General features: G+C 45.2%; 2 protein-coding genes, 1 long non-coding RNA gene and 1 pseudogene across 4 annotated transcripts; all 4 read right to left on the bottom strand.

The window, feature by feature from the left end:
• Nucleotides 1-15,466: 15,466 nt before the first annotated feature.
• Nucleotides 15,467-22,308, bottom strand: LOC144372670 (olfactory receptor 2T11-like). 2 transcript variants are annotated; one of them, XM_078035971.1, is made up of 4 exons: nucleotides 22,169-22,308; nucleotides 18,827-18,975; nucleotides 18,371-18,532; nucleotides 15,467-17,629 (listed from the first exon to the last, which is right to left on the bottom strand). In XM_078035971.1, exon 4 carries the CDS (start codon nucleotides 17,502-17,504, stop codon nucleotides 16,545-16,547), a length of 960 nt encoding a protein of 319 aa, XP_077892097.1. In that variant the 5' UTR covers nucleotides 17,505-17,629; nucleotides 18,371-18,532; nucleotides 18,827-18,975; nucleotides 22,169-22,308; the 3' UTR covers nucleotides 15,467-16,544. The 2 variants fall into 2 exon arrangements, with proteins under 2 accessions (XP_077892097.1, XP_077892098.1); XM_078035972.1 differs by lacking the exon at nucleotides 18,371-18,532.
• Nucleotides 22,309-29,109: 6,801 nt separating this feature from the next.
• LOC144372669 (olfactory receptor 2T1-like) lies at nucleotides 29,110-30,329 on the bottom strand. Its single transcript, XM_078035970.1, has one exon. The coding sequence runs from the start codon at nucleotides 30,298-30,300 to the stop codon at nucleotides 29,344-29,346; it is 957 nt and encodes a 318-aa protein (XP_077892096.1). The 5' UTR covers nucleotides 30,301-30,329; the 3' UTR covers nucleotides 29,110-29,343.
• Nucleotides 30,330-40,188: 9,859 nt separating this feature from the next.
• Nucleotides 40,189-59,218, bottom strand: LOC144372671 (uncharacterized). The gene is made up of 4 exons (XR_013432604.1): nucleotides 56,654-59,218; nucleotides 56,320-56,561; nucleotides 49,442-49,588; nucleotides 40,189-44,457 (listed from the first exon to the last, which is right to left on the bottom strand). It is a non-coding gene; the product is annotated as an uncharacterized LOC144372671 (long non-coding RNA).
• Nucleotides 59,219-64,377: 5,159 nt separating this feature from the next.
• Nucleotides 64,378-65,539, bottom strand: LOC110597432 (poly(rC)-binding protein 2 pseudogene; annotated as a pseudogene).
• Nucleotides 65,540-71,773: the final 6,234 nt, after the last annotated feature.

Genomic DNA, 71,773 nt, shown 5'->3' on the forward strand with positions numbered 1-71,773 from the left:
CGTCATGCATGTGTCTACACAATAAAATTATCTTTCTTGGGTTTTCTTGTTCAAATTTTGTAATAATCTCACTGCAATCCCCTCCTATAGGTTTTCCTGATGTTAGATTCAAAGAAGAAATCTGAATACGTGAATCTAAAAGCCTGATGCTACAGGAAGGCTCAGGTATACAACGGAGGAAAGTGCACATGTGGGACTCCAGTGAAGCTTGACGGGAAACTGGAGCACGGCTGACACCAGGCAGGGTTCGGGTTTTCCATAGCAAGCCGTGTTCAGTTACATCCCCACAGGAAGCAGGAGTTACATCGTCTTGATTAGTGTACTACTCTACATGAGCAGAGAACCGATAAACAGAGAAAGGGGAGAGGCCTAAGGCTGAGGACAGAAGCCTTGCTCACTGACCTGTGGAAAGCTGTCCTGTCTGGGATGCAAGCTGCATCTGGAGAAACAAATCCCTGGCCCTTGCTCCCTTATGGTCATTGGCAGGCACACAGTCCCTAGAGCCTGAGGGACTCTCTCGGACTGAGATCTTCACTGAACACTGAGGCTGCAAGGATTTCTGCAGAGGGGTTGGTAGAAGTCGGGAGGGTCCCTCCTAATGCTGCTAAAAGACAATCTTTCTCTGAGGCCATGTCCCAAGGTGGACTCCAGCAAATCCCTCCTGGTTCAAGGCGAGACTCTAAATATGGGTTACTTTTAGAAAAGTCAACTAACTTTGAATTATTGGATAAGTATCCATAAAATAATGCACATTCCTATGTGAAAGGGAAAAAATGAATATTTATATTTAATTTGAACTATAATTAAGCCTCAACTGTTATTATAGGTAGATTCAGATGCTCTTTGTAGACAGAGTTTAGAAACTATTCTTAGGCACTGTTCGTAAAAGCCATGATTTCCTCATTGCATAATGCAGGTATATATAGGTCATTGTGGTAAAGACATGTTCTTATTTATTCCTTCTACAAATGAGATTGTTATAAAGTGTGTTGACCAAAACTGGAACTAAGAGTGCCGGGCCAAAAGGACTCCTTGCAGACCTCAGCAGTGCTGGTTACAGGTGAATTATGATGGATCGTCATGGCCCCATGTGATCTTGGAGACCACCTTTCTGTTTTGTTCTGCAGCGAGGGCTCAGGAATGTGCGTAGGTAGGACAGTGCTAGGTGTGGTGCCCAGGCGTCTCTGTTCATGCCTCACATGGTGCTCCAGCGTGCCCTGGGGTTACACTGCAGTGTCCACAGATCCAGGGTCAAACCATCCCTCTGTGGGAGAAGGCTGCCAGTCTCCAGTTATGATCCAGTTTTCTGTATTGGACACAGAACTTCCAGAGAAGCAGCCTTGCCTCTGAAGTTCATGCGTCTCCCTCCAATGCTCCCAGCCACCTGCTGCAGCTCTGAAGTGTTTTTTTTTTTTTTTTAAATTAGGACTGTGTGATTCAGAAGCTCACAAACATTGCCATTTCTCTACGGTGTGAATTGGATTACGCTGACAGTTACAGCACAGCAACCAGACAGGGGGAGCATGGGGGTGAGTCTCACCAGGGAAAGAGCTTCCTCCTGGGCATGGCTGCTGAGGCTTTGTCTCGGGGCACTGTGCAGAACAGGGCATCGATACCTAAGGGTAGGGGGAAGAACACAGGATACAGAATTGGGCCTGAGAAACAGATTTTCTTTTCCATTCTTAATATTCATCTTGGGGTGCAATGCTTAGGATCACAAACTCTCAGGCAGACACAAGTGAAAATCACAAGGCAGCCTCCCCTCACTCCTTGTCAAGAAAAAGACAGGGGAGCAAGGGTCATTCAGGATGCGAGGAAAAGGGAACCCTGGTTCACTGTTGGTGGGAATATCAATTAATACAGCCATTACGGAAAAGAGTGTGGAATTATCAAAAAACTGGAAATGCCCTGGAGAATGTGGGGATCTAAGTACCTGGTGCATCAGAGAAGCAAAAGGTGGGAGACACAACCACTGTCCCTCGACTGTCACTGCACAGTTCACAACAGCCAAGAAAGGTGCCCATCAACACACGGATAAAGAGAATGTGGCAGATGTCAGAGGTGATAGATACAGAAGTGTGGATAGATGATAGAGAATAGAAAGATAGATGACAGACATGAGTATCTATGTAGGTTTCGATTTAGGTGGATGGTCTATAGGCATGACAGATGTAGATACAGACACAAGACAGATGGTAGATGAATGGTAGATACAGAAAGATAAGTGACAGTATGGATATGTGTGTGTGTGTGTGTGTGTGTGTGTGAGAGAGAGAGAGAGAGAGAGAGAGAGAGAGAGAGAGAGAGAGAGAGAGAGAGAGAGAGAGAGAAGGTAAATATAGATGGGTGATATATAAATAGATGAAAGGTATCACACACCACAGAATACAGTTCATTACCCCCCCCCAAAAGAATGAAATCCTGTCATTTCCAGCAATATGGATAAACCCAGAGGATACCATATTAAGTGAGGTAAGACAGGCACAGAATGGCAAATGCCCTATTATTCCACTCTCATTTTGAACCTAAGATAATTGATCTGGAAGTGTGTATTTGGATGGTGGATATCAGCAAGGGATTTGTCAGTCATGGGTTTCAAAGATACTCTCAAAGGATACATTAAACAGTGAGGTTGGGGTTCCTGGATAGCTGTGACCATAGATGATGGTGACATAGTGTCTTCCCAGCAATGAGAAGGGTATATATGTTGTCACAAAAACGAGCAGCCATGTGTTTGTCAATTAGCTAGAGCTGGTCACTGCACAGGGTACACCTACTTCAAAACATATCATGTTTGGGCTGGGGATGTGGCTCAAGTAGTACCGCGCTCGCCTGGTGTGCATGCGGCCCAGGTTCGATCCTCAGTACCACATACCAACAAAGATGTTGTGTCCACTGAGAAGTAAAAAATAAATATTAAAAAATTCTCTCTCTCTCTTTAAAAAAATATATCATGTGTGATAGCTGTGCACCATTTAATTTGCCAGTTTAATTTTTTCAATGTAAAAATGATTTTTGAAGTTAAAAGAAATACTATATGCTTTTCTTCTGTGAGAAATAGTCCAGGAAAGGGAGAAAAATAGTGATACAAAATTGAGACTGTCCTTTACCTGAATAAGGGCAGGTAAAGGCTGGCCTTCCCTTGTGGGCTGCACAGGTCTTCCATACTAACATGCGCTGACAGGAAGACATGTGGGGATCTAGTGGCCAGCCAGAGAACCAGTGCAGATGTGGGCATCTCCTGGATATTCTGACATCTGCACAGAAACTGGCGCTGGCTTATCAACCCTGTGATGGGGGAGAATAGCCATTCTAGGGTTACTGAAATCTGAAAAGGTGTGAAATGCTCATATACAAAGCCTAGAGATGTGTCACATTCACAGAGGCTCAAAAGCTCACCAGGAACAGGTGACAAATTTAACAAGATGATCCCCCTCCATTCTGATTTTCTGTGGTCTTGGTCTGCATATGGCCACCCACCAGGGAGGGAAGGCATGAGTGGATGTAGGTCTGCTACCACTTCACACTGAGGGAGGGGAGGTGGATGTGATTATGTGCAGGTCATTGGCAGAGAAGCGGAGAGTCTAGGATGGTAATAAGAAGAAACACCCAGGAAAACAGCAGCTGCTCATGCAGTTCAAACTTCAGATATTTTAATATCAAGTATAGTCTTTTCATCCAACAAGCATGATTAAATTGCAAATTGAGATTTTACTAAAGAGCAGTGTGCTATAACTCAGCTTGAGCACTGTGTGCAGAAACTGGCACTCTTGTTCATTACCAGGGTAGGGATTAGTGCAGCATGCAAGGTGCAGGTCTCCATCAAGCAAGCCCACAGATGAATCCTGGAACACACTCACAGGGGCAGCCCGAGTGACACACAATGCTCCTGTCTGCGAGAAGACCACATGTCTACCCAGGAGGGACAGGTAAAATATCACTGTTTATTATGATGATGCCTTGTACCGATACAAAGAAAACAATTGGCAAGATATTAATCAGCAATATTTTAAGTTACTTAAAACAATGGCCAGGAATCAATATCTGTAGTAAGGTATAAATAGTGAGCAAAAGCTGCATTGATGTTCATAGGTGAGTGAGCCTTGGTGATCAATCTCCAAGTTTTCTGGACAACACACAGACTTGAGGAACCCATGATGGTTTCCCTTTATTGTAGCTCTAAGTTGATAATTGCCAATTGTGAGCCTCTGTGACAGCTCCTCCTCCTCCAGAGTTTCCAGCATATGTTCCCTGGGCAGCTCCTCCTCCAGGGTCTCCAGAACAGGCTCCCTGGGCAGCTCCTCCTTCTCCTCCAGTGTCTCCAGCACAGGCTGCCAGGGTAGCTCCTCCTCCAGTGTCTACAGTACAGGTTCCCTGGGCAGCTCCCCCTTCTCCTCCAGTGTCTCCAGTACAGGCTCCCTGGGCAGCTCCTCCTTCTCCAGGGTCTGCAGCACATTCTCCCTGGGTAGCTCCTCCCCCACAGTGCCTCCAGCACAGGCTCCCTGGGCAGCTCCTTCTCCACAGTGTCTTCAGCACAGGCTTCCTGGACAGCTCCTCTTCCTTCAGTATCTCCAGCACAGGATCCCTGGGCAACTCCTTTTTCTCCAGTGTCTCCAGCACAGGCTTCCTGGACAGCTTCTCTTGCTCCAGTGTCTCCAGCTCAGGCTCCCTGGGCAGCTCCTTCTCCACAGTGTCTTCAGCACAGGCTCCCTGGGCAGCTCTTCCTCCTCCAGGGTCTCCAGTACAGGCTCTGTGAGCAGCTCCTCCTGCAGTGTCTCCAGCACAGGCTCTCTGGATACCTCCTCCCCCACAGTGTCTCCTCCACAGGCTTACTGGGCAGCTCCTTCTTCTCCACAGTCTCCAGGACAGGTTCCTTGGGCAGCTCCTCTCCAGGGTCTCCAGCACTGGCTCCCTGGACAGCTCCTCTCCAGTTTCTCTAGCACTGGCTCGTTGGACAGCTCCTCCTCCCCCAGTGTCTCTAACTCAGGCTCCCTGGGCAGCTCCTTCTCCACAGTGTCTCCAGCACAGGCTCTCTGGGCAGCTCCTCCTCCTCCAGGGTCTCCAGCTCAGGCTCCCTGGGCAGCTCCTTCTTTTCCATGGTCTCCAGGACAGGCTCCCTAGGCAGCTCCTCCTTCAGTGTCTCCAGCACAGGCTCCCTGAGCAGATCCTCTCCAGTTCTCCAGCACAGGCTCTTTGGACAACTCCTCTCCAATTTCTCCAGCACTTGATCTGTGGACAGCTCCTCCCCCAGGGTCTCCAGCCCAGGCTCCCTGGACAGCTCCTCTCCTGTTTCTTCTCCAGCATGGACTCCCTAGACAGCTCCTTCGCCAGGGTCTCCAGCACTGGCTCTGATCTCCATGATGATGATTTTCAGTGCTCCATGGCCCTCTGTGCCCATTGTCATCTTGTCCCCTCTGGGATCTGATTTTTTTTTTAAACAGATTTGTTATTTTTTTCCTGTGTTTTTGAACCAGGGAATTTCAGAGAATTATTTTCATATCTTGGAAATTTATCTCCCTGGTAGTGGAATTCTCATCCCAACAATTAATCTTCTGTTTTATGCCCTGGAAAGCAAAGTCGTGAAGAGAAGCTAATTGGAATAAGGCTTCCAAGAGATTCCAGGCAGAGAATAGATAAATTTGGAGAAAACACAACTCTTTGTTTCTTTGATTCTTTGTATTATTTGTTCTTCTCAATTTAATTAATTTTACCTCTATTTTTTTTCATATTGTCTACTGATTTAAGTGTTGTTTGGTCTTCTTTTTCTAGGGCCTTGAGGTTTAAATTAGATTTTTTGGGGTCTTTCTAATTTTTTTGGTGAGTAACTCCCTATTATAAACTTTTACTCTTAGAACTGCCTTCATACTGTTCCAGAGATTTTTCACATGTAATATCTCTATTTACACTTGTTTCTACAATTTATTTATTTGGTTTCTCCTACAATCATTTCCTCGTTTAAAAATGTATTATTTAATCTCCAGGTATTAGAATGGTTCCTATTTTTCTTATTGATTTTTAAATTTTATTCCATTATCATCTGATAGGATGCGAGAAATTATCTCTATTTTTTTTGTATTGGCTAAGACATGCTTTGTGCCCTAAAATATTATCTATTTTAGAGAAAGTTCCATGTGCTGCAGAGAACAAAGTGAATTCAGTTGTCAATGGATGAAATATTCTACATATGTGTATTAGAATCATTTGAATAGTAGTATTTTTTAGTTTTGAAAAGTCTGTCTTAGTTTATGTCTGGATGTCATATCTCATAATGAAAGAGGTGTGTCAAAATCACCCAGTATTGTTGTATTGTTGTCTATTTTATTCTTTATAGAGAGAAGGGTTGTTTTATGTACATAGATGCACCATTGTTTAGGGCATATGTAGTTACAATTTTTGAATCTTGTCGTTGGATGATTTCCTAACCAGTATGTCTATTTGTCTCTTCTGCTTAATTTTGGCTTGAAGTCTACTTTGTCTGAGAGTAGCTACCTGGCTTGCTTTCAACTTCAATTTGCAGGAATCTTTTCCCATCCTTTCACCTTCAATCTGTGAATGTCTTTGCCTATAAAGAAAATTTCTTATAAAGAACCTAGTGTTGTGTCTTTTTTTTTTTGGTGTGTGTGTGTGTGTGTGTGTGTGTGTGTGTGTGTGTGTGTGTGTTTTGTGGTGCTAAGGACTGAGCCCAGGGCTACGTGCATATAAAGGAAGCACTCTACCAACTGAGCTATATCTCCAGTCCTGATCTTGTTTTTTTTAATCCAATCTTTGAATCTCTGTCTTTTGATTGATGAACTTAGACCATTTACATTCAATATTATTATGGAGAGATTATTTTATTTTCTGATATTTTTATTTATTTTTAAGGCTTAATTCAGACTTGATTCTCCTTTAATTGACTATTCTTCCAGTGTAATGCACATCTATGCTGGTTTTAATTTTAATTTTTCATTTCTTCTGCATGAAATATTTTAGTGAGCATATTTTTATAGTGCAGACTTAGTAGTTATGAGTTATTTTAGTTTCTGCTTAGCATAGAAAGTTTTGTTGCATCTTTAATTCTCAAGGATGACTTTTCTGGGCATAGTAATCTTGGTTGACATTTATTTTCTTCCAGAACTTGGTATATATTATTTCAAACTTTCCTGGTTTTTAAGGTCTGGGTTGAGATATTAATTGAAATTTGAATTGGTTTACTTCTAAATGTGACCGACCATTTCTCTCAGCTTTTTTTTCCTGGTTCTAGGGATTAAACTCAGGGGTACTCAACCACTGAGCCACATCTCCAGTCCCATAATTGTATTTTATTTAGAAATAGGGTCTCACTGAGTTGCTTAGCACCTCACTCATTTTTGAGATTCATTATATTCTTTTATTTTTTATTTATTCTATTCTGTTATATATGACAGCAGAATGCAATGCAATTCATATTACACATATAGAGCACAATTTTTCATGTCTCTGGTTGTACACAAAGTATAGTCACACCCTTCGAGTTTTCATACATGTAATGATGTCTGTCTCACTTCATCAGCTTTCTTACCTCTGAACTCTCTCCCTGCTCCTCCCACCCCTTTTCCCCAGCTAAAGTTCCTCCATTCCACCCATGCTGCCCTCCCATCCCCATTACAAATCAGCCTTCTTACATCAGAGAAAACATTCAGCATTTGGTTTTGGAGAGATTGGCTTTCTTCACTTAGCATTATCTTCTCTACCTCCATCCATTTACCTTCAAATGTTATTCTCTTTTAATGCTGAATATTATTCCATTGTGTATAGATACCACATTTTCTTTATCCATTCATCTACTGAAGGGTATCTAGGTTGGTTCCTAGGTATATAATATATATGAATATAATATAAATTTAGCTATTGTGAATTGTGCTGCTATAAACATTGATGTGGCTGCATTGCTGTAGTATGCTGATTTTAAGTCCTTTGAGTATAAACCAAGGAGTGGGATAGCTAAGTCAAACGGTGGTTCCATTCCCAGTTTTTTAAGGAATCTGCATACTGCTTTCCATATTGACCGCACCAATTTGCAGTCCCACCAGCAATGTATGAGTGTGCCTTTTCCCCCACATCCTCACCAATTCTTGTTCTTGCTTGTATTCTTAATAGCTACCATCTGACTGGAGTGAGATGAAATCTTAGAGTAATTTTGATTTGCATTTCCTTGATTATTAGAGATGTTGAACATTTTTTCATATATTTGTTGATTGATTATATATCACTTTCTGAAAAATGTCTGTTCAGTTCCTTGGCCCATTTATTGATGGGATTATTTGTTCTTTTAGTGTTACTGTTTTGGAGTTAGTGCTCTATCTGATGTGTAGCATCTCATTTTTGTTAAGGCTAGCCTTGAACTCACAATTCTGCCTCAGCTTCCCGATCCTCTGGGATTACAGACATGTGCTACTGTGCCTAGCTCTTACAGCTTTTAAAATTTTATCCTTATTCTGTATATTATGCATTAGCATCTTGGAGAGGATCTTTTTTGATTTTGCCTATTTGGAGTTCCATATGCCTTTTGTATTTGGATCTCCATCTCGTTCCTAAGACTCAGAATTTTTTTCTAATAGTATTTCATTGAAATGGTTATACATTCCTTTAGTTAGTATTTCAAACCCTTTATCTACACCAAAAATTCTTAAATTTGGTCTCTTGATGTTATCCCAGATTTCTTGAATATTCTGGACATGGTCTGTTAATGTCTTTATTTTTAGCTTCATTTTTAAGATTGTGTGGTTTTACTTCAAGACTTGAGAATTTATCTTCAAAATGGTCTAATCTATTAGAGATGCTTTTATTGAATTTTTCATTTGATTTATTGAGTCATTTCCAGGATTCCTATTTGGCTTTTTCTCAGAATATCTCTTTATTGAAATTATATTTAACTTAACTTTCTGTGCTTTCTCTTGAAGTTCACTCCTTACATCCTTTGGTAGCTAGTTGAACTTTTTTTTTTTTTTTTTTTTTTTTTTTTTTTTTTTGGTGGTCGGTGGGGGTGGGTAGGATACACGGTTTGAACCCAGGGGCAGTCCACCGCTGAGCCACATCTCCAGCTCTATTTTGTATTTAATTTAGACAGGGTCTCACTGAGCTGCTCAGTGTCTTGAATTTGTTAAGGCTGGCTTTGAACCCACGATACTCCTGCCTCAGCCTCTGGAGCTGCTGGTATTACAGATGAGTGCCACTGTGCCCAGAACTAGTTGAACATTTTAACTATGGACTTTATAATTTTTCTCCCACATTCTCCACTGTGGTGTTGATGGAGTCACTTGTTGATTTGTTGTGAGCTGTTTGGGGTGGTTTGTTCCCTTGCTTGTTTATATTCCTTGCATATCTGCCTTTTGTTTGTTGTTGGTTTGAGTTTTGGTATCAGGGATTGAACATAGGGGTGCTTGACCACTGAGCCCCATCCCCAGCACATTTTTCACTTTTTGAGACAAGGACTTGCTAAGTTGCCTAGGGCCTAAGTTACTGAAGGTGGCTTTGAACTTCTGACCCTCTGCGTCAGCCTCCCCAGCTGCTGGGATTACACGTGTGCATGATGGTACACAGATGCCTCTTCTTTCATGCAAGGGACTAGTGAATTTCTCTCTTAAGTGCCCTGGGCTGGGCAAACATTGTGATATTGATACTGTCACTCAAGGTGTGTTCTCTGCTGATCCCAGTGTCAGCTCCAAGGTGAGAGAAGACACTCTACCCTATTCACTATGAACACTTTATAGTAAAGCCTCACACCAGTGAACTCTGGAAAAACAAAAACTTGCTGATAGTGTTCTCCACAGTTCTTCTAATCCAGAGGTGAACTTCTCCTAATGTTCCAAAATGAGTTGAAAAATAAGTCATTAGATATAATAAAATTGTTATAACATGATACAAAAGCTAAAAGGGGGAAAAGAAAAAAATGAGGAAAAAAAGAAAGAAAAGAATACAGAAAAAATTCATGATAAGGTAGAAAGAAGAAAAGAATGGAGTGGGCATTTGAAGTTGTAGCAGATGATGCAAGAAGGTTAGAAGGGATAAGAGGAGCAAGTACAAACCTGAGCTAAGAAACAAAAAAGAATGATTCTAATTAATAATTCAAAAAATTAAAATAAATATGATCAAATCAAATACTAGGGTCACAATTATCAAATCAAACTCAAGAGTGATATTTACAAGATCAAAGTTGACATTAGAGCTATTAATAGTAAACCTTGCCAGGGTGAAGAAAATTCTCATTGAGTGTTTATGGAGAGCAGTGACTTGGACCATGGCCATTACTGCCTCAGAGCTATGGCTGCACTTTGCCCTGGGAACATTCTGTGCAAAGATGCAGGACAAGACTGCCCAGGAGCTATGGTAATGCCCTGTCTGAGGAAATTCTGTGCAAAAGCACAGAACTATATCAGTCTTGACCTTGAGCTCAGACATCAGCTGTCAGGGATAGAGAATTCTGAGCATAACAAGACAACCACAATGTCTTGCAAACACTGTGACCTTCAAGCCTGCCTGCTTTGCAAAAACCCTGGACAATGGGCTTCCTGGGTGCAGCAGGATAATAACAGGATGTTCCTAGCACTGCAACTGTAGGATAGCTGCAAAAATGTTTCTACCTCTGTAACTTTTTCGGGCACAAGGAAGACTCTTGATGACCCACAAGCCTTGAACAATTTACAAGAGAGAAGATGTTTCTGATTATTAGACCCTCTCCCTCTATAATAAAAGTGTGTGCTACCTCTGGGTCACTGCTCCTCGACCATAGGACTTCAGAAGTCAGTGTCCCATCTGACCCCCGTTTTCTCTCTTTAAACATTTATGTATCTCTCTAATCTCCCATTGCCATTTGCCAGTTTGTAGGGTTTGGCAGGTTGTGGCATGCCTTGGTTTGGATTTCATTGGGATTTGGGACCTTTAGAAGATGTCTGTCACTCTTTAGCTCTGGTGACCCCCAGAGTTGTGGGGCACAGGAGCCACTATCCTGATTACCTTGGACTTCCCAGCAGCTGGATTTGCTTTGTCATCCCAGGGCCTGAAGCTTGGAGGGTGTGGTGCTGTTGCAATTGTGCCCAGGAGCTCAGGATGCAGGGCTCTGACTGTCACTCTGACTGCCACAGGTCACTGCACACCTGCTCCCCCCCACAGGGTCCTCTTCAACTGGCATAGAGCATGGTGGCTGTCTGCAAGCAAGGATCTGTGGTTGTGGGTTCTCCATGAGTGGTCTATGGTGCAGAAGCATCCTCCTTGACCAACAGAACCCCAGGGAATTGCCCCTGCTTCTGGATAAAGAAACCCAGCCATACCAACTGGACTGCAGCTCCCACTGCCTAAGGTTATGAACCAGGGTCCTGCTCCCCTGCACTGATTTGGACCACATCCTGCCCATGTCCAAATGCCCATGGGCTGCTGCCAGTGGTCACAGGTGCCATCCATCTCTGCTGCCTGAGACGGAGACAGCTGTCCCACCTTTTATCCAAGTCCCCTCTGGGTTGTGACAGTGATGAAGGTGACATTTTTCTCCTCACTCAGGACAGAGGCTGTCTTCCTGATGGATCTTAGCTCCTTGTCTACTGCTGTGAATGTGAATCCCTGTGTCTGAGCTCCTCTCTGCCCTGGCTGTGCACTGTGGGTTAGACCAGCACATTCTGCGTGGGGCTGCTCCTGCCCACTCCCCTTGTCCACGTGGGGGTGCAGTGACTTTGGGCCATAGCAACCCTCTACAAGTTTGTCATAGTTGGATCAGTGAGCTACAGGGGCTATTTGACAGCTGCTCTCCCAAAGTAGAAGGCGCAGTTGATTTAAATTCTCCTCAGGCAGCAGGCCAGATGCAGGATCCAGGGGATGGCTGCCTGTGGGGCTGGGCTGTCTGTCCATGATTGGGTGGAACTGCTTGGTTTCTTTCTGTGCCTCCTGCTCCTCCCACACTTACCTTGGCCTGCCTTCTCCAGCTGCGGTGGGGAGGGAGTGATAGGCTTCTCCCCTCTCCTGGTCCAGGTTTGGGGCTGGGGAACTCCGTCCTCATTTTCTGTTTCAGGATCCCAACTTCAAGCCCCATGCCCCAGGCCTCAGAATGTCTACTACTGGGCCTTGGGCCTTTGCTCTGTCACCCACCTTCCTGGCCAGCTGTTCCTCACTGCCCCTTTCTGTGCTGGGGAGGGTTGGGGTCACCACTGTGCCTTCTTCCCAGACTGTCCTTTACTTTGAGAATGTGAACACACTGTGTCGACAGGTACTGTTTGGATTAAGCAAGCTTGCTGGTCCTTCCCCTTCCTGTACCGTGTGGCATCTGAGGAAAGGGAGGACAGTGAAACATCATAATCCTGAGCTGGCCCTCTCAGTGCCCCTAGCCAAGCCAAGGGACCACAGAGAGCACCCAGGAGGCGAGGTCACCTTGGGATCGTTGGGGTCTTGAAGGGTCTTGGCTTTCCTGCTTGCTCACTGGGGACGGGAACAGTTAACATGATCTGCACAGGGTAGGTATGTGCAGGTATGCCAGAGGGCTGCTGGTCACACAAGGACACAGCACATCAAGCAATCTGGGTGCTGATGATGTCCCTGCTCCCCCAGCCCAGCTTACAAAGCCCTCTCCCAGTGGTGACTGGAGCCGAGCTGGGGGCACTGTGGAAGAGACATGCTCATCTGACCTGCCACCACCACACAGCCACTAGGGAGAGGGCAATGCCTGGTGGCCTTTCACCTTCAGACAGATTGCCACCAGAGAGGGGTGCTGCCTGGAGAAGCACACTGAGAGCTTGTCACCTCCAGACACTCTGTCACCAGGGAGGGGGCGCTGCCTGGTGAAGCACTGAGGAGTGGAGGTGCCATTGCTCAGCCCGTTGTCACAGCTCTTCTCAATGAAGCTTGTGCCCCCAACGTACCCTGGGTGATTTCTTTGGTCTCCTGGCAACTGATCCCTCTGTCACAGCACAGCTGGACTGTGGACACAATACCTGATGTTCACATCTACTTCCAGGTGCAGTTTTCTGTTCTCATTGAGTGAACATTGTGCTCTGTCACTCCCCAGCTCTCCTGAACTCATCAGCCCTTGGACTGGCACTTTTCACACTGTGCGAGCCCTGGGCATCATCTTTATTCCTCCATACTCATGCTTACCCCTCCTCTTCTCACTCCTGCTTACCTCCATCTCCTTACGCATACTTACCTCTCCCCTCCATATTTTTTCTTACCTCTCTGCTCCTCACTTCTACTTACCTCCCCCTCCATACTCCTGCTTACCTCCCCTCTCCTTACTTCTGCTTCCCTATTCTCTCCTTATTCCTGCTTACCTCCTTACTCATGCTTACCTCTCCACTCCTTACTCCTGCTTTCCTCCCCTCTCCTATCTCCTGCTTACCTCCCCTCTCCTTACTCCTGCTTATTTCTCCTCTCCCTGTGTGTGACTTTGACCCACCTCTTTGCCCTCACTGATTCTGCTGGCTGGTGGAGTCACCTGGTGTGGCTCTCCACTGTGCTCCTAACTTCACTCTCTACCCTTTGCCATCCAGAATGTGACATATTCCTGTTTCAATTTCTTTTTTAAACATCTTGAACAGATGTCAGAATTTTTTGATATTGTCTTGGAGTTGGCTGTGTTTCCTCAAAACAGCCAGTTTGAATTCTTGCTCTGGGACATCCACACACATCTCCAGCTGATGAGGAGCAGCCACTGGGTCTTTAGCCAGATCCTGATGCCCTGTTTGCTCTCCCTCTCCTGTTTTTTCCAGTAGAGGAGATTGAACCCTGTTGTGGTTTACCACTGAGCCACATCCCTCATCCTTGTTATTGTTATTGTTTTATATTTTGAGACAGTGACTCGGCTGGCTTTGAACCTGCATCCACCTGCCTCAGCCTCCCGGGTCACTGTGATCACCAGCCTACCTCACTACACTTGGATGCTCTCATCTTTAAGGGTGTGTGTCTGGGTCTTCACTGCAGAACTTGGCGTTAATACTCATCTCCGCCACCTCTTTCTACTTGTGTCTTCAAGGGGATCTCTCATGGCCTTGTGCAGACTGTGGGCTTCTCGACTTGGGGGTGTTGCTCTTCTTGGCATTAGTTGGTGCACTTATCCCAGGTCTGCTGCTGTTGCAGGGATCTTGAACCCCGCAGAACTGTCTCTTGGGCAGGAGGTAGGAATCGCTGGGCCCCAGGAATCCAGGGTAGCTCCTCCCTAGTGGGATCACCTAGGATGCTCCCTGAGACTAGCACTATCCCGTGTTTCCCTCCAGCCTGGACCCTGCAGATCACACAGACCCAGCCTTCCCGGAAGGGCCCTGGGAGGTCGGCAGGCTTCTTGCCATCAGCTTCAAGTTCTAAAACTATTGCTATAATTTAGTGCATCACCTCCAGTACAGTGTAAATTTCCTGGCTCTGGTGGCTGTTTTATGATTGTGTAAAATGTCAATATTAACAGAAATTGGAAACCTGCTATTCAAATCCTACCACTTTTCTGCATATCTGAGAGTGGTTCAAAATAAAAGTTAATAAAGTTTAGGGTTGCGTTTCTCTGCCACGAAGAGTGTGTGGTGGTTGGAGACCAGCGGGCTCCAGAGGGCTGATCGTGTGTTGTTTCTTGACCTGGGTCATTTCATGAATGAGGTGCTCACTGAGCAGTAGGTTTGTTTTGGCAGGTCTGCGTGCTGTGTCCCACCACACGAGAACAAGTCATCACAACTCATCACGTGCCTAGTTTGCTCATAAGGCCTGCTGCCACGTCTGCCACTGTGTGGAGTCATTTACCTCCAAAGAATGCAAAATGCATGTTCCTAGGCAAATAGCTCCCTTTGTTGTAGCACCTGGGGTAATTTTTTTTCTTTAAACTTATTTTCTTTACAAGATTAGATGAAGCAGTTTGATTAAGAGAAAATATTTATATCTGTACATTTCTCTTGTATTGATTTTAGGAATATATCTGATAAAAAATAAGAAAGAAAATATTTATGCAAATTTCTATTTGGCAGTAAATAGTACAGAGTTCTCATGTAACTCATTTTCTTTTACTGATGTTTCTGGAGCAATTGCAGAATGGAAACTTGTGCCTGTCACTCAGGGTGGGCATCACGAGGGACCAACTACACATGAGTGCCCTGCCCACATCCCCCAGGACTCACTCATCCAGACCAAGCACTGTGGCGGCATCCAGGACGGGACTGTTGAGGCTTCTGGCCCTCACGCAGTCAGCAGTTATGACCCTTCCCAGTATGCGGCGTGTGTGTGCTGTGACATCAGATGTGGCCTCTGTTGCCTCTGAGCACCTGCTAGTACTCACAGGCTCTCCCATTCCCTGTCAGTGCCGCTCACCCATGGATTGGAGCTGCATATTTTGGTGGTGACTGCACTCAGCACTCCACGGTGATCTCAGAGCTCCCACCAGGGAAAGCACGGTTAAACTGTGAGGCGACTTCGCTTCCGTGTCATTTGTGGATTGGGAGGCTTCCCTTGCTAACGCAAAGGTAGTCACAGAAAAGCAGCAGACATGTGGTGACTGTTTAGAAGTTTTTATTTTGTCCATCTCCAGTAGCTAGGAGGCCCTGTGCCCGGTGGGAGGTTGCTGTGAACTCCACTGTGGGTGTTTTTCCCCAGAGACAAGAACAGATGACTTCTTTACATTCCTTCAGTACGAGGAATCAGTTGTTTTTGATATTTTGCCAAAAGGACCCAATGAGTGAAACATCCTGGTTGCAGAGTACCGGGCCAGAGGCCTGACCCTGGAGGTCCAAAAATCAGTTGCCCAATCACCCAAAAATCCAAATGGGAAAGGCCATGGTGACCAAGCATGGCCATAGTGCAGCCACATGGGGAGGACGAGGGGACACAGGACCTCAGCCCTGTCCTCCAGGCTGACTGTGACTTTGAGATCTGATAAAGGGAAAGGAGGGCAAGATCAGGGTTTGCACAGCTGGAGGGTTCGGTGTAGGGACTGAACCCAGGGGTGCCACACCACTGAGTCACACCCCCCAGACCTCTTCTTGTTTTATTTTGAGTCAGAGTCTTGCTAAGTTGCTCAGTCTGGACTTGAGCTTGAGACCTGGCTTCTCCTCCTGAGTCACGGGGGTTACAGGTGTGGCCATCCTACCCTACAGCTGGAGGCTTTTCACAGCTGCCAAAGCAGGTGGTCTTAGTCAGGTACGATCTGTCCATGGTTACCTCAGCACTGGCCAGGAGGGCCCTGCCCCAGATGAGGAAGCTGCTGTTGCCCAAGGGTAGCCTCCACTGTTCACTGACCTGTGGCTCCTGGACTCTAAGGAGTCACAGAGCAAAGATGCAAAACAGGCAGAAGTGCTGAGCTTTGCCTCCTCCACTGACCCCCGCCAGGCCTGTGCAAGCAAAAGGGAAGGAAGGGTTTGAGCCCTCCCCACAGCCAAAATCCAGACCAGGTGAATGCTCTTTTTTTATGAATTTTTTAATTTGTTTTAATTAGTCATACATGATAGTAGAATGCATTTATGCAATTTGATATATTAATTGTAAGTAGACTTTGATGGCTGACAAAGCAGTCTAGGGAAGCCAGGCACATGGAGAGTGACCTCTGGAGGACCTGTCCTTGTGTTACTGAGTCTCTACACCTTATCTGCAACTACTTTCTGAGCAGAGGAGCAGTGGGCAAACACCCTCTCCAATGCCCCCAGGACATCCCTGTTTCTGAGACTGTAGATGAGAGGGTTAAGCATGGGTGTGACAATGGTATAGAAGGCGGACACTGCCTTGTCCTGTTCAGGTGTGTGGAATGACCGGGGCAGCACATACGTGTAGAAGGTAGCCCCGTAGAAAATGCTGACCACAGTCAGGTGGGATGAACACGTGGTGAAGGCCTTTTTGCGGCCCTCAGCAGAGTGCATGCGGTGGATGGTGAGCAAGATGAGCGCATAGGAAGTGGAGATGATAGAGATGGGGATGAGCAGCATGAGGACGCAGCAGAGGTACATCAGCGTCTCATACAAGGACGTGTCAGCACAGGCCAGTTTGAGAACGGCAGGGATCTCACAGAAAAAATGGTTGATCTGGTGGGAGCCACAATAAGGGACATTCATGGTGATGGGCGTGAGCAGAAAGCCATCAAGTGAGCCCCCAAACCAGGCACCAGCAGCCAGCAGAAGACACATCTTGCGGTTCATGAGAACTGGGTACCTAAGGGGGTTGCAGATAGCCACATAACGGTCATAGGCCATGAGGCCCAGCAGGAAGAACTCTGAACCAGCCGTGGTCGAGTACAGGAAGATCTGGATGCCACAGGCCACAAAGGAAATGGTCCTCTCTGTAGAAACCATGTCCACCAGGAGCTTTGGGACAGTGGTACAGATGAAAAGGGTGTCCATGATGGACAGCTGGCTGAGCAGGAAGTACATGGGGGTGTGGAGGCGGGAGTCCACCTGAATTAAGACTGTCATGACCACATTTGCAGTGACAGCCACCACGAAAATGGCAAAGATGACCGTGAAAACAATCCCCGTGGCCTCCGCGCTCACCAGAAGCCCCAGGAGGACAAAGTCGGAGGTAGAAGTTCTGTTTCCTGTTGACATTGCGGTGTCAGCTCCAGGGGATCAGGGATAGCTCAGGACCAGGAGGAAGGGTGGGAAGAGCCAGGTCAGGATAGGGACACCACTCTGCACGGGGGCTGGCGTGGAGGGATTTTCCAGGGCAGGAGCTGGAGAAAAACAAACCAGAAAACTCATCCAAGAGCAGCCGCAGAGGTGACCCTGTTTCTTGTTGGCAAGTGGCCCTCCTGGCACTGCCTGTGGTCACCCTGCTGTGTGCAGAGGATGGCGAGAGTAGAGATCTCTCACCCTGGAGCAGAGACTCACCATGTCTGTTCTGCTCACTCTTTCTGCAATTCCCACAGCCAGAGCAGGACTAAGTGAATGCCACTGGAGAACATGACCAGCTGGCTGATGGACTGACCGGCTGATGGTGAGTGAAATGAACAGCTGAGGACATGAAGGTGGGAACATGCGCAGGGCTTCCGGAATGGAGTGCCCCGGACGTTTGGTTCCTGTGTCTTACTGCAGGCACCTCAGCGGGGCTACCCTTCTCTACTGCACTGACACCCTCACCTCCTAGCACAGCTGTCTGCAAACAGCTTCCGGATCAAATTCTAAAAGGCAGTTCTGATTCTGCCCCTGGGCTGCTGCCCTTTGCTCTGGTCCCACTCAGTGCCTTTGTATTTCTTCACAGTCCTTGGCACCCCCTGATGGACTTCAGGTTTATTTTCCTGTGTTTGACTCTTGGTTCCAGAAAGTGAGCCCCATGCAGGTGAGGATCAGACCCTAGTTTTGAAATTGCTCTAGCCATCTAAAATGAATGACTGGCATGTCGTAAATACGTGTTAAATACATCATCAAATAGATGGCTTTTAAATACATCAGTAGAAGAAATGCAGATGGCTCACCTCTTGTGCTTTTTAGATGGCACACTTCTAGAAGTCCTCAGAAGTCATCAAAAGTTTGATTTAAGAAATGCACTGAAGAGAAAGCCTTTTTCAAAATGCAGTCCTTTGTGTTTATCCTCACTCCAAAATAAAATTAAATAAAGTAGGATCCACCTACATTTTCTAAAAAAATAAAATAAAATAAAACTCGGTTCTGGAAAATAAAAAGAAATCACCAGTTTCTGAGGTGGAGCAATAATAATTAGCTTTTATGTCAGTGAGATTTATATATTCAAATTTGAGACAATTACTTCCTGGGACTTAAAATCAGGTTACTGGGTTAAAGAGCCACTAAGATGTGAGCAAAATCTTTAACAGAAGGGGTCCCTGGGGCTGAAGTGTGGCTTCATGGTAGAACATGTGCCTGGTGGGTTCAGTCCCCTGCACTGAAATCAACCAAGGAGAAGAGTCACTCACCACTTCTCTGCCTTCTGAATCTTCCCTTGCCATGATGGCTCTTCATTCACTTAGATGCCAACCATTGTGAAAAGATGTCTGTGGTCTCAAGTGATTTCATACACCCAGAGCTTATGTTGTAGGTGCTAACAATATGGTTTGAATTCACCCTATGTTAAACAGATAAAAAGACAGTAAATCAGTATACGTGGTGTGTCTTAGCACCAAGCTTTCATCTGCCTCTCATCAGAAAAATGGTGTCTTAAAAATGCCACCAGGTTTATTATTAGTTTGTTACTTTATTGAATTTAATAAAGCTCTAATAGTCTTAACTAGTTAAATAAAATCAATTGCCAGCAGAATAATCCCCTCCAACATACACGCACCCTAAACCCTGGAACCCATCAATGTACTTCCTTATGTGGCAAAACAAAAATAAAAAATCTTGCCAACATTATTAATGTGAAGACTGAGATGAGATTGCTCTGGATTATGTAATCACCCAGGCTTTATAAAGAAGGAGTGGGCAGAGAGTCAAAGGCACCAGGCATGGGAAGCAGACTCGGGTGATCTGCCCCTAGCTTTGAAGCCCTGCAGGACCACCCTCCCAGACTGAGGCGGCCTCTGAGAAACAGGAAACCCAGAGGCCACCTGTTCCCAAATCCTGCATGAGGAAACACAGCCCTCCAGATACTAGGGCGTCCAGCTCTGACCTCCAAATTGAGCCACAGTAAACCGAGTTTGAGGCCACCCAGATACAACAGCCATAGGAAACTAATGAGCTAGTAGATGATTGCCTCCGTTTGTTAAATCAGGTCACTTCCAGTGCACCTGCCCGCACTCACAGTCCCTATGCTTGTGTTCTACAGCCGCTGTTCAGACAGCCACAGGGCCCTTGCTACATTATCGCCATCCTACAGCTGGGGAAACTGAGGCACAGGGCCATGGGCATCATCCTCCCAGGTCTCTGCTTCACACAGACTGTTCCGGAAGACACAGAGCCGTCTCTGCATGAGTTAAGTTTACCACCAGCTAAGAAAAGTTAAAGCAAGCGACAAGGCTGAAATCACACTCAAGGAAAATGTGAATTTCTAATCAAAAGTATTCAATGAGGTAAGAAAACAACAGAATAAAGCTGATTTCTCCCCAGAAATTCACAAGTCTCCCTGGCTCCCAGGCAAGACGCCCTCGTCAAACGCCCGCAGATGTCTGGCTAAGCTCCCTGAGAAGGATTCTGCACAACTCTGTCTCTAACCCTTGCCCGGGCTTCAGCACACAGGGAACCTTAACCGCCCCACAAAGCAAAGAGCACCCACCCTCCGGAGCTCTCCCCAGCCCTTCGCCAGCCTCTCCACCATGCGGGCATGCTGCAAGCTACCCAGTCCCATGGCAAAGGAACCACGTGTCAGCAGGAATGACCCCAAATGGGAAAGAGACCTGTTTTCCTACTTAAACAGCATTTGGAAAACCCTTCAAGGGAAATGGCCACCTGTGTGAGCTGAATCCAGTGTCCTCACATGGTACCTGTCTGGTCCTAGCAGCGCACCACACCGCTCTCTCCAACAGACTTCCTGAATGTGTGGGTGCTCAGAGGTGCAGGCCAGCTCCCCACCCTGGGCATGGATAGCAGTTACAGAGGACTCATTCAGTCTGATGATTCACTGCTGGGCTGACCTCAGTCTCCAGAGTTAGTCTCTAAGCGTCACATCTTGGGGGAGTGAGGGGCGTGGGCCTCCTTTACTGCTGGGTGGTCTCCTCAGCCCTTCTGGGGGAGTCATGGACACAGCCCTGGGCTCTCCCCCAGCACTGTCTGCCACTACTGGCCTGGTGCCACCTCCTCTCCTCTCCGCCATGTGCCCTGTGAGGCCATCAGTGGAGGGTGGCCACAGGCACAAGCTGGCACCTGAGGCTGTTCCTCCCCAGAGCAAGAGCACGAGGAGTTTGCTCAGCAAGATGCTGGGAAGCAGAGGTGCTTGTTCCTCTGCTGCAAAGGCCCAGGTGCAGGGTGAAGAGGCTGCAGTAGAAGTGGGTCCTGCAGTCTGGTCAGCTTGAGCCCCAGTGAGAGCAGGACTGTGTCAACATTAAGGACCAAGGGGGGACATGCAAAGATTGCTGGTAGGAGTGGGCACTGAGTCAGTATAAAAACCTGAAAGACAGTGAGCATAAATTTCACTAGGAAATTTTAATACAGAGATAATCAGGTGAGTGGCAGCTTGTTCTATTATTTCTCTTGGCATTATTTCCAATAAGAAAGCCAGGAGACTGAGCATTGTTGGCTGCACCCACACTGAATCACTTAGGCTTCAGCACATCACGGTGCTCCAAGTGGCCATTGTGACACGAAGGAGGTCTCCACATCCCCATGGTTTGACAGTTTCATTGTGCTTTAAGAGAAAGGGGTGGAGTGTGTGCGTACTTCATATCCACAGCCTCATGGACACAGTCTGACACTCTCCATCTTCAGGCTGAGAGCACTCGGTAGCTTCATGGCACATGTCATAGCTGATTTCTTAGAAATACTCAGTGTGCATTATTTTCAAATGAGAACCATTACTTGCAATCAACCCTGCCTTGGGTCAGAGTGATCTACCTTTTCTCCCTTTGAGGAGATTCTGTAGCTTGCCTGGGAGAAGGGAAAGTCGCTGTCTGCAGAACCCCGTCAGCTGTTCAGAAGCCTAGGCCTTGGCCCGTCTTACCTGTGTTCAGAGAAGCCTCCTGCTTGCACCTCCCCAAAGGCACAGCCTGAGCCACATGGAGCCCGTGTCCCCTACAGCCCCAACCACCTGTCTGCTCCAAGGAGAAGCACCCCCTGGGAGGAATCTGGCCGAAGCCAGCGGTGTCGGTGTCCCTTCACCTGAAGTCACTTAAGAACTAGTGAAGTTGGACAGAAGATAACTACAGTTCTTAGCTTTTAGCTCAGCATACAGTTCTATGTGAATGGCCTGGAAAAATTTTTAAAAATATATTAACTTGAGATTTGTATGTCAGAGTATCATGCCTTCTAAATGAAATGGATTTCACTCATTCATTATCCCAATATTTACTGAAAACATATTTTATGTCAGGAAAAATTCTAGGTGTTTGGGATACAGAACAAAATGAACATCCTATTTTGGTTACATGATAAATAAAATTTAATAAAGTCAAACACCTGAAAGGGCTGATCAAAGAAACAAAAGAAAACAATCTCTGATAATCATAGCTGATGCTGCAGATGTTTACCTATTTATTGTCTTGATACCAACAGCTAGTTAAAACAAACTCTGGGTATTTTCTTAGCCTTTGAATCTCTATAATTTTGAATTAATCTCAAGGATGGGATGTTTGTAGAAGCAAAGTTTCAGGTATGTCCCTATCTCTCACCTGCACCAAGATCCCCACAGGGCATCCTGTTAGCCTCCCGATGGTGGTCAGCTCCTGGGTAGAAGAGCTTAGCTGGCATCCAAGAGGAAATAATATGGCTTTTATCTGCATGTTGCTCCTCAGGGAACTTTGTCCTCAGGTCCTTGTGCAGGTTAACAAGCTGGCAGACACAGCCGTCTGTCAATCATTATAAGGGTTGGTACCAAGACACCTGACCATGGGTTCTGAGGCCCATCCACCTCTTGCTTGAGTGAGGCAATAATTTATTCTGAACACCAGCTTCTGAATCTCTCAGGGGAGGTGACTTTATTTAAATACTTCATAGGAAGCCAGTTTGGTGACGCATACCTATAATTCCAGCCATTCAGCAAGTAGAAGCAGAAGTATCCAAAGTTGGAGCCCAGGCTGGGCAACTTACCAAGACTCTGTCTCAAAAAAAAAAATGAAAAAATAAAATTTAAAAAAGGGGGTTTCTGGGGATCTAGTTCAGTGGTAGAACACCCCTGGGTTCAATCCCCAATACCAATAAAATAAATTTTTAAAATAAACAAATACTTCACAGGCCTTTGTAAAGATTAGAATCAAAATCAGATATCATAATTGAGCTTTTTTTTTTTAGTGGGTAACTGTCTTTATCTCTCCTTCTTCATCTGCCTCAGCTCCTCATGCTGGGAGAGTGCAATCACTAACACTAAAGGTGATATTAAAGGTGTTATACTTTAAAGTGTTTATCCTCAGGTTACATATTATTTTAACAAAGGAGAATCTGGCAACCACAAACTACCTGGCTCAGGAGCTTGGTGACTCCCTCCTAAGGAAGGACCCTCAGTGAGGGGAATGGGCGGCCACCTATATATGAGGAAATGTGAAATTTTTATCAATCGTATCATAGGGAGCCTATTAGCCAGAGGAGGAGGGGCTTTCTTGTAGTCTCAGGTACTTGGAGGCTGAAGCAGGATACCTGAGCCCAGAAGTTCAAGGGCAAATACTTCAATCATTCCTCCATCTCCTGCACAGTGATTCCCTTGCGCCTGCACACACCCGGGTGTGTAGATCAGCCACAGGGCCCGTGGTCCCACTGTGCGCACATCAGTGGACCACGGTGGCCGCTCCCCTTGTGCAGGGCAGCTGACCTAGGCAGGAGGGCACCCTGGGTAGTTGAAGGAAGGCGGCTGGCCCTGCAGCCCTGGGAGACCTAGGGCGCACACTGGCTTTCCATAAGGAGCGGTCCCCTGCGGTTTAAACCAGGGCAGTCGCATGCCTTCCTCCAATACACCTGCAGGCAGTACCTCCCTATCCAAGGGCATGGCGTCTGTCTGGGCCTGGCTCCTGGGAGCGTGGGCAAGCGGTTTGCCTTCCTCCATCTCCGCCCTTATCAAACACATTCACATCTTTCCACAGTGTCAGAATTTAATGAATAACTATAAATTCAAAGGCTACCCCCTTTTGGCAGTAGCAGGTCACTGGATACTCATGGATCACCTGGTAGTCACAAGCTGGGCAATTGTGAGTTCTTTCATTCCAGTCTTAACTACTAATGTCTGGAGCACTCAAGTCACTCATCACACTTCATACAATGATAAACAGAGGTGACAGAAAGGATAAGAGAGGGTTAAGGTGGCCACAGGGGTCCAGGAGGTTGAGCTGAGAGCAAAGGCAGAGGGCAGATACGGATGCAAAGAGTCACCACAGGTGGTCAGGTAGGATTAGGAACTAGCCAAGTACTTGTTCAGGCACAGAGCTGCAAAGCCCAGAGCTTATTTTAGGCCAGAGTTTAGAGGGCAGAGGTTCCACAGGGCCCCTGGAGATGTCAGCTTGGAGTGGGTTGTACGTGGTCACACAGGCAGGAGAAACCATGCTGGGCTGAAGCAGAGATCCAGAGGTCTGTCTTGTGGCAAATGTCCTGGGCAAGGCTCCTGAGGAGCAACCAGGTGACTGGTCAGGGTGCTTCCTTGTCCAGTCTTGGGATGCTCCTCCTTTTACAAGCCTCAAGTGAGGGGCTGCTTCATTTGGTGGTCTGGTGTTTTTGATAAGCTCCTGGCCTGGGTTTCCTGGTGTAAGTCTGACACGCCCATGCATCCCTGTGCTTATGATGAATTCACAAGTGGTGCATGGGTGGTCATTCTTATTAGCATGGTTTCTTTATCAGTTTGTGCCTCATGGCTGTGCCAGGCAGGTGGTGACTGCTTACTTGTACAAATAAGATGTGGAGTCATTCTTAAACTAAAAATAGAATTGCTTATGGCAAACTGCTTTGCAAAATGGAGTAACCCAGGTTTAGGCCTGAAAAGTCCTTGCTGCAATCTTGGCTGGGCACAAGATCACGAGCCGCTCACAGCTTTGTAGATTCAAACAGCAATTCTTTATTCCCGAAATCACACCGGCCTCTACACACGTTCTGGGGAAATCCAAGTTCTGCCCTCCTCAATTCACGTCCCAAATACTTTCTGAATTCCAGGAACTCAATGGGAACTCAGGCAGCAGGATACGCCCTATTCCCAGCAGGAATAACCTTAAACCTTGAACTGCCTTAAACCCAGATTGTCTTAAACTGGGAATGCCCTAAACCCAAATTGTCTTAAACCGGGAACGCCCTAAACACAAGGAGCGGGATATTTCCTAAAACCTGCAGGATACACCCTAAACCTGGATCCACCCTGGTCCTTGAGCAGAGTCACCTTTCTCAAACACAAATGCAATGTCACAGCGAATTTCCAAGGCAAGTCCATTTAACATGGGGTACGCTGGCAAGGAAATTTCGATGCGTCACTCCTACTTGGCAATGGCCCTCAGCAGTCCTGTTCTGTACTTCAGCAGAAACCAGAAGAGGACACAGCCTGTTCTCCACAGTTGGGCACACACCAACACTTCAGGTGACTCACATAGGCTAAGGGGCAGCAAACAGGAAGATGCCCTGCATCTGCTCCAGCAGTGTCTGTCAGAATGCTGGACCTGAATGGCCCACGAGGGCTGGAGAACCAAATGCCTTGAAAATGCAAGACACCCCTAAGCAATATGAAAACCAGCATGGAGGTGCCTCACAAGACTAGGAAGGGTGTCACCACATGACCAAAATATGCCACTTCTCAGTATTTATCCCAGAGAGGATAATTAAAGTTCGCATGCTCTAGTGAGACATGCATACCCACGTTTTAGCAGCACAATTCACAATAATCAAAATATAGAACCTGCCTAGGTGTTTGTCAGTGGCTGTAAGGCTCAAGAAAATTTGCTCTATATACACAGAGGTTCTAGTCAGCCATTGAAAAAGCATGCAGTTGTGCAATTTGCAGAAAAATGGATGGAACTTGAGAGCATTATGTTAAGACAAATAAGCCAAACACAGAAGGTCAAGAGTGGTGTGTTTACTTTCATGTGCAGCAGCTAGAGAGGAAAGAGAAATAGAAAGTGGGGGTAAAGATCTCATGAAAATCAAAAGGCGTTCAGTAGAGGAAAGGGACGAGGCGGAAGGGTGCCAGGAGAGGAAAGTGCTGGGAAGGATACTGGCCTAATTACGTAGCTCCCACTGCCCCATTGTGGGAAGTATAGTGTAATACAAAAAGTATTAAACATATAAAAAGTTTGAACTTGCTCACTTTTCTGAAACTGAACTCTGGGTGTGAAATCAGCTTTCCCATTAAGGAACAGAAATTAACAGTTCCCACCAGACGCCTGTCTATGTGCTGTCCAGCTGCTGATCCTCCTAAAATGTGTGAAATTTTGTTAGCTCTCTTTGACACAGTTGTACTGTCTGTGACTGAAGTTCACCCAGCGTTCATGAGATTAATCCCTGTGATTATAGGCAGTATTAGAACATTTCTGCATATTATATAAACATGTCCCACGTGTTGCTATGGTAGCAGGTGCAAATATCCATGAGAGACACATCTCTGAGTCAAGCAAAGGTTTATTGACAGAGGATATCTTCTGGGCTGCCCTTTGCAAGGCACAACAGTCTGCTAGAACAAACTTCCTAAGTATATATTCATGTATAATGGAGTAATAAAAAATAACCTCTCTGGTTCTGTGATTGTTAATTGTTACTTGGCATCTTTATTGTGGTTTTGATGGTTAGGAACTCTTTGCGGGCAGGCCTAACAAGAAGGTCATGCCTTTGTGAACAGGTGCTGATTTTCAAAATGGAGTTACTTTTCCCTAAGGACCTAACACGTGCATTTATCCATTTCACTCTCCCTGGGTTCTGGGCAGCTTCCATATTTGGTGGGCTATTATTGTACATCCTTTGGTGAACATCATGCACAGGTGTCTATTAGGAATCCACTCAAGGATGGCCATGCTGGGTTCAGGGCACAGATATGTTCAGCTCTCTTCACGGCTACTGCTAGGTAGGAGCTAGCAGTGGGCAGTGAGATGCATGGTAAGGTCACAAAGTGTTCTTTAACTTACCTCAGTGTCCTTCTTTAAACTATCTTAAGATATCAAATGGTGGCAGTTAATCTATAGAAAGCAAACAAAAGCAAGAGAGCTATTCGTAAAACATGGCAAGAGAAAAGGATTAATGGGACTAATTATTGACAGGGTCCACTGAAGTTGATGTGAAGCTAGGAATTATGGCCATAAGTGTCTTCAATTTTCTGGGATTGAAGTTTCCATTAGTAGCGCAGGTACATTAAGATGACTTCTGACCAGCTATTGACCCCAGTGCCCACATTAACATGGGATTGACTTGTAGATGAAACCTCCCTAAAAAGAATGGCCACTATGACAGTTCCAGAGAGAACCAAGTAAGATCCATAACTCCATCACCCAACATGAAGGAAGAGTTGAACACCGGACTGGCAGAGAGTACAGAAGAGGGCCCCCAGCTCTCCTAGTGAACATCAACAGTAGTGAAATTGGGGACAGCGTTGTCTTCTCTATCATTCTCTGATTGGAGACAGCCCACTCTCTCCCTTGAGAGTGCTCTCGGCTCAAGCTTCACTTTTGTTTTACTGTCACCTATAATAAAGTTCTCCTGCATGACTTTTGATGTCTGACTTTAAATTTTCTTTGGTCGGAACATAAAACTGAGATTGGGAGTTTTAGCTCCCTGCTTTCCTGGGACACTACCACACACAAACTGGCTGGGGTACTAAGTTACTCCCCTTTCTTTCCCGTTTGGGTTGCTCTCTTTTCATAGTCTTTACTATAACAACATTTCCTGAGTGCAGGTGCTTTGTTTTGCTCACAGCCATAAAGAATGTGAATAAATGCCTGACTCAGGGAGCTACATCTGCACACATGGTTCTATCATTCAAGGTCCTTTAAAGGCAGCAAGGTGTGTGTCCCCCCAGACACACATACCCCAGAGAAGTCCCTTCCTTGCTTGACACATACTGTACTGCACCTGCCTGCAAATGAGAACTCATAATCATGAAGCTGGGGGGGAAAAGGCAGTCAATATAGATAATAAATAATTGTGTTCAATCAGGAAGGTTGGGGCTAGTTGGAAAGAAAATCAAATATTTCCCTTTCCCCCTCCTCTTTCCAAGACCCTTCCCCCTGCTCCTGCTCCAACCTGTTGCCGAGGTAACCTGTCCCAGGAATAGCTGTTCCTTGCAGGGAATCCTAAGAGTTGGCTCTACCTTAAAGCCTGAATCACTCCACCATTTGGCCCTTCTCTTGCCCATCTGGCTCTCACCATTTGGCTCACCTTGGCCACTGTTCATGGATGCAGGGTGGTGAGAGATAAGGAGGAAGGAAGGCATGAGGCAGAGAAAATTTAAGATGTATAAAGGGGCAGGACATTCCCACTTCTTTGGATACCAGCTATGTTCCCCTTCTCCCTCCAGGGAAAAGTCTGTTTCTGTCCTTGAAATAAACCTTGCTCTCTATACTCCCCTTGGCATTTCTCCAGTAACCAGAGGTATCAATAAGCGCTTCCTTCTCATGCAGTGCTTAGAGGATGATGAACTGACAAGCATGTGAGTCGTTACCTTTCACAGAGAGCCTGACCAGTGTGCTTCTAGCTATGTCCTTGGTTAAGTTCCTATGACGACACTTCCACCTGGACACTGCAAATTGAGCAAAGTCACCCCTTTTCCCCAAGAGTGAACTCCTTGTATAGGCACATGATGCACTTCTCATGGCCTGCCACATGTTTTTCGGGGGGTGCTGAAATGGAACCCAGGGTATGATAGGTGAGCACCCCACCACTGAGCCATTTCCCAGCCCCTGCCACAGGCCTTCTGTCCTCAATTGCAGCATCAGTGGGGCATGGAGAGGAACTTAGCTGACCTCTATCACCTGGGCAGGTTAACTGGTGATCACTTAATGCACTTGAAAGGTGATTTGCCATCTCCCCAGCCCAAGCTTGCATATTTCTCCAATGTTTTGAGAGCCCTCCCGCGGTATGCTCATGTGCCCTCTGGGAAGTGCCTTTTGCATTCATACATCAGCTGTAACTTACCAGATAAATCATTTTCATTCATGTTCTGCAAACAAAAATTAAATGCTGAATTTTTACTGGAAATAATGAGCACCTAGTGATTGTGGTGCAGACAATGACCACTGGAGGAAACTGTCCATTGGTTCTTCTTACCACCTATGAATGAGCCCGGAAGATTCTCAGAAGATGATGTTCCTCTTCTCTTTCAACAGTGAGCTAGACTTACACCCGATTGTCTAGATCTCAAAGAACCATCTTCCCTCCTGTACTCCCTTTATTTATTTAGTACCAGGGATTAAAGCCAAGGCCAGTTAACCACTGAGCTACTCCCTAGCCCTTTTTTTATTTATTTCATTTTGAGACAGGGTCTCACTAAGCTGTTTAGGGGCTCCCTAAGTTGCTGAGACTGGCCTGGAACTTTCCATCCTCCAGCCTCAGCCTTCGTAGTTGCTGGGATTACAGGCAGTGCACTCCTCGCTACTGCCCATGCCATTGACGATTCCGAGTGGTTTAATATCCTCCAGAAGGTAAAACCCAGGGGAAATTTTCCAACTTTTGTTTCTGGAAACCACTGGGTATTTATTTTGCATACATGTGAACCGAGTAGGGCAAAAAGGAGGTGTAAGAACAGAAAAAGAGCTGAGAGAGGAAAGTACAGGGGACACACTTTCAAGTTAGCTGCTTTCCTCCTGCACAGCTGAACCCTTCCCTCCAGTTCATTCCTGCAGGGGGAGCACGGCCACCAAGCCAGGGTTCCCATTGCCATCCCCAACACCAGAGCCGGCTGTCAGAAGGCCTCTCGGGACACTCTTTGAGAGCCCCGGAGTCTCCGCAGGGCCCTCTGCAGAGCGCCGGCCACGTCCTTGTTCCTCAGGCTGTAGATGAGCGGGTTCAGCATGGGCGTGAGGATGGTGTAGAAGACGGAGAAGACTTTGTCCTGCGCTGGCTGGTGGTAAGCCTGCGGCACCATGTAGGTGTACATGGCGGCACCATAGAACAAGGTCACCACGATCATGTGGGAAGAGCAGGTGGCGAAGGCCTTCCTCCTCCCCTCGGCCGAGCTCATGCGGTGGACAGCGGCCAGGATCCGCGCGTAGGAGGCGACCACCACCGAGGACGGCGTCAGCAGCATCAGCACGCAGCACGCGTACATCACCGTCTCATAGAGCGCCGTGTCCGCGCACGCCAGCCTCAGCACCGCGGGCGCCTCGCAGAAGAAGTGGTCGATGTCCCGGGAGCCGCAGAAGGGGAAGCTCATGGTGATGGGCGTGAGCAGGAAGCCGTCCAGCGAGCCCCCCAGCCAGGAGCCCGCGATGATCAGCCAGCAGACGCGGCGGCTCATGAGCACCGGGTAGCGCAGCGGGCTGCAGATGGCCACGTAGCGGTCGTAGGCCATGAGGCCCAGCAGGAAGAACTCGGCGCCCACCAGCGTCAGGTAGAGGAAGTGCTGCGCCGTGCAGCCCGCAAAGGAGATGGTCCTCTGGCCCCGCAGGTAGTCCACCAGCATCTTGGGCACGATGGTGGAGATGTACAGCATGTCGATGAGCGACAGGTGGCTGAGCAGGAAGTACATGGGTGTGTGCAGGCGCGCGTCGGCACGGATTAGAAAGACCATGACCCCATTGGCCGTTAGAGCCGTGAAGAAGACGACACAGACGACCGCGAAGAGGAGACCCCCAGTCTCCTCGTTGCCGAACAGCCCCCCGAGGGTGAAGTCCGCGAAGGACGCGTTGTCCCCTGCCATTGAGGCTGAGGTGGCTGGAGTAGCCCAACGTCTTCCAGGTAAAAGGGTGGCATTTCCCAGGGGATTAAACCAGAACATTCGGATTAGTGGTCAAGCATCAGACTTCTAAGAGATGGAAGAAACAGTCTAAAATGGCTTTCTTAATAATTCAGAACTGATAAGCAACAACTAATCTGTATCAGAATGTTAATCTATACTGATTTTTAGTAAATTTGATCACTATTAAGCCATAAATTCAGTAACTATATTGGACAAGATGTCAGCAGATACTACTGTATAACGATAATACTTGTGGAACAGTACATAAAGTTGTAACTCATGCTCTGTGGCAACTGAGTGTACCATGATTGTTGCTCCCTCTGTGTGTGTGTGTGTGTGTGTGTGTGTGTGTGTGTGTGTACACATGAGTGTGAGCACACATTAGTGCAAATCAACTGGGACCGTTGTTAAATGCCCCTCAGTCATGGTCAGCATAACCATCATCTTCAAATCGTCTTTATCTGACTATGAGTTGTCTGTCTGCCATTCAGCCACATGGGTGGTAATCTCCCACTCTGTCCAGGAGTCATGGTCTACATCTCATGGGTCACAGGAGTCATGTTCTACATCTCGAGGGTCACAGGAGTCACAGGCTATATCTTGAGAATACACTTAGTGTAAATTCACTCACGTTGTGGGCAAATTGTGTGGGATGAGTGAATGGGGGAATGTGAACCACTCTTGCAAATTCAGATGCAAAAGGATCATCTACTATAGGAGACTATTGCTCACTTTTCTTTGTTTATTTTTAAGACAGAAATGTTAATGTTAATTTCAGGATAATGAGGAATTGATATTAGGATTGAGAAGCATGAGAATTAGCAATTAGTGCTATCAAGAATGATTCAGAGTAAATACACAGGGAAATACATATTGAGCTATAAATCACATGCACTTTTGGAAATTTTAATATTTTAAGTATTTCTTGATTAGGAAAAACTGAGTGTGTCTCTTGTAATTTCAGGTTTTGATGAAGAAAAACAAAGAAATCCCTTATGAAAGTAAAGAATGGCCTTCCATGTGTTTTAAGGCTGAATGCATGACAGATAATTTTTCTGAACAGAGTTAATTTGACCAAACTAATTCATGACTCCTCTAAACACTCCAAACCTCCGAGTCATTGGCACTGAAGCACACCACTAAACAGTATTGACACCATTGTGAAATCACCCTGTGCAAAGTTGAGCTGAAGGATCCCCATACCTGTTGGCTCTTTGGTCTGCAGTCAACCCAGGAAGTGAGGAGCTGTAAAGCCCCTCTTCCACCAGTTAACCAAGTGTCAGCAGCAAACCATCAGTTAGTGGGGAAAGGGTGCCGTGAGTGGTCTCAGTTCCCTCTGTATTCTCACCCATCACACAGGACAATAGCTAGATAGCGACTGCAGCTATCAAGTAAAACATGACAGCCAAGTGGTCTATTACATTTTTAGCTATATGCAATTGAAACAGAGTCCCTTTAATTTTATTTTTTATTTTTTGGTACTGGGGATTGAACAGGGACACTTTACCACTAGGTTGCATACCCAGCCCATTTTAGTTCTTATTTTGAGACAAGGATTCACTAAGTTGCTAGGCTGGTCTTGAACTTGCCTTCCTCCTGCCTCAGCCTCCGGAGTTTTGGGGATTACAGGCATGCACCACTGTATCCAGCTAAAAGTAAAAGCAATTTCTGACAATTGTTTCTCTGTATCTGCTAACGTCCTCATGATGAGAGCCAAAAATTGAAAAACTAACTATGGCCCCTGAGGGCAGCCAGGAAACTGAGACTTCCATGATGTCTGGCCAGCCCAGCCAAACTAAATGTCTGTGCCAGGAACTCCTGGCTTTGGTTCTATTAAGTTATGCTTCTATGGGACCAAGGAGAAATGACATAGCTGCTTCTCCCCAGCTTTGTCAAAGTGCACAAAATTCATTTTTTCCTTTTGTAACATTTTCTTATGCAGATGGATAATTTAATCCTGCCAATAGGATCCAGGCAGGGTCCCTGGCTGGGCTCCAGATAACATAATCATTCACTTGATCTGTGAAAATTATTCATAATTGAGAGATACCATAAATTATTTTAATCAGAACTGCTGTTTCTTAAGAGTGCAAACAATGTTGACTACATTTATTTAATTTTTCTAATTTTATAATCTTTAGTGCCAGGTTTCATAAATTTGCTTGATACTAGGTACAGTTTTATAATTATTTACAATTGGTCTTATTTTCTTTTTGCATTTTCTAGCCGTCATTAATGGAGCCCATTATAATACATATGTGAAGGGAAATGCTGTCCACTCATGGGATGTCCTAGGCTGCAGTCTTGGTTCACTTAACTCCTATCATACACTAAAACCTCAATAACACAGAGAACCGAGTGTTGTAGTATAGTCAAATGCCATGCTCTGCTCTGTTTCTACTCACTCCTAAATATTCTTTAAGACTTTGTCTGCTGTGCCTCCTTTTTCTATGCCAGCTTGCTGTGTGTGCCTAGAGGTGAAATGTCAGGGCTAATTCTAAGGGCTGGTCCTTCCTCCAGCTTGGCAGTCTTCTGTTGCTTGCTCACAGAGGTCTAACTTGTCAGAGAGCATTCTTCCTCAATGTGAACTGGGACTCTAAATCAAACACCTGGTTAGATCATACACTCTGGGGGAGCATAGGATCTGCACTGGTTGAAAAGCTGGGTGTCAGTTGCTTTTGATGTGGCTTAGTACTTAAGAATGTATCAGGAAGCATCTGGAGTAAGCCCCTTTACACAGGATCCACTCCTGCAGTCAGGGAGCAGACGTGCAGTGAGACAGAGTCACATTAGATGAACCAAGTTCTTCTGTCGTGACACTGATGAATCCTGTGGCCTTGGACTTCCCTCAAGCACTATGAACCTGGTACCTGCTCCTATTAGGTTGGGATCACAAAATATTCAGGCTGATTTAGGATTAAATTAAGAAATTTTTACCTACAGGTGAAAATATTTCCTACAGCAGAAAGTAAAATGTCAGGTCATACATATGTGTGTGGATTATTTCAAAACTATTGCTAAATAAGTGAGAGCCCCCAGTCTCTTCATTGAAGCAATCAACATATGCTACTAAAATGCATGGATTTGAATTGCAAATACCTGCTGTTCTTCAGGTATATAAACCCAGACAATCCAGAGAGTGAAGAAACATCCACAGTCAGATCCTGTAACCTTTCCCACAGAATATTTCTTTACTTGAAGGAAATGGTGTTTCACAGAAATTCTCAGGAAACTCAATATATTGTTATTAAGCCTGAAGAAAATCTGAATGTCTTTCAGGGGCATAGATATGCTCAGCCTGCAAATAACAAGAAAAAGAGAAAAAACATACAGGACAACATTGGCAAGCATTTATCTGATAAACCTCTCAGGCTGACTTCAATTACCTCTCATCACACAGTGCCACACACCAGGGAAGGGGATGCATGTGTTCCACCCTGACACCCACAGATGGCCACTCCTGCTTCACAAGGGACACATGGCTGCTTGAGCTCCTGTGCCACAAATTTCTTCCTCCCATGTTGCTGCAATTGGAAGTTGTAAGGTCAGGCATGGGTAACCAAAAGGAGGCAGATTAAAAGGCTGCTGAATGAGGCTTTATTGAGATTCACTCCCAGGCAAGACCATCTAGTCCAATAGAGCAAGAGCGGGTCTGGGGAATCACGTGGGGCTCAGCCCAAGTGGAATTTTTATTGTGCTTAGGACAGGAAGGGAGGGCTTGGAACAGGAAAATGAGGGCTTGAGACAGGAAAGAGAGGTTAATTTTGGAGTCCCTTGTCCTACAGGAGTTGGTCTGGGAAGCTTGCAGATTTCTTCCCTATGAATGTTGAACATTCATAATGTGAGTACCACTGCAGTCACCCTGTGTTCTTTGGCAGGTTCTGCACCCCCAATTCTCACGTGCATTTATCTATGGCTTCTTTGCCAAAGTCCTCAAGTCCTGGTACTTAGAATGGTTTCTACAATGTTCAGTTTAAGATGCAATCACAACAGTTAACTGTAGGTGTAGTTTTCCAGTACTGAAAAATTTCCTTGATTCTAGGTATGGTTTCATAATTACTTTCAACCGGCCTTATTTTCTTTTTGCATTTTCTAGCTGTCATTAATGGAGCCCATTATAATACATAGGTGAAGGAAATGCTGTCCGCTCATGGACAGCACGAGAACATTATTTTCTGTTTTGATATAGACACATCACATCGTTGACTCATTATATGCACATGAAAACAGTTATCTTCACAGAAAAGTTGTGTAATTGTTAAAATTACAGAGTTGTGTAATTTTGAGACAAAATATAAATACATGTTGCTAAAGTTACAGGGGACTCCGTAAAACAAAACTTACCAACAAAACACAGGAACCTCGTGCACCTACACTAGGGTCAGAGAATGAAGAGACTTTTTAAAAAGAAGAGGGAGTTTTTTGGTTAGAGGAGAAAACAGTACATTCAGAGGTCATAGTTTGTCCTCCACTTTATACTGAGAGGAATTCACAGTTGTGAGAGTCCTTCAAGGTCTGGTTCATCCAATGTTGTCAGAGTGCAGTACAAAACACGAGAAGTCTCCAGCCTCCTAAGAATGTTGATACACTTGCTTCCCATCCTCACAAGGAAATGAATGCACATAAAGGGATGGAGGGTGGTAAAAGGAAAAAAAATTTAAAAGCATGAAAAAAGTCTCACTTATGAATGCTGAATTCACCTGGATTTTCCGCATTTGGGGACCCTGGCATGACAGGGAGTGCTCAGAGTGAGAGGGGACAGGAGTTTACATAGTTTTCTGAGAAGGCACGGAGAGCTCCTGGGCCAAACAATTCTCTCCCTGCTGACCTCAGGAGCCCGAGACACACTTGTCACAGTTAATGAGCCTGGCACATCTGGGAGTGCACAAGTGGCCCCAGAGTCACACGGGCTTTGAGAACAGCACTTCTGCTGGGCTCCAAAGTATCCGACTCTGTTTCCTGAGCACTTCATCAGAATGTTCCCTGGCAGCTCTTCCTCACAGAGAAATGTGAACAAAGGTGCTACTTAAACATGCAAATAAAGACTTAAGACTGAAAATATCCCAAATTGGTTGAAAAAATATTAGCCTACATATCCAGAAAATGGAATAAACTCCAAGTAGGATAAATGCAAACAAATATCTACATCCAGACACATTGGAGTCAAGGTGTTGGAAGTCAAAGGTAAGAAAATCTTGGAACCTGTCAGGGAAAACAATTCATCACACACAAGTGAAACCCAGTGAGATTGACATCTGACTTCCCATAACCCACGGAAAACACGATCAAAGTGTTGACAGCAAAACCCCTTGACTCCACAAAAATACTTCCATATTTCTAACATGAAGAGCAAATAAAGATATTTTCCAGGAAAGCAAAAACTGATAACATTGATTGTTGTGACCTCTCTTTTATTAAATACCAAAGGAAGCTCTCTGGACTGAGAGTAGGTGGCCTCAGACAGTGATCTGAACTCATACCAAAGAAAACAAAGTAGGCAATTTCATAAGTAATCAGGAGATAGTCTATCTGCATATTGCATTTTCTGTGTTCTCCAAGATGTCATGAAAGCAATTGCAATAGAAATGTTCAAATTTACACTTGCTCATTGTGTCTCCTAGTTTCTTTAAAATACATTATAGGGTATTATAGGGTAATACCCCAAACAATGCTTTGTTGTGCTTATAGTATATAAAGATGCAATATGCACAACATGCTGGCCCGGGAAAGGGCCAGACTACATGGATCCAGGGTAGGCCAGGTTTCTCTCCTCCAATGGAACCAAGTGGGACCACAGTTGGAGCTGGTGGTTTATCTTTCTTTCCGAAGTTGGTTTTCTTTTTAATCTGTTAATTTGGTGGAATACATTGGTTGAATTCCAGATGTTGAACCAGCTTTGCATTCTTAGAATAAACCCCACTTGGTCATGATGTATAATTATTTATACATATAGTGGACTCAGTTTACTTGCATTTTGCTGAGATTTTGAGTCTGTGTTCAGGGGGTTATTGATCCATAGTTTTCTTTTCTCTTTTTATATTGCTTTTATCTGGTTTTGGTCTCCTGGTAATCTTGGTCTCATAAAATGAGTTAGGATGTATTACCTCTCTTAATGTCTGGAAGAAATTGTGTGGAATTTCTTTTAATTCCTCTTTAAATGTGTGTGTGTGTGTGTGTGTGTGTGTACCTAATTCATAACTATTGTGTATGTAACGACCTCTGTCTATTAAAAACCACAAATTCACACTGATGCCTCTAATTTCAACCCAACCACAAAATTTATTCTGGCCTTCCCCCTTTTCCAAATCTGTAACTCCCCTCACCAACAGTGAGAGACCTGCCTCTCAATGCACTAGCTTCTCTTACTTTCCCAGTAAGTAACCCATCTCCTGACACCCCTGGCTACCTCCAAGGGCACCTCCATGACCTCTGCTCTCTTAGCCAGATCTTTAGCCATCTGCTCAACCCCATCTCTACCCCTTAAATTACATTTTAAATAAAAATACACTTAAAATATAGTGGCCAGCAGCATCTCTAAAATTACTAATTTTAATAGTTTATTTGAATATTCTTTGAATTTTCTTCATGTGCAATCATGTCTATGATAGTTTTATTTCTTCATTTCTTTTTTTAATTTTTCTTGTCAGGACACTGTAAAAGGCCAATGGAAGGCATAGGTTTGTTCTCTAGCTCAGAGGAAAAGTGTTCCTAGTTCATTGATTAGATATACTGCTTGTTGTAAATTTTCTATAAATATCTCATATATGACTTAAGAAGTACTGTTTTTTTTCTAGATGGTTAAGAACTTTAAAAATCATGAATGGAGGTTAATCTTATGGATTTTACTGTGTCCACATTTCTAGAGGTGAGCTGGTGGACTATCTTATTATGTTAATGTGTATGGTACCTTAATTAATTTTAAAATATATAATAACCTTGCATCCCTGAATAAACCCAACTTGCTGATGGTATATTCTTCTTTTTACATGTTGCTGCACTAGCTTGATAGTTTTAAGGACTTTAATATCTCTGTTCATCAAAAAGAGTGGCTTATTGTTTTTCTTTCTTGTGGTGCCTGACAGGTTTTGGAAACACAACTAGGCTGGCCTTGCAGAACAGTACCGGGAAGTGCTCCCTCTTTTTCAGTTCACTACAATACTTTTTGTTGTTGTTTGTAAGATTAGTGTTATTTTCTTTTAAATGTTAAAATAATTCTCCGGAGATCTGCCTGGGTCTAGCATTTTCTTTGTGGAAGGTTTTCAATTATAGATTCAATTATTATAGGAATTTGTCAGTTTTAGGATAAATTACAATTTACTTGCATACAGTCATTCAAAATATGCTCCTGTGATACTCTTAAGATCTGTAGGATCTGTGGTATTGTCTGCTTTTATTCCTCATGTTGGTTATTGGTACCTTCTCTCCTATTGGTTAGTTGTACCTTCTCTCCTATTGGTTATTTGTGTTTTCTCTTCTATTAGTTATATGTGCCTTCTCTCTTACTGGCTATTGGTACCTTCTCTCCTATTTGTTATTTGTGCTTTTTTGATATTTGTTACTTGTATCTTCTCTTTATTTTGGACAATTCTAAGGCATTGTCTATTTTGTGTTTTCAAAGAGTTGAGTGTAGGTTTGGATCATATCTTTTGTATATTTGGGAACACCCACAACACCCTCCCTACCATCTCCATCCTCATCTCCTTCCACAACTTCTTCACCTGTGGAATACAAATCAGGTCGCATTATTCCCTGCCCTGACAGTCATCAGAGATGGTGATCCACAAGGAGGGTGGAGAGTGAGGTATTTGAAAGGCCTTCAGGTTTTCCTGTGTCTGGGCCCCTGTGAGCCTCTCCAGTCTCAGCTCACCCCCTGCTCCCTCCTGACGCCTGTGTCCAGCCCAGAGCCTGCTCAGTTTCTCTAGCCTCCCTTGCCCTCCCCTGTCTCTGGGTCTTTGTATACTACAGTGATTGTTCTACTCACTGCTCCAGGATCAAGCCACTGCAAACTCCCAACCTCTTAAGCCAAAGCCTTCATTATGTTCTGTTCTGAGAGCCTCGTGTTTTCATTTTGTAGACTGCATGGCAATTAGTAACTAATTTGTCTGTGCATTTGTTTTATTGTTTCTTTCCCCAAGGAGGTAAAGAACACCATGAAGAAAGGATCACTTATCCTGTGTCCAGGCACAGTGGCCCCTTGTCCCTGTATACCTCCTCTCATACACCATCCCTGCATGCACTCTCAGGCTGTGATGTCCTCCAGGCTTGTAATGGTAGAATTGTGAGTCACATTCTGACTGCAGTGGACAGGTGGCCTCCATAGGGACACAGCAAGAGAGGGGCAGTCTAACCAGAGGCCACAGCCAAGGTTAGCTTTCCCAGAAGAGTCCAGGTGGGGACTGCATGTGGGTGGTGGGGTGTGCCAGGGACTGAGAGTGGCTGATAGTTCAGATGCTGTCCCTGTTGTGTAGGTGGCACCAGCCAGGATGCTGACACTGGTCCCCAAGCTGCTTCAATCACAGATCCCCAATCACAGAGCCCTGTTCCATGTGTAAAAGCAGCACTTCAGAATGGGAGGGTGGGGGGTTGAGTCCTGACATCACCATCTTGTTCTGCAAGTCACTTGGGGGGCCTTGTGGCCTTTGTACCACTTCTCACTGAATTTTAATGCTTTCATTAGTGCATTAAAGTTGTGCATAGTGGGGTTCATTTCCACCACACATAAATGCATGTAACATAATGTGCTCCATTTCAGTCCCCAGCAGTTCCTCTTTCCCTTCTGTCTTCCCTCTCCAACCTCTTCCCCTCTCTCTGGGTCTTCCTTTTGTATACTTTTGTTTGTTTTTAACTGTTGCATTATGGGTATGCATAAATCGCAGCTCATTGTGGTATATTTGAACATATACACAGCATTATCAGTTCCCAGCTCCTTCCAATCTCCATTTCCACCATCCCAGCTGGGAATTTCATTCTGAGAGTCTCTGTTTCAATATTTGTCAAGACTCCATGATCACAGAGCAGACTTGTCACAGATTCTAGATTCAGTGAAATATTTTGGGGAGCATGAGAACACAGGGATAGGACCACACACCTAGTAGTCAGTGGGAGAAATGTTGCATTTCTGAGCTTCTGGAGTTCTGTAAGACAGGCTTTGTTCCCAGGTGTTAGTTCTTGATATTTCACCCCTGGCTTTCTAGGAAACTGGGCCTTTAACTCCAGGAGTCTTTACCTCTGAGTCCCCTGACAGAAAGTTCTTTGAAAGAAGCTTATGACCTACAAGTAGATTCACAGGGCAGTTTGTCAGTAAACCACACTGCAGTGAATCCCAGATGGGCAAAGGCTGATTGGACATACCTCTGTGGTGTTCCTTAAGTACTTCAGAGAGATGTGAAAATCTCACTGAAGTAAGAGAAAGATCCCTGATCCCTCAAGTCCCCCACTGTGCATGCATATTCTGCTACCACAGCATTTGGGGTACTTCTGTGCCTACAGTTACTGGCTGCTCTTTCCTAGGTTCTGGTAACTTGAGGGTAATGTCCAGCACTGCATGTGGCCACTGGGGAAATGGTCAGGGGATTGTGCAGTGACACTGAAAACACAGCTCTGTTGATGTTCCAAGAATCACAAATATCACAGGAGTGTTTTTCCAGCAGTTCCAATGACTGTGTGCAGGAGCAAAGCAGTACAGGTCCAATCCAGAGCCTCAGGAAGCTTCACCAGAAGAAGTGGGGGTATTTGGGGGAGTGATGAGAAAGAGGAGGAGCAAAGGGTCTAGAGAGCCCCATGAAGCTAAAAGAAACCTGGGTGATGGGGGAGAGGTTGTTGTAGGGACAGATGAGGCAAGACACGGAAGACAGCAGGAAACAGTTTTATTTGGCTGCAGCCAGGTTCAGAGGGCACAGCTTTTGCTGTAATCAATCAATCCCCTGAACCCCGAGTTCAGGGAGTTTCAGAGTTTTATACCCAGCATGTAAGGGGAGGGGCTCAGAAGCTCACAGTCTGCAGAAGTTCACATAAATCAGCTTTTTCTTTCACTGTTATGGGCAAGTTAATTCTTCAAGGACAACACCTGAGAAGGAGAGAGCTTCTTCTCCCCTTTCTTTCCTCCCCCTGCCAGTTGTTACCATGGAGCCTAGTTGGTAACTTATCTTAAAAATGTAGACATCTCTGTGAAGCCCAGCTTAAGGCCAGAGGCCATGTTTGCACATTTCTACAAACTACTATACTGGATATGTTTGTGAAAAACTAGTAAGGGGGTGTCCAGCACCTGGAGTGCTGATTTCTTCCTGGCCAGTGGCCAAGTAAACAGGGCAGCGCAAAAATAGGAAGGTTATCTATATTGAACTCTTTTGCAGAGACTCTTTTTCTGACAATCCTAAAATCAGCCATGGTGAAGATTTCTGGAGAAGCCCAGTTAAGACTTTTCTGTGGAGAAAGGGGGTGCCACTTCAATTGGCGACTCCACCAGGACCAAACCTGGAACCTTTGAATTAGAAATCCAATGTGCTATCCATTGCGCAAGGTGAGTTGGACATAAACTAAGTTTATGTGACAAGATGAGGTATTGAGGTGCAATCTTCATACCCCTTCTGTCTAGCATGTGTCTAGTACATAGTGAACATTTAATAAGACACAAAGTAATTTTCTAGCCCCTGCAAGAGTGAGAAACTGGCAGGTTGACTGGTTTGATTAAAAACATTAACAACATGTTTCCAACTGAAAGCTTCTAAAGAATTAGAACTCATGTAAACAAATTTACATAAACAAGTTTACCACCTGAAATTCCATGTTATATAGCAGCAAAGACTCTCACTCACAATTCCAGAGGCAAACGGATCAATCCAGACAACAGGTGGCATTGAGGGGCCTGCAGGTGTTGGTGGCTGCACCAGTGACGGATGGATGTAGTGGGTACATCAGGTGCTCAGGTGACACCCTGAAGAATGCAGGCCAGTAGGCAAGCATGAGACTGGATACATACTACAGTGCTAGTTAGTACCAGGGCATTAATCAGACTGTGTGCACAGAAGTCAGGCAGTGACAGGCAGTTTTCAAGTTATATACACTTTCCTAAGTTGCCTTTAATTTTAGGAGTTATTTTAATGGCAAGAGAAAGTTTTAATCTACAAGTATCCTGGAATTTAATTTAACCATTTCTCTAATGACATTCCAATGACTTCCAATTTTTGCTCATTGGGAATTATGCTAGACTACATCCCTTTGCATCTGAGTCACTGGGCACCTCTCTGATTACTTTCTTAGGACAGTTCCAGAACTGGAGTACTGGGTCCAGTGGTACAGTGCCTGTGGGAGTTTTGAGGAGTGCTGCCGAGCTTCCCTTCTTGGAGACTGTTCTGGAGACTCCACCCTTGGTGGCAGATGAGGGTTGGGTGAATGATTTATATTGAAATACAACATCCTACGTGGATTGTGTCAAGTTCCAGGTGTCTGCTGTCGGAGGCGTTGTCCCTGGGACAGCTGAATGAGTTGAGAATTTAAGAGGTGCATATACTTTTGGTCTGTTCTCAAGCCAAGACAAAGGCTGAGATAGGAATTTCCTCAAATTCTGGCCTTCCCCACTTAGATAAGGGTCCATGTGTCCACTCCATCCCTCTTGCTCTCAAAAAGAGGTGCTGTGCTGGGTGTGGGGCAGCTGACTACTTCCATTCTTTTCCATCTGTTGTCTCTTTTTTCCTCCAATATCTTCAAAGTCCCTGTCTCTAATAGTGCACTCCCATTAGCTTTTAAACACACTTGATTCTTGCTTGCCTTAAAAACTAAAGCAATTCCTAAAAAACTAAAGTAATGCCTAAGTTGTTGTGTGATGAAGGAGAATCAGATAAAAAGGTCTATTGGTTTTGCTCAGAATCCATGACCACAAGCCACTGATGGCCACTTAATACTGTCTGGTAATGTTTGTCAGTTTGCTTTCGGAATCTCCAAGATAGCTATTCTATGCCATTTAATTCTTTCTCAAGATGCTTTTTGATGCTTAGAAGCATCAAAAGAAGAATGACTTTTTTCTTACAAGGGAGCCCTGATAAGATTAAAAACAGACTTCTTGGAAAAGTCAAAGAAAGCCAGAGGGAGTGGGATGTGTTATAATTTCTGGGGATGGGGAATGAAATCCTAGAATCCTACATCTAGCAAAGGTAATTTTGAAAAACGAAGGTGAAATAAAAAATTTCCATCAAACACTGAAAGAAACTGTTGCTATCTGTGCTCATCAGCCTTGTGTCACTATCAAATACCCAAGATAATTAACTTGCAAAGAAAAAAGGTTTAAAGTCAGGTGTGATGGGACATATCTATAATCCCAGCAACTCAGGAGGCTGAGGCAGGAAGAGTACAAGTTTAAACCAGCATCAGTAACTTAGCAAGACCCTGTCTCAAAATTAAATAAATAGATAAATAAATAAAAATGGGTTGGAGATATGACTTAGGGGTTAAGCACCCTGGGTTCCATCCCCAGTACACCCCCCAAGAAACACTTATTTTGGCTTACAGTCTTGGAAGTTCCAGACAATGACTGGTTGTCCCCATTGCTCTAAGCCTGTAGTGAGGCAGCACAACATGGGAGAAGCACGTGATGGAGCTAAGCTGCTCACCCGTGGCTGGGAAGTGAGAGGTGGGGGAGAGAAGGTCCCACAATCCCCTTGGAGGCCATGTGTCCAATGACCTAAAGACCTCCCACTAGGGTACACCTCATGGAGGCTTCACAGCTTCCGAGAGTGCCACAGAAGGGCCCAAGCCTTCACACGTTGACTTGGGGACAGTTCAAGTCCAGCCTCTGACACTAACAGACCTTCTTTACAGGAAATACTGAGGGACATCCTTCAGGCTGAAAGGAAGTGACCCCAGACAGTAACCTGAATCCACACCCAAACACAGGAGCACCAGGAAAACTAACTAAGCCATGTAAAAGGCACTGCTAATGCCCTAAATGTTTTCATTTGTGTTATTTTACTTAGAATAAACCATCTTTCTTGTTTTAACTGATTCAAAATTAATGGCAGAAAACAACATGTGTGTGGCGTGTTGTTAGGCATGTAGCTTATGGAAATGTAACACAGTTCCCAGAAGCACACACAGATGGGTGGGTAAGAACTAGAAATGGTTAAGAGGGTTAGAATAAAACAGCTCTAAGTATGCACTTGCTCCACACTCTTCCCTTGGCTTCTGGAAAAGACAAAAGTTTATAAGGTATATAATTATAACAGCATATTTTTGTAGGTTTGTACAATTCTTATGTATAATTTTTTTAATAGTAACACCATTAAAAGAGGAAAAGTAATGGAGTCATACAGGAATGACATTTCTGTCCTTCTAGCATGAAGTATAAATATAAATAGCATTATGACAAGGTAAAATGCATATGGCCAACCCTGCAAGATAAATAAACATACATAGTGAAAGATAGCTGTGGAAATTAAAATAGTACATCAAAATTTACTTAATGTGGAAGAAAGTAGTTGAGGGGGAATAAAGGAACAACAACAACATAAATGACAAAGGAGAACAGGTAAAAAGGCAGAAAGAAACCCCCCTGTACCATGATCACATCACATGTGAATGGAATATAAAGAGAATCCAGGACTCAGCACGGATGTCCTGGGCTCCATCCCCAATACAAACAAAACCAACACGAAGAAGAAAAACCACCACAGACCCATTGAATGCAGTGTGTGGGAGAGACAATTTAGAATCAAAAACACATTTGGACAGTAGAAGGATGGAAGAATATGTGTTGTGCCCCCAGGAACCATAGACAGTTGGATCAGCGGTAGCAACGGGAGACAGAATGGAGTTCAAAAAAAAGTAAAACTAGAGAAGCATTTCTGGATGAGTAAAGGGCTGATGGACCAGGAAGATACTTTGCTATAAACACGTACACCCAGCAACAGCTCCAGAACATGTGAAGTAAAACCCTCAGGAATGAAGGGGAAAGGGCAGTTCAACAGTAAGAGTTGGAATCTTCAATACCCACATTCATCATGGATGGAACAGCTAGGAAGTCAACATGAACAGGTGACTCAGCAGCACCACTGACCAGCTGGATGTGATGGGCATGGGCAGAGCACCTGCCCAGCCCCAGGGCTCAGGGAACAGCCTCTCCAGTAGCTGCAAGGCAGATTAAAAAAAAATTAATAAGTATTTTTCTTCTGGAATGAAGCTTCAGAAGACTGGAGGTGTTCGGGTGGACACATATGTCCCAGGCAAGAGTCAGCACAACCACAGATGTGTGCTCCAGGTGGTCTTCATGGAGCCAGCCTGCTAAGGCTCAGGAGGATGAAGCTTCAGCTGGGACCCAGGCAGAGGTCGCCCAGCTCAGCCCAGCCCCAGTCGCCCACTCATAGACAAATAAAATGGTTGTTTTTCAAAATAAATTTTGGGTCATTCATTACATATAAAATGCTAACCAGTGTCTCTAATTCCCCAGTTTTCAATGTTTTTACCATATTAAAGATTAGGGGAGAAATAATTGAATGTTGCATCAAACAAAATCAATAGAACTGCACAGGCACATGTAGAAGCTTTCATAAACACAGGAAGTGAGAACCAGGTGACCCTCACAAGGTCACGGGCACCAAGAGAGGTTGTGTGAGCCCCCCAAAAGTGGCCTGCAGAGCAGAAGTCTGCATTGACTGTTCCCACAGCATGAGCCGGCCACCTACACAGGGGCATTACAGTGTGTTTCATTTACAGTCAAATAGACTAGTTAGTAGCAATTGGGGAATTCAGTTTAATTTCTCCCAATTGTTTTTGGCAGGGAATTTGGGATTGAAGCTTCACTAGTGGTGCTTAACCACTGAGCTACATCCCCAGCCCTTTTCTATATTTTATTTAGATACAGAGTCTCACTAAGTTGCTTAGGGCTTCACTAAGGCTGGCTTTGAGCTCATGATCCTCAGCCTCCTGAGCTAATGGGATTACAGGCTGTGCCACTGGGATTACAGGCATGTACCACCACACCCAGTGATTTCCAAAATTTTATTTTTTTATATTTTATTATTATTATTATTATTTTGTAGATGGACACAATACCTTTATTTATTTATTTTTATGTGGTGCTGAGGATCAAACCCAGGGCCTCAATGTGCTAGGCAAGCACTCTACCCCTGGGCCACAACCCCAGCCCCTCCCAAATTTTACATAATAGAAAATAATTTCCTTCTAATTGGCTTTAGAATTTATGGTTTTCCAAGGAAAGATTACAGATATTAAGTGGGAAAAGTTGGTGTTATTAACTCCCTGGTCATACCAGCCACAGAAAACACTGGGGTGAAAGGAACAGGCATATTCAGTCAGTCTGATGAAGCAACTTTTCTCCCAAATTGACTGTACTTCCTAAAATTGAGCTGAAAACATGGAGAAGTTTTCACTTAAGTGCAACAAAACAGATAGCACTGATCCAGACATCGGGATGCCTGACATCCACAAATCATGTGACCTGGACATTCTCACTCATCTCTTCAAGTCCAGTGCTTTCCTTCTGTCATATGGGCCCCAAAGACCTGACACAGCTCCTAGGCCACCAGGAAAGGCCATCTGGACAGGTCTCCAGACACCAAATGGGGTGATATGCTATGCTCTAGAAAGCCCTGATTCTGGATACAGAGGGAGCTGTCCCTCACCCTGGTCACACCTCCAGACAAACAGCACCCCCCAGACTGATGCCTGTCTTCACTGGCCCAACTCTCATCCTCCTGAGCACTGGTCTACACCTTCTGACCTCATGGATTCCGTGCTGGCTCCTGGATGAGATGCTGCCACTCCAATTTCCCTCACTCCGGGCATTGACAGCACTACTTGCTTGGGCCTTTCAAGCCCAGGACATTCGTCTGTCTGTAGCCTTTCTGCTGGTCACTGGGTAGATGGTCATCTGTCTATAGCCTTTCTGCTGGTCACTGGCATGTTCTTTCCAGTGCAATTCATTTTCAAGAGGTTCCTCTTTCATATTCCTAAGGACTACTTTGATCCAAAGAAAACAGGACCCTCATCCTGTCCCAGAGTGTCCCTGGTAGAACTTCTTGTCCCAGGAACAAGGTCTTGTATCAAGTTCTGCAAACTCAATCCAGGAGTGCTAGGTAGGTAGAACATGCTGGGTGGAAGCGGAAAGGTCACTAGTTCTAGAGATGTCAAGAAGTCAACCTAGTATACCTGCCTTGAGGCCAGGCTCAGTGGGCATGGACTTCACTTTTCAGTCTCTCCTAATATGAAAGCCCTTCTTCAGCCTGGGAGGGAACATGTCTAACAGCTAGGGAAGCCAGTGCTGCCTGGGACATGAGGATGCTTCAGTGACATCAGGGACACACACCTCAGCACACACCTCCCAGGACCACGCTACCGCATACACCACAGCACACACCTCAGTGCACACCTCCCAAACCACATCACAGCACACCTACAACAAACACCTCCCAGGACCACACCACTGCACACACCACAGCACATACCTCCCAAACCACATCACTGCACACACCTCAGCAAACACCTCCCAGGACCACACCACTGCACACACCTCAGCACACACCTCCCAAACCACATCACAGCACATACCTCAGCACACACCTCCCAAACCACACCACAGCACCCAGCACACACCTCCCAGGACCACATCACAGTACACACTACAACACGCCCCTCCCCAAACCACACAGCACACTTGCCAGCCTGTGTCCCCTTGGAGACAAGCCAGGGGACCTTAGCTCCTTCCTCTTTTTCTGTTGTCACAAGCTGCCAACTGGAGTGGCCTGGACCCAGACTAGAGGAAACAGGTCTCTGCCTCCCTTCTCACTGGGGACACGTAGGACGGGGTGTAAACAGCTCTTAGTCTTTCTTCTCACTGGGGACAGGTAGGATGGGGTGGGAAGGGCTGTCAATGGGAGCTTGTCTGGGAGACCAGACAGATGCACTCCCAGGGCAGGACAGACACAGTTCTTAATGGGAAGTCCCAGCAGCTGGTGCTCAGCTCAGATGTGACTTGCAGAACTTAGAGGCATGGCCAGTGCTCTGGGGAGATTAGATCAGCCCACCCCAGAGGCCAGGCAATGAGAGTCTCCACCAGTCTGCAGTCTCTCTGCAGACCCACTCAGCATGGGTGACCAAACCTGCTGAGGTGTCACACTCCTCTCCCCACAAACATGGCCTCCCTCTTCCTGAGTGCAGTAGCACTTTATAGACCCTCTTCAGCTGGTTGTGTGGGCCACCAGACTATTCAGGTCATTTGCTTATTTTTCCATTGAAAAAATTATGTTGTTAATTTTTATGAGCTCTTTGTGTATTCTGGATATTAATCCTCTATCAGATAAATATCTGACATTTTGTCCAATAAAGTTTTAGCTTCATTTTAATGATTGCTTCTTTTTTTGTGGTGCTGGGAATTGAACCGAGGGCCTTACGAATGCGAGGCAAGCACTCTACCAACTGAGCTATATCCCCAGCCTCCCAGCCCCTAACAACTATTTCTTTTTCTGTACAGAGCTTTTTAATTTGAACAGAATACCCTGTTTCAATTCCTCATTGTTCTTTCTGAGCAGCTGGGGCTGAGGGCAGGTCATCAGTGCCCACACCAATATCTAGAAGTGACCTCTGGGGTTCCATCTGCTTTCCCACCAATGTCAGGATTTCAGGCTGCTTCATGACTGTTCTGAAAGAGACTCCCTTGGTCAGAAACACCACCATAGTTAAGAGTGATGTCTGAATACCAGAATTCAAAGTGGGACAGCCTGTGACATCCACTGGAAGGCACCAAGCACCTGGCAGGTTCTGTGGACTGATGCTCATTCGCTGGCTGTCAATCTTCAAGTGCCCTGTTTTATTATCATACCTGAGCCTAGGGGAGGCAGCAGGTGGATTACCCTCCTCAGCACAGCAGTGACCACCTCTGGCCTCCATGTGCTCATGCTACCGAAGTTACTGAGGGCACTGCAAACAAGTCTACCTTGATCCACAGGCACAATTCACTGAAAGTTTAAGTGCTTTGTTAAGTACTGTTCTCAGCACACAGAGTCAAAATAATTCTATCTCCCTATGGCAAAGATTATCAAGCTTTCCCTAGAAGCCTAGCAGACAGTAAGTAATGTAGGCTGTGATACATGGCATCTGCTGCATGCACTCAGCTCAGCCCTGGGAGATGAAGATGGCTGGTGTGAGTGAGCAGTCAGCAGGCCCTGAGCTGCCCGCAGTCCTGGGAGGCTGCAGAGGGGGGAGAGTGGGGAGCACAGGCCACAATGAGCCTCACTAAAGAGCTTTGGCAGGCCAGGCACAGACTTGATACCCCCCAGAAAGCCTGGCGCAGCAGCTATGTGGGCCGAGCACATCTGCTCTCTACCTGAAACCCCAGGAGCCCCTCCAGGGCTGCTGCTGTCCCTGCAGGAATGTGGCCTCCCAGGATGGGCTCTGTGGCAGGAGAAACACCCCAAGGGTGGGGAGGAGTGCCAGCAGATCCTTCTGCTCCTTGGATGGACTAGTCTCCAGCAACAGAGGGATGTCCCCCAGCTGAATGTGGGGCCCTGGATGTGTCACCTAGATCTCATGATCCTCTGCTTGGAGGTCCTGAGGGGGTGGACTTCTCTAAAGGACCCTTCTAAATCCCAGGCTGCTGGTCGCAGTACCCCAATTCACCAGCTGCTCCTGGGGGTCCCCATTATGCTATCCTGCCCTCTGGACTTCCTTGGCCAGGTCAGGAACCTTGGGGCCAAGACCCCCTTGGAGACTTGGTGCTACTTGCTGGAATGCATGTGCCTCCCCGCACTGTTCCTCTTTCCGGTCCTCTCACCTCAAGCTGTCTAAGCTAAAAGGAGAGCCCCTTCCTCTCAGGGGCTCAACATTTTTTCCTCCAGGAGAAAGGGGAGGAGGATATGAGCTTGGGGCAGGTGGAGGCACCTCAGGACTGTCAGCTGGAGGGGCCTAGAGAGGGTCATTGGGAAAGCCACTGGATACTTGGAAGTGAGGCATGGAACTGAAGTGAGTGGCAGGTTGACCAGTGGGGGTGGAAGCAACAGTGCTTTGTGGACTGGGGATTCCCTCTCGCTATCCTGCCATCATATCTCCAGTGCAGAAAACCTAACAGTTCAACTGCTGAGGATACAAACTCACTTACTTTGAACAAACACCGTCTCTCTTCTGTCCTTGGTGCTGGCCCCTCAGGCCTGGTAGGTGGCCTTCCTGTGGCTGACTGAGCCATCACCTCCTGGCTGTCACATTAGCCTTTGTCATCCCTAGAAAGGTGTTCAGCTGAGGGAATAGGCTGCGAGGAAGAAGGGAGAAGGCCCAGAGACTGAGAGCATGGAGTGTGTCCTTTCCTTTTCATTTCCTCCCCAGATGAACTTGGTATCCCTGGTCACCAACCACAGAACTTGGCATGCTCAGACTGAGTGTTTCTAAAATAAGTAGGCTACAGCTGCCACAGCCAGGCCTACAGAGATTCTGAGGACTGGGCTTGGACAGAGCATGGGGTGGGGCTGCCAGTGTACCAGCACAGGGGAAAGGGACGTGGTCAGGCCTGGAGCTGCTGGAGGACACCTGCACCAGGCCCAGGAGCATGCCTCTGGCTCCTGTGCTTTGTTCAGCGGCCCTGAGTCAAGACTGAGGAGGCCTCTCTTGGTGCCTCAAGCAAACCATGGGCCAGGGGAGAGCTATGTGCATCACCATGCCTGAAGACGGGGGACTTGCATATCTACAAGGACAACAGTACTGCTACCCAAAGAAGTGGTCTGAGAGTTTCAGTGCCCTCAGAATCATCTGGAGGGCTCTGTGAACAGATCAGTGATCTCCCCGCCCCCAGTGTCTGAGACGCTCAGTATGCGGGGAAATTATTGCAGGAAAATTATTTTTAACAAGAGAGTTAAAATAAAATACTGGGAATAGCAATTTGGAACTACTAATAAACCCATGGACACAACTCTCTTAGTTTGAAAAAATGTACTGAGTCTAGAAACAAAGATCTACAGTAAAATAGAAATGCAAATCTAGTTCACCCAGATCCTTTCCCTGGGACATGATAACTAAAAGCCTTACAGTTCGGCAGCATAGAAATGGAGCCATAGAAATGGTCCCCTGCCTTATCTTACTCTCAGAAGTATCTCTGAAGTTGATATTGAACAAATTCTATCTACTACTCTCCATGTGAGAAATAAAAACCCAGATTCTCCAAGCTCTCACAGCAAGATTGGGCAAGGGTCTGAGACGGGGACTAGAGACAATCTCCCCAGTTGCTAGTAAGCCAGGGCTGGAGGTGGCATCTTGAGAGAGGTCCTGCAGCTCCATGGTGGCACCTCCTCTGGACCATGGGGCTTATGAGAGGCACAAGTACCCCTGGCTTATTTTCCAAGATTTGGAGAAAGATATGCTGTTTTTTACATTTAAATGCACATTGATGGACCTTCAAGTTAATATGGCAATCATTTCAAAGACAATGTAGGACTCTGAAGGCAATTTCAGGAGGTAGTAGTCCTCTTGCTGAGATCTTCAGCAGGAATACATCAAAATCCAGAACATGACTACCATTCATTTTGTCTAATATGGCTTTAAAATTCTTGAAACAAGTGCAGAAACATGCGGATATGATGGACACAGGCTGTGGCTTGAGTCTGTTTCCCCTCTAAAGTTTTTTAGAGACATAAAACCCAGTGTTACAGTGTGAAGAAGTGTGGCATTCTGGTGACCAGGTTATGAGGACTCTGGGTGGGATGAGTAACTTATTGTCATCTAGGACATTTTTGCCCTCTGTCCCCTGTTAAAGGAAGACACACCCAGCAGGCCCTTAGAGCAGAGAAGTACACTTCACCATACACTCAATCTACCGGCTTCTTGACTTTTGACTTCCTGGCATCATCTATGAGAGATCAGTTCTTGTTATTTGTGAATTTCTCAGTCTTGGAAAGTTTTTATACTACCACAGGAGGGATAAGACAACACTGAAGGCAAAAATCAGAAAATAGAAGCTATCTTGAAGGTTTCCACTATGCTTTAATTATCAGGCAAGGATGTGAAAGGAGCTATTGTATACACATTCATGGGTGCAAAGAAAAACAGTCTCACAATGAATTTTATATGTGGACTATCTTCAGAGAAGTGATAATTATAAAATAAATGAAAGAGATAATAAAATGATAAAGTTTGATTTTGAGCTTATCAGAAAGTTAAAAATAGAAGAAAAATCTCTAAGACAGAGTAAAAGAAATTTTCCAGAAGGAAGAAAATTGGTGAAGAACTTGAAGAATGCACTTCAGATACCTGTGGACTACTTGATTTCCAGAAGCAGAAGGGAGAGAAAAAATAATGTGGAGAAAAGAAAAGAAAAGCAAATAAATGAGAGCATGCAAAAATCGTAGAAAGCTTACAGTTTTGCTCCCAGCAGTGCCAACATTCCCAAAGAAAACAATCAGAAGCAGACAGGCACATCATAGTCAGACTAGAAAATCTAGTGATGGTGTCATATAAGTTGTGTAAAGAAAAAAATAACATGAATGGTGAGGCATCTTCAAAACAAGGCACACAGTTAAAAATGTGGTTACACTTTCCAGGGGCAGAGAGAAAGCTAATGTCAATACAGGAATCTCTCTTCTACTGTGATCATTCAAACATGAAGCAAAATTCATGATGAGATAGCAATTAGCAATGGAAAAGGTATAAATGAAAAATAAAATTACAAGTACTAAATTATAGTGTTGATTTGGAAAATCAATATTGATATGCAAAATAGAATAGTAATAGTTTTGAAAAACAGTTTACTAGTATTTTATGGAATTCAAAACACTGAAGAATCAATCACACACCTAGGTATTCACCAAAGCAAAATAAGACCCACGCAGAAAGACTAGTACTACATATCATACGTGGAAACTACGGAAGTTCAGCTGGAATGTGGAAGGTGATAAGTAGAGGCTGGGCAGTTTGTGGGAGGAGAACAAGTAGAGCACGGCATGTTCAGTGAGTGCAAGCTGAGTGCACTTGTGGAGACAGCACCCAGAACCACACGAATGTGAGCAATTGACACATTACCAAAATACAATAAGATTATTACAAGTAAATACATGATAAAAAGATACTGAAATCTATACACATATAAAATATGGAACTTTATTTGTTTACCTGTATTTATATCTTTCAGCCTGAGGTGTTTCCTCATGTTAAGTAAAAGAGAAAACCTTAATTGGTAGCAGGTGGTGAGGGGCACCTGAGAGCCAGGCCTAGCCCTGGAAGACCTGGCTGTCTCCAAAGAACCAACCCAAGTGCTAGGCCCCACTAAGAAACCACCATGGTGCTCACAGCTGAAGAGCACTCCAAAGCAAACAGCTGAAAGAGCAAACCCTCTGTGGATGTGAAGAAGAGTCCTTAGGACCCCTAGAGAAAAAACAGTAGAAGACAGAGTGGGCAAAATACACTCAGCAGCATCGCAGAGCAGAAGCAACATTTCCCTGCTGAAGGGTAACTGAAACAGAGGGACTCCTCTCAGGAGTTGGGGCTTGGTGCTCAGAGGCTGTGCCACAGGACATTGTGGAGGCCAAGGTTTCATGGGAAAAAGAGTACTGCTCCCAGGGAGACAGCAGGTCACCTGAGCCCTTAATAATGAATAAGACTCTAAACGTTTTAATAAACAGAATTGACCTGTGGAAGAAAAAGGAACACAAAGTAGATGACTCCTCACCTGCAGATAAGGGAATGTTGCTGTGAACCAGATACCAAATGAAGCTGGAGGAGAAGAGCCAGGACCAGACATTACTATATCAGCAGAAAAGACAAAAATAAAGAGTCAGGAAAAGAAGCCCAAGAAAAGCTCCGAGGAGGTTGGAGCTGAAGAACCAAGTGATGGAGACGAAAAACCTGAGTCCAGGGCAAAGTCAGGAACAGAGAACATGCTTGAGATCTGGAAGATAGAATCCCAGCCTCCCACAGCAGAGGAGTAAGTGAGGGAGAGAAGCGTGGCAGTCCCCACAAGGAACCAGGAAGAGAAAGAAGCAACTGCAAATTCAGACTTCAGGTGTCTGAGGTCCAGGAAGTCGGGTCTGCAGCCTAGAATGGAGAGTGAATCTAAGGGTCACTTGAGGTGCCAAGAGATGTTCGGGAAACCTGAAGAAGGATAAGGACACAGTGGGCACCAAGAGAATAAGAAGCAGAAGTCACCGGGAAAGGGAAGACACTTTAGCAAAGAAATTTAAGAGGGAATAAAGTATAATAAAGTTAGTTTAGTGATAAATTTTTAGTATGATTTTTGATACCTGTATAAAAGTGAATTCTGTAAATAATGATATTGGTATGTTTAAGGGAAGAAAGAATTTTCAGGCTCTGATTTATCTTTAGAACAAGGGGCATTTATGGCCAGTTCCTGAGTGGTAACAATTTATGTCTAGGGTAGGTGGGCAAAACATGTTTCCTCCATATTGCAGAATAAAGCCCTGCTTCCTAGAAAAAAATAAATAAATCTGTGAATATGCTGAAAATCAAATGGAATGCATATAATAGAAAATTAAGACAATTGTATTACAAACATGATATAACTCCAAGGATAATGTTGGGAATGGAATGTCTTTAGGTAAGTAATATTGGACCAGCATGTTGAGTATGCTCAGACTCAAGAACAGTGTGCAAAAACTATACCTAGTTGCTAAAAAATTTCTATATGTTGGCAAACAGATTATAGATAATTATGTCTATTTTTTCACAATAGTAGAAAAAAGTTACAGGAAAACAGAGAACACAGGAATAAATCTTATTGTCTGGATTTTATTGTGAACATCTGTGTGTTTTCATGTATCTGTCCAGAATTAAAGACAAACAGAAAAAGAAAAAAAAAAGAAAGGGAAGAGTTATGCCCGGGTTTGCATTCACACATGCATTTCCTGCATACCCAGGTTCATCTGCAACAACAGTCAAATTAGCTAAGCCATGAAATCAGTGTGTGTGCCATGAGTGAACAAAGGAGAAATGGTGTGAATACACACTAGAGTGTTATCCTACCAAAAAATTATGTATTCCTGTCCTTTGTAAAAAAAAAAAAAGAATAGAACTTGAGGATACTATGGTAAGTGAAATAAGCCAGTCACAGAAAGACAAATAGTGCATAAATGTTTTGTCTCAAATCTGGAAGTTAAGGAAAGTCAACGTGGATGTAGACTTGGGGTGAAAAAAGGTTGGTAGGGGCTGGGGAAGGAGAGTGGATAAATGGATAAAGTTTGCCAAATGTGGTTTCTAACAGTGAGAAGTCAGTGTCCATAAATTCTCCAGCTCTCAGACTATGGTTTCTAAATATAGTTTGTGTCATCCTAAAAAAGAATAAAACTTCCTGTCTGTGAAATGCCCCTTCAGTTGCCCAGTACTTAGCTGAGTCAAGGGGACAATGAAGGCCTACATGGGCTGGAATGCCTAGACATGCACTGTCTTACAGGAAAGAGCTTTCCCTCACACATGTGGGGAATTCAGGCTGCTTTCTGGCACGCACTGCAGGATAGATGCTCCGTGGGATGCTGGTCATACAAAGAGCAAAGCAGACTAAGCAGACTAATGATGTCACTGCTTCTGCAGCCTCGCTTATGGAACTCCTCTCTGCAGAGACCAGTGAAGAAGTGCACAGTGTGGAGGCTAAAGGCTCATCCAGTCTGTTGCCAGGGACAGAGTGCAATAAGGGGGAGCGGTGCTGTTTTCTGGTGAACCGCCACAGGCAGTGTGAGAAAGGAAGGTGCCACCTGTCATCCATAACCGCTGCACCTTCTGCAACATGGCCTCCCATCCTTGCCATAGCACAAGGGAACTGCAGATGCCACATGTTCACACCCAGGATGGCCTTCTGCCTCCATGTGGGGGTACAGCAGTGATTATGGAAGTTAGGGACAACTGTGGGTACAGTGACACCATAACCCCCATATTGGGGAGGGTTACTGTCGCTCATTAGTTAGCAGTGAGCTTTACAGGAAGGGAGCAAGCTAAGATCATTGCAGCCACAGGCGGCCCCTTCCTGCAGCAGCACACTGGGCTAGAGAAGGCTGAGCTGTGGGGAGCTGCGCACAGCACTCTGCTTTCCTCCCTCCCGCCACCATGGCTGACTCCTGGCTCAGGACTGTGTCAGGCCGGACAGACTCCTGCACGTGCTGCCTGGGTGGGGTAAAGTGTCAAGGCTCCCCCTGCCGCTTCCTCACCCTGCTTGGAATCCACAGCTGTGGCTGAGAGAACAGCTGTCTTAGTCTTCTCACCTAGAGAAAGCAGTTTAAATGCTGGTGACACATCCCCAAGAGAGAGGGCAGCTCACCAACACCTCCAATTGCAAGGACCTGGGCTTTCTGCAAACCACATTGATTGGTTAAAGATAAGGCAGAGCCAGGTGCTGCTGTAGGTGAAGTCCAAGCTTTCCCTCCCCTCCAGGACTACTCCCACACGGGTGCAGACCTCCCTATGCCAAGATCCTGACATATCCCAGTTCCACACTCTGAAAGCAGAGGCTGGTGGGCCTGGGAGCCTGGGCACCTTGAGGCTTATTCCCAAATGCACACACCTAGAAAGCAATTGTGAGCCATGGACACATTCATCAGCCCAAGAAGGATCTTATGAATTGTGTGATTCTAGCCACCCAGTGGGTTTGGGTGGAGACCATGGCAGTGATATGGTAATAAATGAGCTATTCCCTTAGGATCAGGGTCACAGCTATGGTTCAGGGTCTTAGAAAAGCTGAGTGCTATATAGCTGGTGGTACAAGTTGAGACCACCACTAAGACTATTGCCATCAGAGTGAGCACACATCTGCTATCTTTATATGGTTGCCAGATTCTTTCAAAAAGCCTCATTCTGAATCACCACCAACAGGCACAGCTGTCCAATGGTGAGTGTATTTTACAGCAGGGATACCACACCAATATTCAGCCCTGTAAGTGCAAAGGTACATAGTACACTACACAGGTATACCAGTGCAAAAAAAGGAGATATTAGATGATATGCTGGAACACACCCCTCTACCCAAGGTAAGAGGAAAGAGAGACCAGAACTTACCTGGTCTGTGGATGGGTCAGCCAGAGGAATGGCTCTGAATTGGATGGTGCTGGCGGTCTTCTACTGCCACCATGTGGTTTGTTTGAGAACTGCATGGAGTAGCCCCTCTGTGTTTACACAAGCCAGACTGGAAAGTCAGCCTGGGCAGCTTGGCCAGGCCCTTGGCAACTTGGGATGATGATGATGATGATGATGATGATGATGATGATGATGATGATGATATATCATATAGCAGTTGGGTTCTTTTTAACAAAATCACACATGCAAGAAGTTTGGTTTCAGTCCCCATTTCCTCCCTGCCCACCTCTCCTCCCTCTTCTGCTCTATTGATTACCTTTGGCTCTTTTACTTTCTTGTTTTTTACTGGTACTTTCTGCATATGCATAAAGATGAAATTCCACATGGTGCATTTACATATGCATGTAACATGGCTTTGTGAAATGCATTCTGTATCCTCCCCTTTCCAATCTCCCTAAAATTAAAAAAAAAAAATTGAAGCTATTCCAATACCTGAAGACTAAATAATATGTTACTGAATGACACATGGATAACAGAAGACATCAGAGAGGAGTTAAAAAAATTCTTAGAGGTAAATGAGGATTCCGATACAACATATCTGGGACACTAGGAAGAGAGTACTAAGAGGAAATTTCATAGCATTAAGCTCATTCAGAAAAGGAATAAAAAGTCAACAAATAAATGACCTGACTTACATCTCAAAGCCCTAGAAAAAGAAGAACAAACAAATAATAAAAGTAGTAGAAGACAGGAAACAATTAAAATCAAGGTGGAAATCAATAAAAATTAAAACAAAAGTAACAATTCAAAACATAGACAAAACTTATTTTATGAAAATATAAAATTTCCAAACCATTAGCCACCCAGTTGAAGAGGAGAAAGAAAACTCATATTACTAAAATTTGTGATGAAAAAGGAAATATCATGACAGAGACTACTAAAATAAGAGGACAATTAGAAACTATTCTGATGGATGCCTTGCTAAGTGAAATAAGGCAGGCACAGAAAATCATACTGTGTGTTGTCACTCATATGGGAGAGCTACAAGTAGATTTCACAGAAAGTACAAGAGTAGTCACCACAGGCAAGAAGAGAGAGAAGGGAGAACAGGGTGGTAGTATTAGGTACTAGTACACACTCAGGAATGGCCAGCAGTGCTGCCCTCCAGCACAATAGGTGACAGGGGTGCCCAGCATGTCCCTGTGTATTTCATAATAAAGCTGGGGGAGCAGTTCACAGACAACCAGAAATGATAAAGGTTAACAGATGGAAGAGCTAAAGCCCTGATCTGATTATGATACACTGGAACAGCTGTGCAACTAGCTCACTGCTCCTCATCTACACGTGCAAATTAAATGTAAATCAACACAGAAACAAAAAATGTTGACCTTTTTAGGACACCCCAAGAAACTGTAGAAAACACCTGCACATCATGCATCTGGAGAAGTGTAAATACATGGAAAGAATGAAAAAAAAAAGCAGCCTACAAAGCTCAAGCCATCAGCATGACACAAACACACAAATACCTGGAAATAATGAAAGTCCCTAATGGGCCACAGGTCTACAATATATGAGGTTAACATTAGATTTGAGGCTGAAGGACAAAAGGCTCTCTCCATGACAACAGAAATAAGTCACGGATGCCTGCTCTCACCACTTCCAGACAAGACAGCAAAATGAGAGCTAGGGATGTGGTTAAGTGGCTGAAGGATCAATTCCTGCTATCAAAAAAATAAATAAATAAATAAGAGTAATCAGATGAGCACACTGGTGCATGGCTCATATTCCAGAATTTAGGAGACAGAGGTGGGAGGATCACATGTTGCATCCTACCCTGGGCAACATAGGGAGAACCTGCCTCAAAATGAAAAATAAAAAGACCTGGAGATGTAGCTCAGTGGGGGAGTGCCCCTGGTTCAATCTGTACTACAGAAAAAAGAAGAAAGGAATGTCCACCAGCACCCTGTGTCCCAGGGAACTGAGGAAGCCCATGCAGGCCAGAAAAAATCCTTTCAGAGAGGACCAAGACTCACATGCCCAGCACTGGCTGTCCTTGAGGCTCAGGTCTGCAGAGAACTGAGGCTGAAGGGGTATAAATAGCACGACCATGTGTTAAAGCAGCAGCCCCAGCTCCACTATCCACAGGCCCTGGAGGAGCTGAGCTCTTGCTGTTTCTTCTGTTTTCTTTCCAGCTATTTCCTCACAGAACTCCATCAAAATTCAGGCTCAACACAAGCTAAGAGAGACCCTCTGAGTACACAGAGCAACTAAACTACTGTCTCCAAAATTACTTTGGAAAGTCACTCACACAAACATGGTGAAATCTGGTGGCACGGGGAGACACCAGAAATCATGTAACAGTGAGTGACAGATGGAGCACACGGAAGAGCACTTACGATGACATTCTGGCTCAATAGCACACCCACCACAGGTATGTCATGGATACATCTAGGGCACTTCAACTGAGAATAGTAGAGCACACAGCCTTTTAAACATCACAGGAAAGTTGTCAAGAGCAGCCACATTTAGCTACAACAGGCATTACTGTAGAAAGCTAGCAAATTCCAACAGGTGCACCAGGAACATGGAATTACCATGGGTGTCAGTAACAGTAACAGAGCTGGGTAACCTCTTGATAACTGCCAATCAAATCCCAAAGTTCTAAACAGCATAACAGTTCAAGTGTATCTCAAGATCAGTCTGAATATTTAAAAGGAAAAGAACTGAAACTGCATCATAAGAAACTTTGTGGAACAGAGCACAGGCAGGGCTTAGGGGGCATTAGAGGTGCTGAAGGCTTACATTAGAAAAGAAGAACAAAAATTAACCATTCAACCTTCCACTTCACGATCTAAAGAACAAAGAGCAAGGAGAACATACATCCAATGCTAAGCATATAAGACATCAATGAAATTAAAATCTTGAAATTAATAGAGAATCAAAATCAAAAGCAGGTTTATCATAGATATCCTTATAATGATAGACCACAGCTAAGTTAAGAAAAAAGACAAAAACTTATGTAGTAGAAATAAAGGAAATCATTATCAATTCTACAGGGAGTAAAAGAACCAATAAGAAATATTATTAATAACTGTATGGCCACAATATGAGAAATTAGATATACTGGACCAACTCCTGGAGAGAAACAATCTACCACAACTCATACACAATGAAGAACACACAACATGGACAGGCTAATGAAGTGATAATAACTATAGCCAGAAGAAAGGCATGGCTCAGTGGTGTCATGGTGGATTCTGTACCAAAATAAAGAGAAAATGAAAACTATCCAAATCCCTTCTAAAAGGAAGCAGGTAATACTTCCAATTCACTCCTTGAGGTGTGGCCTATATGATATGCCATGATGTGAATGGTTTCTGGCAGCCAGGCCAAGGAAACTGCCTGGACCACAGATGGCTGAATTTGTCTCCCTGGGTACAAAGAAAATAAGAAATGATGATAAAAGGATAAATAAATTGCATGCACTTTGATTAAACGGTGGAGAGGTAGGTCGATTGTTTTTCTAGCTTCATTTCTTAAATTCTGTGAAATCCAAGACCAGGAAGGGTTTGTTGAGGAAATTCAGAAAACTACTTCTATAAGTGGAAAGACTAGAAAAATATCTAAGAGTAACCAAATGTTCAGGAGTCTTCAGCAGCATATAGATAACATCATCAGGTAGTATTATAGACAGAAGGTCCACGCAAACCCCAAAATTCACAAGGTACAAGGTGAACTCCCATTGGGATGGTATTAGGAGGGGGCATCTGAGAGGGACATGGAAGTAGATGAGATCATGTATGATGCTTATGAATTATTAGTAATTTCATTAAAAAGCTGTTCTGTTTAGAAAACAGAGATGTTATTTAATAACAATTTTCATAATACTGAATCAATTTGTTTAAAAAAGATTACATTTTAATATTTCAGGCTATTGCCATGTTTGTCTAAGAAAATTTATAGTTAATCTTGCAGTTTCAGAAAATAGAAATAAAAATAGATTTATCCACCATCAGTTCTTCATTGTTCAAAGAAATTAATATTCTTATGAATCCTTATAGTTCAAATTCACCTATCATTCCTTTTTTGGATACGCAATCACTTTCTTCAGCAACAAAAACAGATTTTTAAAAAATCTCTCCTCTAGAAGCATACTTGATACTAGGACCTGTAATTCCATTAAATTATAAAAAGGGAGAGATCGCAGAAATGTTTTCACACAGGCTCAGAGGAAGCAGAAAGGTAAACAAAGTTTGTATCAAATATAAAAAAAAAACTAGGTATTATCTTTAAATCTTTTTATCTATTCAGAAAATTTAACTTGCTCAGCTCTGAATACATACATTTCACATTTGACAAAAACCTGGGTCTCTAATAAGTGAGCAGATCATTTCAAAGTGAGAAAAACAGAAAGGGCTGGTGCTGAGGGAGCACAGATTTTTCTGCTCAAAGGGCAGGGAAGGTCTCTGCCAGCTGGACATCCTTCCACCTGGTCCTGCTCAATGAAATATTCCTTGGTGTATCACCCTCCAAGGAGATCTAGACCATGACTACAGTCTATGAGGCTTTTCAGGATTGAAGAACACATTAATGAAGTGGGTGGTTCTTATGCTCTGGGAGAGATTTTTTTTTTTCTCTTGCACAACTGTGAGAGAATGCCAGGGGAAGGTATCATATTTAACCTGACTCCTCAGTACCAGCATCTACAGGCTGACTGTTCACCTGTCCCCAAGAAATGGGGAAAGGGCTTAGGAAGATAATGTTCCAACAAGGGAGCTGTCTAGATAAGGCCTACTCAAAAAGGTTCCTCAGGCCCAGGCCCAGGCCCTCCAGATTCTCTCTTGAGATTTTACACTCCACAAATCAGGCTGTCCTCTAAAAGAAACTACCCCAGGGCCTGAAATTGTCTGCACCTGAAGTAAACTGGGCAGCTATGGACACAATTTGGTAGCCCCAGGAAAGGACAGGAAAATGGCAGAGGACACAGGACCCTGTGAAAAGTCAAATGGAATTTCAAACCAAAGTTAATACATTACCTGTGCCTGGGAAAGATAAAAAAAGGGAGGCACAAAGTATTTTAACACTGGCATTCCAGGTGGCTGTTCTCTGCTTTCACCACATGGCAAATTTCCAAGCAGAAAACAAATCTTTCATACTGGGCTCACCTGAATGTAATGTAAGGAGCAAAGAGTTGATAATACTGTGCACTGGATAGGGAGGTAGAGTATGGAAATGTGAGGAGAAAGCAAAAATTTTAAGGATCCACTCACTGCCCAGGCGTGAGCTAGTTTGGAGAAAGCAAGGTGACTACTGGGCAAAAGATGGTACACAGACTCCTCAGACCAGTATCTTCTACCCAGGAGCCCCACACCTGAGGCAGGATCCCTTGAGACCCTCTGCCTTTACTTCACACTGAGAGCCCAAGGCTGGGGTCCACCTGTGCAGAGAGGGTTCTGCCAAAGCAGCTGCAGACCACTGGGAAACCCAACCTGGACCAGCCCACACCATGACCTGAAGGAATCAAGGGCTGAGCTGTAGCAGCATCTGACTCAGGTCTGGGTTGGCTAACTCTGAAGGTGAAAGTGGGAAGCCAGAGTCCAGCCATAGCTGGTTCCCACCAGTTCTAAACAGCCCACCTCCTTCCTAAGCAGTGCTAGCCCCAGTACTCACCATTTCCTGCCTTCTGGGGAGTCCTGACATCCTTCCTGTGGACCTCATGACCTCAAAATACTTGCAGGTCACAGGGAGACAGATCTGAGCCAGAGCAACTTGACCCTCACACAGCAAAGAACACACAGTCCTGGAGATGGATTCTGAGTTGCACAAGGTGAGAGATAAAGGTCTCTGAGACTGTGGAAGGTGACCCCCTCCCACCAGCTGCCTGCTGACTGGCCAGGGTACCACAAGACCCTCTCTCACCCCAACACAAATATGCACACTCTGGGGCCCTGACTGACAGGAGATGCATCACGCTCCTGGATACATAGGCCAGGAAGACAAGGTATTGGCAAAAGCCCTTTTCAGGCAGGACTTCCTCCCTGCAAGGGGACCAGGGGGACATTTCCACTCATGCAGAGCTGAGCCTGGCTTTCCACAGCAGGTCCTGATGGCTAGGAAGCTCTTCTGGGCACAGAGTTCCAGGCATATGTGAGGAATTACAGCCTTGGTTCCAAGGCAGCCTACCATGACCTCAGAGAAGGTGTGTGCCTGGTCAGGCCTGACTGGGAAGGAGGGAGCCAGGCATAAATCACTTGGGAAGAGGCCGGGGCTTCATGGGCAAGGCCTCCTCACACTTTTACTCTGTCAACTCATTTTAAGAAAAAAATAAATAAAAAGGCAATCAGGAAATACAAATATTAAGTGCATAAAAGCTAATTACATGACAATAATTAAAAGAATTCAGTGAAAGAAAAAACAAATAATTGCACCAACTCACGTAAAGAGCTTGCCTCACTCAGTTCAGAATGAATACCCACTTGCAGAGAGGTAAACACATTCTCATGTTGGAAGTCACACTCTGCTGAAATGTGACCCCAGGAGGGTTCATTCCTGTGTCCAGGAGGGGACACCAAAGGATTTATCTCTCAGAATCCACCATGTCCCCTGTCCTATAGGTTTTCTTAATGAGAAGATAAAGGGAATCAAATAGAAGAAAGTGATACACTCAAATCTAATAAAAATGAGGCTCCTTCATGAAACTGCAACAGGGTGCAAGATGGCTGCTCTACCTCTGGGTAAATGTCTGCAGTCTTTAAAAGAAAATTGAATTTACATAAAAGAAATATTAAAAGAAAAAAATGACCTCACAAATAAATTAAACATGAAAAAATTACTGAAAAATTTTCCAAGAACATTGAAATACACAGAAAAATGCCCAAATTGTACTCAGTAAAAAGAAACATATAGCAATGTGGAAATAAACCAGGTTAGACAGGTGTAAGACATAAACACACATATATGGACAGTCAGAGCTAATCCAGACATTGCACTGGAATTTTCTAGTAATTTGAATTTATCCATAGTCTATAACCTGACAATGTTTTTCCAATGTGTATAACATTATAAAGTGTGCTCACTTGAGGGCCAAATTTTAAAAAAAGAATGAAATTACCAAGAACAATAAGTTAAACTGGAAACAAGTGAGGTTCCTGAAACAGGAACATGGAAGGGACCTGGGAGACCCATAGCCTCAGACAGCAATAGGAGTCCAGCCAACTGAGGCAGAGAATCCACGCAATGCATGTTACAGCACCACAATGGTAGAGCACTAATGATAATATTCAGTTACTGAAAATTCAAATAAGACAAAACCAAGTAAAATTCTCCTTCCTTGCTGATGGTTAAAGTATAAGGAATGACAGAAAGAACTGGCACTGAGCTTATCTCCAGGCAGAGGTAGGGAAGGGCAGTGAGAGAGAGAAGTGGGCCCAGGGCTATTCACCTCTTTTTGGATGGGGACATATGGGTGTTTACATTCATACTAAACTGAGAATTTTTTTAAAAAAAATTATTTCAGCGGGATATGGTGGCTCATGCCTGTAATCCCAGAGGCTCAGGAGGCTGAAGCAGGAGGATCAAGACTTCAAAGCTAGCCTCAGCAACTTAATGATGCCTTAATTAACTCAAGGAGACCCTGTATCTAAATAATATATATATATATATATATATATATATATATATATATATATATATATATATATATAAATGGCTGAGGATGTATCTCAGGGTTTAAGTGCCCTTAGTTTCAAACCCCAGATTGGTCAAAGGGGAGGGGAAGGAGGGGAGAGGACCTGGGAATAGAAAAGATAGTGGAATGAGATGGGCAACATTATCCTAGATACATGTATAGTTGAACAAATGGTTTGACTCTACTTTGTGTACAACCATGGAAATGAAAATGTGTGCTCCATATGTGTACAATGAATTGAAATGCATTCTGCAGTCATGTATAACTAATTAAAATTTTAAATCATGAGTGAATGATAAAGTGTGTAGAATATTAAGATTTACACACTATGTAAAACCTGAAATCACTGACTGTTCAGAAACTACACAGATGGATCATGGGTGTTGGTGAGCAGATGAAAGGGATAAGAGATCAATCTGCATTGTTCCAGTGGCTCCCCATGTCACCTCTCTCTGAGGAAAGGCTGAGCTTGATGAGATTCTGAGCCAGGCTAGTGCTGGCAGCAGATTCAGTGATGGTGAGCTGCTATCAGTAGAACTTCCACTGGGCTCACAATATTCACCTGTGCCCCAGACATCTGAAGGATCTCATTTGTTTTGGCAGCCAATCAAGTTGTTTGGGACACTGAGTTTAGGAGTAGCCTGACCAGGTGCATGCAAACCTGTCAGACAGCCTTTCACATCTGAAGAGCTGGAATCAATGCTGCTGAATCTGTTATGATCATGTGTCATGGGACAATGAGACTATTGCATTGACAACTTGTGCAGCTTGGCCAAGACTAGCTATGAAATTGCAAACTGTCCTTGAATGACACAGGTCTCTAGAGGGGTCCCTCTAGATAGGGATTGAAGCAAATGGATGAGGTGCTATGGGAAAAGGTTGCACTCTCACTGCCTGTGCTGTACTTCTCCTGATCCTTTGTAAATAGGACTGCAGAAGGTGGCATCTTGGCAGTAATGGGATGGCCAACCCTACAGGGAGACTCCAACATGACCATGCACATCTGTTTGACACACTCAGTGATGGATCGTGGAATGTCATGGATCGTGGAATGTCTGTAATAGCAGAAGCCCACCTGCTACATTGGGGAGCATATCCTTGTCACCTGGGATTGAGCCCCTGGGCTCTCTCAAATCTCCTTCATCTTATAACCACCTTTTCCAATAGGGGAGCCACACTGCAGGGACCACCAGGCTCACAGTGACTGGGGTCTACTGGCAGCTGTGCTACTGTTCACAGTGTTTCTGGTGTCCTCTTCCAGTTTGTCAATGATCAACAAAGATTTCAAGGTGGCATTAGTGGGTCCAGCCAGTGTGACCATTCTCTCAGGACAATTTCCTCTGCAACATCCATAGGTGCAGCACTCTCCTCCCACATCTTCTTAACTGATTCTCCTTTCAGGAAGATACTGCCATATTCCTTTATATGCATCAGTAGCTGAATGCTGAGAGTGACATTTCATCCTCCTTTAATCCCACTGGTGTCCATGTTGAGCAGAGTTATAGGGAATTGAACTTTGAGTGCTGGACTTTAGTCACTGGTGGGGGTAAAAGCAGGTGTAGTGCCACTGAAGGAGCAAAAGATTGTGCACGAAGAGGAAGGAGGGGCTGGGGATGAAGAATAAAGGAGCACAGAGGAGAAAGGGGGTGGAGGAGGAAGGGGTGGAGAAGAAAGGAGCCAGGATTAGAAAAAAGATGGAGGAATATAAAGGCAGGAAGAAAAAAGGGAGTGAAGAAGAAAGAAGGGAGGGCTGAAGGGGGGTAAAGGAGGAAGGGGAGGAGAAACAGGTGAAGGAAAAAAATGAAGGGGTAGAAGACTGGAGAAAGAAGAGGGAGGATGAGGAGGTGGAGGAATAAGAGAGGGGTGTAAGGAAGGAGTGGAGGGAAGAGGAGAAGGTGGAGAAGAAGGAATGAAAAAGGGGAGGAGGAGGGTTGGAAGAGAAGGGGTGGAGGAGTAGAAAAATGGTGGAGTTAGAGGTGAATATGGTGAAGTTAGAAGCACAAATGAAGAGGAGGGGTTGGCGGAGGAGGGGGTAGAGGCAAAGGAGGAGAAAATGGAGGAGAAAGAAGAGGGAATGAAATTGGAGGGGGTGAAGAAAATGAATGTAGGAGGAGAAAGGGGAAGGAGGAAGGTGTTGGAGGGAGTAGAGGAAGAGCATAAGTGGTGGAGGAAGAGTAGAAATGAGGAGTGGAGGAGGAAGGGTGTGGAGGAGGAGGTGAAGAATGGGGGAGAAGAAAGCAGGGAATAGGAGGAAGAAAATAGAAGTAGAGGAAGGGTTGAACAGGAGGACAAATGTGGACAAGGGATGAGGAGGACAGAAGGAGGAAAAGAGGGAGGAGGAGGAAGAGGGGGAAGAGGAAGAGAAGGGAAGGTGGAGGAGAAGGAAGGGGAGGAGGAAGGGATTGAGGTATTGGAGGAGGGAAGGAGCAGGGGTACAGGTGAAGGAATTAGTATGGAGGAGTTAGAGGGGTGAAGGAAGAGGGGGAGAGGTTGGAGGAGGAGGAGTTATAGGAGGAGTGGGTAAAGGCAGAGGAGAAGGAGATGGAAAAGGATGGGGTAGAGGAAGAGGAGGAGGAGATAAAGAAAGAGAGGTGGGATAATGAGGAAAAGACCTGAGGCAGCAGAGGTGCTCCTGGATGCTACCTATGCTGGTCTGTATAAATCATATATATATATATATATATATATATATATATATATATATATATATATATATATATATAAACTGTACCAGGAAAGAAATAATTTACATACAAAAAAATCCTAGGGGCGACCAGGTGGAATCCCACCAGCCAAGCCCGCACTGACCCCCCGGGCTGAGTACGGGAGTTTAGACGGGGAAGGAAGCGGTACAGTCCCATCCCCCGCAGCGGACACTCCACCAAGGGAATCAGCAGTCAGCATCTTGAGCAGCTGATATATCCACCCATTCTCCGACAGATCTCAACAACAAAACAGGTGTGTGGCACTCAGCCCATCCCCCATACATCGGGAACTCGCATAAACTCTCTCCTAGGCTTGCCGGGGGAGGGAGAATCAGAGTGAGCCTGCATAAAGACTAGGGGGGAACTAGAGGCACCTGACCTGCAACCCCCCCTACCCATCTGCAGCCAAAAGGAAACCTGTCTGGCTAGAGCTGGGGGTGGGGCAAGCAGGAAAATCCAAAGGACAGAGTGCCTGGGATCCCAATTGCCAACTGTGGGACCCCGGAGATCCAGGCCCACTGATTCCTGCGGCCTGCCCTGCGGCTACAGAAGGCGTGGCGCCCCAGGGAAGCCATTAATTAGCAAGCAGGGAGAGGCTCGGCTGCGACCAGGTGGAATCCCACCAGCCAAGCCCGCACTGACCCCCCGGGCTGAGTACGGGAGTTTAGACGGGGAAGGAAGCGGTACAGTCCCATCCCCCGCAGCGGACACTCCACCAAGGGAATCAGCAGTCAGCATCTTGAGCAGCTGATATATCCACCCATTCTCCGACAGATCTCAACAACAAAACAGGTGTGTGGCACTCAGCCCATCCCCCATACATCGGGAACTCGCATAAACTCTCTCCTAGGCTTGCCGGGGGAGGGAGAATCAGAGTGAGCCTGCATAAAGACTAGGGGGGAACTAGAGGCACCTGACCTGCAACCCCCCCTACCCATCTGCAGCCAAAAGGAAACCTGTCTGGCTAGAGCTGGGGGTGGGGCAAGCAGGAAAATCCAAAGGACAGAGTGCCTGGGATCCCAATTGCCAACTGTGGGACCCCGGAGATCCAGGCCCACTGATTCCTGCGGCCTGCCCTGCGGCTACAGAAGGCGTGGCGCCCCAGGGAAGCCATTAATTAGCAAGCAGGGAGAGGCTCGGCTGCGACCAGGTGGAATCCCACCAGCCAAGCCCGCACTGACCCCCCGGGCTGAGTACGGGAGTTTAGACGGGGAAGGAAGCGGTACAGTCCCATCCCCCGCAGCGGACACTCCACCAAGGGAATCAGCAGTCAGCATCTTGAGCAGCTGATATATCCACCCATTCTCCGACAGATCTCAACAACAAAACAGGTGTGTGGCACTCAGCCCACCCCCCATACATCGGGAACTCGCATAAACTCTCTCCTAGGCTTGCCGGGGGAGGGAGAATCAGAGTGAGCCTGCATAAAGACTAGGGGGGAACTAGAGGCACCTGACCTGCAACCCCCCCACCCATCTGCAGCCAAAAGGAAACCTGTCTGGCTAGAGCTGGGGGTGGGGCAAGCAGGAAAATCCAAAGGACAGAGTGCCTGGGATCCCAATTGCCAACTGTGGGACCCCGGAGATCCAGGCCCACTGATTCCTGCGGCCTGCCCTGCGGCTACAGAAGGCGTGGCGCCCCAGGGAAGCCATTAATTAGCAAGCAGGGAGAGGCTCGGCTGCGACCAGGTGGAATCCCACCAGCCAAGCCCGCACTGACCCCCCGGGCTGAGTACGGGAGTTTAGACGGGGAAGGAAGCGGTACAGTCCCATCCCCCGCAGCGGACACTCCACCAAGGGAATCAGCAGTCAGCATCTTGAGCAGCTGATATATCCACCCATTCTCCGACAGATCTCAACAACAAAACAGGTGTGTGGCACTCAGCCCATCCCCCATACATCGGGAACTCGCATAAACTCTCTCCTAGGCTTGCCGGGGGAGGGAGAATCAGAGTGAGCCTGCATAAAGACTAGGGGGGAACTAGAGGCACCTGACCTGCAACCCCCCCTACCCATCTGCAGCCAAAAGGAAACCTGTCTGGCTAGAGCTGGGGGTGGGGCAAGCAGGAAAATCCAAAGAACAGAGTGCCTGGGATCCCAATTGCCAACTGTGGGACCCCGGAGATCCAGGCCCACTGATTCCTGCGGCCTGCCCTGCGGCTACAGAAGGCGTGGCGCCCCAGGGAAGCCATTAATTAGCAAGCAGGGAGAGGCTCGGCTGCGACCAGGTGGAATCCCACCAGCCAAGCCCGCACTGACCCCCCGGGCTGAGTACGGGAGTTTAGACGGGGAAGGAAGCGGTACAGTCCCATCCCCCGCAGCGGACACTCCACCAAGGGAATCAGCAGTCAGCATCTTGAGCAGCTGATATATCCACCCATTCTCCGACAGATCTCAACAACAAAACAGGTGTGTGGCACTCAGCCCATCCCCCATACATCGGGAACTCGCATAAACTCTCTCCTAGGCTTGCCGGGGGAGGGAGAATCAGAGTGAGCCTGCATAAAGACTAGGGGGGAACTAGAGGCACCTGACCTGCAACCCCCCCACCCATCTGCAGCCAAAAGGAAACCTGTCTGGCTAGAGCTGGGGGTGGGGCAAGCAGGAAAATCTAAAGGACAGAGTGCCTGGGATCCCAATTGCCAACTGTGGGACCCCGGAGATCCAGGCCCACTGATTCATGCGGCCTGCCCTGCGGCTACAGAAGGCTAGCAGGAGAAACCAGGAAGCTAGAGGCAAGGCCCTCAAGACTGGGCAGCTGGAAATTGCAGGCCCGCCGGCGACAGTTCACCCACTGCCCGCATAGCTGGGTGGTAGGAGAACACCCGGCCACAGGTGACCGATCACCCGCCCGCGGCCTGTGATACTGGGCGGCTAGAGACCGCCTGCCTGCCGCGACTGGGAGCTGAAATCAAACAGAGACAGTGCAGTCACACCACCTCATCAGGACACCCAGGCAAGGAACTGGGGCCAGTCATAGCAAAGTAGTGTCGTCACTGGAGCTGGGACGTCGGATCTTCCTTCACAGTGGAATCCACGTCAGCAGGCATAGTTTAACAACACTAAGGAGAGGCATCAGAGTAAAACAGAACCAAAACAAATCTATAGAAGAGAACAGAAACACGACAATCAAATAGAGCTGGAAAGCAACGGGGACAGCATGAGAAAACAAGGGAAAAAAGGAGTACAAACAATGCAAGACAACTTAATTCTACAAGAGGACATAGAAACATCAGAAGCAGGGATAGGGAAAGAACTCAAGGCATTCCTAACTCAAATGGAAAGGAATATTAGAGAAGACATGAGACAGCAAGTCCAAGCAATAAAAATATATTTTGAAAATGAATTAAACAAACAAATTCAAATGGCAAAGAACGAGCTCTACCAGGAGATAGAGATCTTAAAAAAGAATCAAACTATAATCCTAGAATTGCAGGAAACTATAAACCAAATTAAAAACTCAAACGAGAATATTACAAATAGACTTGATCAAGTAGAAGTCAGAACATCAGATAATGAAGACAAGGTTTATCAACTTGAAAAGAGTATAGTCAACACAGAAAAGATGCTTAAATCCCATGAGCAATCTATTCAAGAGATATGGGATGTCATTAAAAAACCAAATTTGAGAGTCATCGGGATAGAAGAAGGCACAGAGATTCAAACCAAAGGAATGGACAGCATATTAAATGAAATAATTGTAGAAAACTTCCCAGAGATGAAAGATGGAATGGATTGCCAAATCCTGGAAGCCTACAGGACCCCAAACATTCAAAACTATAATAGACCAACTCCAAGACACATAATTATGAAGATAGCCAACATACAGGACAAGGAGAGAATATTAAAAGCTACCAGAGAAAAGAGACAGATTACATTCAGGGGTAAACCAATTAGGTTAACGACTGATTTCTCAGCACAGACTTTGAAAGCGAGAAGATCCTGGAACAATGTATTTCAAACGCTGAAAAATAATGGATTTCAACCAAGAATACTGTATCCAGCAAAATTGAGCTTCAGATTTGACAACGAAATTAAAATCTTTCACGATAAACAAAAGCTAAAAGAATTTGCAGCAAGAAAACCAGCACTGCAAAGCATTCTGAGCAATATACTACAAGAAGAGGAATTGAAAAATAGTGCCCAAAACTAACAACAAGAGGTATCTCAGTAAAGGAGGAGGAAAATAACCAAAAAAAGTAAAACTAGCCAAACTAAAATAAATAAATAAAGAAGCATGACTGGAAGTACAAATCATATCTCAATTGTGACTTTAAATGTTAATGGCCTAAACTCACCAATCAAGAGACATAGGCTAGCAACCTGGATCAAAAAAACAAATCCAACAATATGCTGCCTTCAGGAGACTCATATGATAGGAAAAGACATACACAGGCTGAAGGTAAAAGGTTGGGAAAAATCATACCACTCACATGGCCCTCGGAAGCAAGCAGGAGTGGCCATACTCATATCAAATAAAATCAACTTCAAACCTAAGTTAATTAAGAAGGATAAAGAAGGACACTATATACTGTTAAAAGGGACCATCCACCAACAAGACATAACAATTATCAATTTGTATGCACCAAACAATGGAGCTGCAATCTACATAAAACAAACGCTCCTCAAGTTCAAGAGTCAAATAGACCATAACACAATAATTACGGGTGACTTCAACACACCGCTCTCGCCATTAGACAGATCCTCTAGACAAAAACTGAATAAAGAAACTATAGAACTCAACAGCACAATCAATAACCTAGACCTAACTGACATATATAGAATATACCAACCATCATCAAGTGGATACACGTTCTTCTCAGCAGCACATGGATCCTACTCAAAAATAGACCATATATTATGCCATAAGGCAAATCTTAGTAAATATAAAAGTGTGGAGATAATACCATGCACCATATCTGACCATAATGGAATGAAATTGGAAATCAATGATAAAAAAAGGAAGGAGAAATCCTACACCACATGGAAAATGAACAATATGTTATTGAATGATCAATGGGTTACAGAAGACATAAAGGAAGAGA

Source organism: Ictidomys tridecemlineatus, unplaced genomic scaffold, assembly GCF_052094955.1.
Source record: "Ictidomys tridecemlineatus isolate mIctTri1 unplaced genomic scaffold, mIctTri1.hap1 Scaffold_1437, whole genome shotgun sequence".
NCBI classification, from domain to species: domain Eukaryota; kingdom Metazoa; phylum Chordata; class Mammalia; order Rodentia; family Sciuridae; genus Ictidomys; species Ictidomys tridecemlineatus.

Coding starts and splice junctions, on each gene's coding strand:
- LOC144372670 (XM_078035972.1), bottom strand. CDS start 17,504: ATGTCAACAGGAAACAGAACTTCTACCTCCGACTTTGTCCTCCTGGGG.
- LOC144372669 (XM_078035970.1), bottom strand. CDS start 30,300: ATGGCAGGGGACAACGCGTCCTTCGCGGACTTCACCCTCGGGGGGCTG.